General features: G+C 38.9%; 1 long non-coding RNA gene across 2 annotated transcripts; it reads left to right on the top strand.

Annotated features, from left to right (window-relative positions):
* Positions 1-9,307: 9,307 nt before the first annotated feature.
* On the top strand, positions 9,308-43,723 carry Gm32196. Of its 2 annotated transcripts, XR_384787.3 has the most exons (4): positions 9,308-9,394; positions 24,919-24,997; positions 40,427-40,576; positions 42,038-43,723. It is a non-coding gene; the product is annotated as a predicted gene, 32196 (long non-coding RNA). The 2 variants fall into 2 exon arrangements; XR_875988.2 differs by lacking the exon at positions 24,919-24,997.
* Positions 43,724-60,948: the final 17,225 nt, after the last annotated feature.

Genomic DNA, 60,948 nt, shown 5'->3' with positions numbered 1-60,948 from the left:
ACAATTGCTACTTATAACAGTAAGAATTCCTGAGACTCTAATATCAGAAGAAAGAAGGAAAGGAAGAAAGGAAGAAAGGAAGAAAGGAAGAAAGGAAGAAAGGAAGAAAGAAAGAAAGAAAGAAAGAAAGAAAGAAAGAAAGAAAGAGAGAGGGGGGAGGGAGGGAGGGAGGGAGGGAGGGAGGGAGGGAAGGAAGGAAGGAAGGAAGAAAGAAAGAAAGAAAGAAAGAAAGACAGAGAGAGAAGAAAAAGAAAATAGATGATAGATAGATAGATAGATAGATAGATAGATAGATAGATGGATAGGTAGATAGATAGATAGATAGATAGATAGATAGATAGATAGATAGATAGATATGGTTCAAAGGATCTTAGTGGAATGCAATTTCATGATAAACAAGGAAGTTAAAAGAGTATCAGCTAAATGTAAAAGGAAAGATATCAGAGAACAAAAAGATAAATAGTGCAAGTGAGGAGCAATGTGAGCACTATGAGCCTCAGGACGTGGGACCCCTAGAACATACATTATCACTTCGTGGAATATATAATCCATAAAGGAACATTATGCATTTTATTATGAAAAATATCAGCAAAAGATACAATATTTACCACAACTGGCTTTAGTATGTAATTCATTGTGAGTGTTCCTTAAAACACTAAATATAGAACTACCAGGAGACCCAGCTATATACCATCTTGGGTATTTTTCTTAATGATTCTAGTCTGCAAACCGTAGGGATAAACTTGTCAGTTCACTTGGATTGTTTGTGTTGTTCACAGTGGCTAAGAAATGCAACCAATCTAGATGCCCAGCAGCTGATAAATGGTTAAAGCAAATGTGTTACATCTGCACAGTGGAATTTAAAGCAGCTGGAAAGGAAGCATGAAATAAATCATGATTCATTATGTTAAGTGAAATAACCAAGAGTAGGAAAGATAAATATTGCATTTCTTATTTATGTAAATGTGTGTGCATGCGTGTGTTCATGTGTGTACCTGTGTGTGTGTGTGTGTGCATGTGTGTGTCATGATAGTATAAATGGGGGTAGGAGATGGAAAAGAGGGTAGAGATCTTAAGAGAGGAGAAAAGAAGAAAAGAGGGTAATGTAACACATGCGGCATGAAAGCAGAAACAAGGACTACTTGCAGAGAGGGAAGGACCAGCAAGTGGGAAACAGTGGAGGAAGAAGATGAATACATCATATAGATGACATGTCTATGAAAACATAGTAACAAAACCACCACTCTGTATGGTAATTTAAGAATTAATTTAAAAGATATCTAAAAGGGGAGATGTTTGTTTTCTAAACATCAGTAATATGAAAAGAGAGCATAGCTTTGAGAGAATAATGAAGAGAGATGACAACACTTCAGTTCATGAGCCACAACTGGATGTGAGTGCAAGCAGTGGGGAGGGCTTTAGTGACCACTTCTGGGAAGCTGGCCACTGTGGGTGACGGTCTGTATTGTGATAGTGTTATCTTTCCTCAAGACATGATGAGATAAAGGAAAACCTTGACTGAGGCACCATTTATTATGATTCTCCCTCCATATGTTGGGATCAAGCTTAGAAAGAATATTAAATGCTTCCCCATCACTGTTCAGCTGTTGCGGATTCTCATTCCTGGAAAACCACTCCTCTACTAACTGAGGCTTAGCATCATCCTCCAGGCGTATGCAGGGGGGGGGGGGAAGACACGGGTTTCTAGCAGTCTGAAGCCTGCTGGAATCCAGATCTACGGACTCCATTACAGGGACCTAGATACAGAATGTTTATGGCAACCAGAACAGCATAGAGCTGAACATAGAAGCCAATAAGTAGATTCTGAACCTTAGAGTCCTCCATTATGTTGCAATCCTACATCGTCTTCTGACAGCAGAAAATATAGTTCTGTTCATCATTTTTTCCAGAAACCTGTCTTTTCTGCCTTTGAATAGCCTCAGGCCACTGTGCACCAAAAGGTGTCAGTCAGGGGATGGTTGACTCATCAGAGTTCTTAAGAGATTCTCCATGTGTATGCATAGGCCTCACAAGGAGTTTTCTTTAAGAACTCTTTCTCTCTCTCTCTCTCTCTCTCTCTCTCTCTCTCTCTCTCTCTCTCTCTCTCCTCTCCCCCACCCCCTGTCTCATGTAAGCATAGATTTATCTTAGTGTTCCCAGGTATGAGTTTGTGCCTCTGAGGTATGTAGACACCCCTATGAACTGTGTGGATAGGCCCCCCTCCACTGGTGTGCCACTGCATACATACATTCAGTGGCTTTACACTGACAACCATAAAATAGATGAACAATGAATCTATTCCTTACTAGATTAACTTATTTAACTGCAAAAAAGTTGTCCTTTTGTCTAAGCAATTAGAAAAGGTATTGGTTCATCTAGCTGAAATTTTCAGTTAACTTAATATTCTCATTTGGAAAGGGAAAACTAGGCATCCATGTATGGTGGAAACTGGACTTCAACATGTTCTTCAATGGTACCTATAGTTACCATTTATTAACTTTGTGATAAAAGTCAGCTTATATTGCTGATGGGGGAATCTTCCACTCAAGAAGGTCTCCTTTAAAAGAATTGGGGCAGAGGTGTCTCTGATTCTGAACAAGTACTGTTGTACTGTGGATATACTGTGTTCCTGTTTGTTTATATTTAAAGCCTTCATGTTTAAAAGCCGAGATCTTTTCAAGTCATTCTAGTAAGTGGCTTTCTTTTACACCTTAACCTTCAGCTTCTTGCCTGTCATGGTCAAAGGATGATATATACCCAAGGATGCTCTCAAACCCTAGTCGTATGTCTTCTTAGTGTCTTCAGCCAGTATCTTTAACTGAACTCTCTTTAGATCAGGGAGGCTGTTTTTTTCAATAACATAATGTTCTAGACTGTTGATAATCAGCTATCTTAGATTTCAAGCCATAAACATATAGATTGTCTAGTAAAACTATTTTCTCTGTGTGTGTCTCTCTCTCTCATCCCTGCTTCCCGCCTCCCCTGCATCTCTCTCCCTCATTAAATATCTCTTCACTTTAAAATTGTTACCTAGGCTACTGTAGACACGCTTGCAATCATAAGAAATAATATCACACATCTCTGTGTCACTTGCCCACTTCCTCCATCTTAGATTTTTGAAAGCTATATCATAATCTGGATATTTACTTTAGGACATTATACTGAGCTTAATTAAATATACTAATAAACAATATCTTCAATACAAAAGAAATCAATTGACTTATTTTGCACTCATCTGTGTGTATACTCATTTTGCTCACATATATATGTATGTATGTGTTTAGTTCTATTTATTTTATCACTGAAAATTTATAAACCTACTACCTTATACAAGATACTCTACAGTTACATCCCAAAGTATTCATTGTGTTGATAGCCAAAAGCATACCCTTTATAAAGTACCTTCCTGCCCACCACATTTTGAGAAAGAACACCTATAGAAATCTGTAGCTAACATCATCAATAAGAAATTGAGTTTTCTCTTCAAGAAAACTCATGAACAACATCATGAACAACGCAAAAAATAACTCACCTCACCATTGTGTTTTTATCATTTTGCCAGATATCACAGTTTAATTCAGCAAGACAAGAAAATAAATCAAAGAAATACAGCCCAGAGGCCAGGCATGGTACCAAAGGTCTGTGATACTGGTATTTGGGAAGCTGAGGTAAGAGATAAGGAGTTTAAGGTCAACCTGAGTTATATAATAGGAGTCTACCAGAAAGCAATAAGGGGAGGAAGGAAGGAAGGAAGGAAGGAAGGAAGGAAGGAAGGAAGGAAGGAAGGAAGGAAGGAAGGAAGGAAGGAAAAAGATCATAATAAACAGACTGGAGGGAAGATACTATCATACTTATGGATGGCATGATCATCTGTGTAAAAAAAAAAAAGAGAGAAGTAAAAATTATCCTGTAACTGATAATAAACAATGAAGCAAGGTTGTAGGATATAAAGTTAACATATAATAGACATATAATATTAATATAGTGAACACCATCAATGAGCTAGTGAAATTTAAACTGTAAACCATATAATATGATTTCATTTGGGCCCTAAAAAGAAAATACTTAAGTATAAATCTAACAAATTATATACTAAATATTTATGATATAAAACCACAGAAGCTGATGAATCACAGATCTCTGTTGAAAGAAATTGATAAAAACTGGAGAGATGGTTTCCCCATATTCATGGCTAAAAGATTCAATACTTGTAAAACTTGATTTCTTTCTGCTTTGGTTTATAGATTCAAGGTTTCTTCAGGTCTTCCTGGGAAAAGCAACAACCTTTCTAAAGCTTCTATGAAGACACAGAAGACCCAAAGTAGCCAGCATAGTCTTGAAGGATGAAGTTGGAGAATGACTCCGCCTGGTTTCAATACTTATCAAAAGGCTATAGTGATCAAGGTGGAGATAGATAGTGGTAAGACAGAAAACTTGAGTGTTTATCATGGTGGAGAGCTTCTAAGTAGATCCACTCAAATGTGTTCAACTGGTGTTCGAAAAAATAGCAAAGGCAATATAATCAGGAATGTCGACTTCTCAAGGAGGTAGTGACTAGACATCTAAATGCCTAAATGCCAGGAGGAAAGATAGGAGAAGAGAAGGGAAATTGAACTTAGAGCAGACCTTGCACTGTCACTAATATTAACTCAAAGTAGATAATAAACCTAAATGATAAATGTAAAACTATACAAGCCAATAACATTATAGGAAACATTTCAAATGATTGGTGATGAGTACCAGATTGTTGTTGGTGTTTGAATTTTAGATATGACACTAACAGCAACACCCATGGATGTTATAATGAAGTAATTAATACAGTAGACATCTTAAAATTGAAAAGTTATAATCTGTCAGAAGAATGAAAAAAAACAAGACTAGGCTAGGAGAGACTATTTGTGAAAATGATACTTCATACAAGATTATTGTGCAATATATACAAAGAATGCTTAAAATCCAACAGCAAAAACAAAACAAAACAAAACTAACTTTAAAATGGAGAAAAGGTATTTGAACGAACTCCCAGTCACAAAGACACACATCTGGCAAGGATGCCTACCAAAAAGCATTCAGCATCATATATTATTAGGGAGTTACAAAATAGAAATGCAATGTGAAGCCATGGCACATCTACTATAATGACCAAGCTCCAAAAAGCTGATAAGACATACTGGTGGGGATGTGGAGTTTGTTGCTTGTAGGAAAACAAAATGGTGAAGCCTCTCTGAAAGACAGCTTGGCGCTTCCTCTACAAAACGCAATGTACTCTACCATTAGACCCAGCCAGCCTCCTCCTTGGCACTTCCTCAAATGAGTCGGAAACATATTGCGCATACAAATGCCTGCACACAAATGTTCATAATCGCTTTAGTCATCATTGCCAGTCCTCGGAAGCAAGGGAGATAGTCTACAGTAGGTGGATCAGTGAGTAAACTATGCTACTCCATGCAAAGGAATATAACACAGGTTATGAAGAAATTAACAACTGAGCCATGGGAAGGGGAGGAAAAACAGGTGCATTGTACTGAAGGACAGAAGCCATCACTGTGAAACACTGAGTAGCCTAATTCCAGAGAGTATGGCAAAGTCAAAGATGGAAAGATCAGTGCTGCCCAGAGGATGTTCAACAGCAGCAAACTACTCATCATGACATGCCTGTAGAGACTTAAAAAGTAAACTCCTAGACAACTCCCTATCATGAAGAATGCATATTGAATGGTAAGGATGTACCAAGTTACTGGTCATTTAGTTGTGTTGATTAAAGCCAATGTGCTGCAGTGGTTCGGAAGGCTGAGTTTAGCATAGTCTTCAAGCATGTGCCAGGCAGAAGAAATGTAGAGATGTCTCACTTCTGTTCTGTCCGTATTTAGTAGTTTGTTTCTAATTCTCTGTTCCTTATTTTGTTCTAATTTCACCACCAATCCCACACAACTAGGATTGCTAGAGCCTATATAAAATTAATAGATCTGGCAACTGTTTTGAGTTTCCTAGTTTTAATATTTCATACAATTTTACAGGTCCATTATTTGCCATATAACTTTTAGAATGAGCTTATCTGTGTCCACAAAGCAACTGTTAAGAGAGTTTGGATCAAGTGGCAATTATGAATCCTACCTGTCCCTGAAAGACTATTTTCAGTTAACAGCTGGTTGGAGGAGGTGCCCTATTCTTCCACGGTGTCTCTGTTGATAAGATGCCCTTCTTCTAGTAAGTAGCCTCCCACCCACCCTCCTGCATGAAACTTTAATTCAACTCAGTAAACCACACACAAAAAGAATACATGATATTAGGAGGGAGTCTTGTTGAGAGGAAGGGCTCCATTGGTATTAGGTTATGAGAACAACTAAAAAATAGGAGTGTAAAAATGGTCAAAAAACTTAATGTGTCATAAAATATTTGACATGCTTTCAACATTTGTATTAAAATACTTTTACATATGGAATTGAAAAAACAACTGGTGTGGTTGACGCTGATGTTTGTGTATGCATGTGGGCCTGAATTTGAAATCCCAACACAGAAGCAAATGCCAGCTGTGGTAGTGACTCACCTGTGAGCCTCACACCAAGGTTGAAAGGGAAGCCTTCCACACTACCGATGATGCCAAGAAGTGCTTGCTGACAAGAGCCTGGTCTGGCTGTTCCCTGAGAGGTTCAAATGCATCTGACCAATATAGATGCAGATACTCCCAGCCAACTATCAGACTGATCCCAGGGACTGAAATGAAAGAGCTAGGTGAAGGACTGAACGAGGTGAATGAGATCACAATCTCATAGGAAGAACAATATCAACTAACTGGACCACATAGAGCTCTCAGGGACTAAACCACCAACTAAAGAGTACCCATGGCTCCAGATACATATGTATCAAAGGATGGCCTTATCTAGCATCAATGGGAGGGGAGGGAGGCTTGATGCCTCAGCGAAGGGGGATACTAGAGCAGCGAAGCAGGTGTGGGTGAGTGTGTGGAGGAGCACTCTAATAGAGGCACAGGGGAGGAGGAGAGGGTGATGGGGTGAAGGGTTTGTGGAGGTGAGGTGAGGTGAGGGGAGGTGAGAGGAGAGGAGGGGAGGGGAGGGGAAGGGAAGGGAAAGGAAAAAGGAGAGGAAAGGAAAGGAAAGGAAAGGAAAGGAAAGGAAAGGAAAGGAAAGGAAAGGAAAGGAAAGGAAAGGAAAGGAAAGGGGAAAGGAAAAAGGAAAGGAAAGGAAAGGAAAAAGGGAAGGGAAGGGAAGGGAAGGGAAGGGAAGGGAAGGGAAGGGAAGGGAAGGGAAGGGAAGGGAAGGGAAGGGAAGGGAAGGGAAAGGGAGAAAAGAAGAAAGAGGAAAAAGAGGAAAGAGGAAAGAAAGAGGAAAGAGGAAAAGGAAAAAGGAAAAAGGAAAAAAGGAGAAGGAAAAGGAAAAGAAGAAAAAGGAAAAGAAGAAAAAGGAAAAGAAGAAAAAGGAAAAGGAAAAGAAAAAGGAAAAGGGAAAGGAAAGGAAAGGAAAGGAAAGGAAAGGAAAGGAAAGGAAAGGAAAGGAAAGGAAAGGAAAGGAAAGGAAAAAGGAGAAAAGGCAAGCTCCAGGTTCAATAGTGAGAGACTGTGTCTCAAAAAGAAATACAATTAAGTGGATGGGTAGATGATTCCATATTTAAAGTGCTTGCTGTGCATGCATGTGGACTTGAATTCTGGTCTTAAGAACTTATGAAATGATGGGAAGATGCAATGGACAACTCAGGTTTATCATTTTCCATATAACTTGTATAATGAGTGCATCTGTGTGCACATGGTAATTGCTGAGATACTGATAGAAATGATATTAAGTCTACAGGTGCACTTGGGTGAACTGGGATCCTTAGCATACTGGAAACCTGAGGAAATGTCTTCTGCATGTGACATCACTGTTGCACTGGAAATCAGAGACAGTGGAATTTCCAGAGCAATCTCTTTACTGAGACTAGCCAAATCAGAGAGCTCTGGGATCGGTGAGAGATTCTGGTTGGAAGAATGATTACGGAAGATCCCTGATGTCAACTTCACATCCTATCCTAGTTTGCTTTTTAGGATTATTATGAAAACCACAACCAAAAGCAATTTGGGGGAGAAAAGGGTTTGCAAGTCTGGATTGCAGCCCATCTTTGAGGGAAGCTTGCTGTCAGGGAAGCACCACCCACAGTGAGCTGGGGCACCATATTAATCATTAATCAAGAAAGTGGCCATACAGACTTGCCACCGGCCAATCTGATGTAAGCATTTTCTCAGTTGAATTTTCCTATTCCCAGATGACCCTAGCTTGTGTCAAATTGACTAAACCTAGCCAATACAGGCATCCATATGCATATAGACACAAATACACATGTACCCCTCACATATGAGCACCCACACATATATCTAGACATACCACACACATGAGAAAATAAAAACTTAATACATAAATAAAATCAGGTGTAGAGTGATTGAGGAAGACATCTAATTGGTCCATGTATACACGAGCAAACATTCATATACCTGCAAGTTCAGATGCATGAATAACACAGACAATAGGTTTAAAATAAGAAAACAAATTAATATGACCTCCTCCTAGCCCCTCCCACCCCTTTAGGGACTTATCAGATCGAAGACTCTTCCCTACCTGGGACCCTCTAGCCTTGTAGCATAGAAACACAGGTAAATCACCTCTGCTCCCTACAGCTGCATGTGACAAATCCATCCTCCAGACCCAGCAAGGCCTCCACACTATGTGCTCTGGCCTTGCCTACTGAGTCTACCCTAACTGCCTTCTCCTCACCCCTAAATACTGCTAAGAGAGGAATAGTCGTCCCCAGATCTAACCAAGTAGTTAGCACTGAAAACATAAACATGTAAGCAAGACTAAATGGACTCATTTGTAAATTTATATTACTTCCACATATATGTCTGTGTATGTAATATACATACATGTGCGTGTTGCAATATATGCATGTGTGCAATATATGTGAAAATATATGCAAGCAACAGTAATAATTAAAGAAATAAAGGCCACTCCAGAGGAGGAAACATGGGTCTGTTACTGAAAATTTGGTCAATAATGCATGGTAAGGGAGCTCACAGGCCAAAAAGGGGAACCTAACTACTATTCTTTTGCTAAATCAACATAGTACCAAACTACTCTGGATTTGTGTCTTTCTGCCTGTAGATTGGTGCACTTATCAGACCATATCAGAGAAGTTTCTGAAGTTTGTGCAGCGGGTAGTGGTTAACACAGAAACTCACAGCTGCTCAAACTGAAGAGAAAAGCAACTTTGAAGTGCCCAGCCACAAATGGGCTATCTTTAGCACACCCGTCCCCAAGGCTCCTGGATCAGTACAGAAGAGGGTGTGCAAAGACTGTAATATTTACAGGGCAAGGAGGAAAAGACAGTTGATGGCTCCAGGAGCCGGGTGAGTCCATTTTCTTTAAAGATACGGAGCATGGTAGATCAAACATACTTCTGTGGATGACCCCACACTCAGATAAATAGGTTTCTTTTGAAAAAGGACATAGATGGAGCTGGGGGTTGGCAGGGAGGTGTGTGGATCTGGGGGGAGTTAAAGGGGACATTAGGATATGAAAATTACCAAAATGATTGTATTAAATTCTCAAAAAATAATAAAATATTTTAATTGGTGTTAATCCACCTTTCAGTGTTTTGTATTATCTTGAACTGAAATCACTCTGGCTTAGTGATTCCTTTATCTTTAGTCTTTTTTTTTTTTTTTTTACTAGAAATGCAATTTTTCAGTGACTTGAAAGCAGACTGACCATCTCTCATCTTGATTAAGTTTTGGTGATGTCCAGGGTTTTGGGAACTGGTTTTTAGTTTGGAATTTGTTTTTAGCTGTTGAACAACTTAGGATCATAAGGTTTCTTCAAGTGTCCTGCCTAATATCTCAATAACTGCAGGGCCTTTCCTGGTGCCTCTGGTGTCAGGAATGCCTATTGCCTTTAGATGCTTCATCAGTATTTGTAGGGATTCCTTCATTCTGTTGACTTTCTTGGAGAATCTGATTTCAGTTCATTGTGAGTTCTTTGTTTTCTTTGTTGTTTGCAGTACCTTCATCCATTTTTATTTTGCAGTACTGAGGATCAGGCAGGGCTTGTAGATGTTAGCCTTAACCTACCACTGAGCCACAGCCCTGGGCCCTCAATTCTTGTTTTAAATTTCAGTGGATTCTACTGTGTTCTCTGTTTCCTTTCTTCTATTTTATTTTGTTGTTTTCCCCTAATCTCCTTACATGGGAATTTACAATAGTGATTCAAATTCTTTCCCTCTGTGTAGGAAAGAGTTAACTGAATAAGCTTGAGTTGCTTAAACTTCACACACTTCATTAAAACCCCCTATTGTGGTATGGCTGTCACCAGCTCTTGGGGGTTGATTTTGTAATAACTGTTGAGAATGTTCTGAGCTCTTGGGACTTTGAAACACACTGTGCCAGTTTATCTAGTCACTTTGTGCAAACAATGCCATTTGTGATGAACTACTGTCTTTCTCCTGGGGCTGGGGAGCTGCCTCCATGACTTGCCCCAAGAGAGCCTTGGACTCCTGGGGTCAGGCAAGATAACACTTGACTACATTTCACAGTTTATTGCTGGATAAATTAAGCACATACTGTGTCCCTCTAATCGTAGGCATGTCCTTAAAGCTTTTGTCTCATACCTCTAGACTTTCATCCATTATTTTTTCTCTTTACTAATTTTACTTAAGACCTTTTCATCACAATAAACCATGACTATGTACATAATAATTCCTAAATTCTATACATACTTCTAATAAATCACTAAATCAAACACGCACTCAAGGACCACCAATACACATCGTTTCATTGCATTTAATGCACTAGATTTTACCACTCGAAACTGCTAATACAAAAAGCTTATAAATCTAATGTACCACATATCTTTATATGCACTATATAGTATTATAAGGGATACTATAATATTTCTATCTAATTTGGATTAATATATTTTATATTTCCTTTGAACTTTCCTTTTTGAAAAATGATATATTTAGAAATGTGTCAAGTACTTACCTCATATTTAATGATTTTCCTATTGACTGTCTGCTGTGTATCCCTAGCTAGTAATTGTGATCTAGGAGCATGCCTTGGATGATTTCAATTCTTATAAATGTGTTAGAGTTCATTTTACAGGCTTGATGTAGCATGTTGACTAGCTGCATATATTATCTATTTATAAAGATAGATAGATAGATAGATAGATAGATAGATAGATAGATAGATAGATAGATAGATAGATAGATGATACAGGGATAGACACTATTGGTTGTGTATTCTATATCCTTTTTTTGCTCTATATAATTCTATTAACACATTTTTCTCATTACCAAGAGCAGATGTTAAGGTCTTGAACTATAATTTAGTACTTATCTATTTCTTCTTCCAACTCTATGCCATGTATTTGTAAGATCTGTTGTACATTTTATACACAGTGAAAGTCACCATATCTTCCTAATGAATTGGTCTCTTTTATCATTAAGTAGTGAATATTTTTCCCTAGCAATGTTTCTTGCTCTGAAGCCTGTTATTACACATCAATATATCCATTCACTTTTTTAGTTTAATGTTTACACAGAAACTTTTTCCATTCTTTCACTTTTAAAATAATGTATCATTGAGTTTGAAGTGAATTTCTTCTAAACAGTGCCTCAGTGTTGCATATTATTTTCTACTTTGCCAATCTCAGCCTTTGCTTGCTGTGTTCAGAACAAGAGAATTATTGCTTTCATCGCGACTGATCTGTTAAACTCATAATGAGTCTAGTGTGTCACATGTCCTCATACTTCTGATTTTTGCTGTTTTTTTTTTCTCTTGTCATTACCAAGTTTTTAAAAACATCTCCCCGTGATTTAAGGATAATCTTTAGCTGGTATTTAATAATAGATCCATGTTTTAAAGTTACTCTCAATTCCCTCTCTCCGGAGATGCCCTGGGGTCTTATCCTTCCCTGTAGAGGTTATTCTTAGAGGATGTAATGACAGGAGCCCTTGACAGGTGTTTCCTTTAATACTTGAAGGACTTGGTGCTTCTTTCTTGTGATCTCAGATGGACAATTTACTACCATTCAAATTACTGTCTCCCTATGAGATATACTCAATCTCATTCAGACTGCTTCCAAGAACATTCTTTTGGCTGCAACTTAACATTAGAGGACTTACCTGCCAATGCAAAGCCATGTGTTTGACAAAAGTGTTGTATAGACACACACACACACACACACACACACACACACACACACACACACGTACATGTGAAAAAGCACCTAGCACAAACTATTTATCAAGTTCATGTTCATTAGCTACCTTAGATTTTGATTTGGTTTGTGTACTGGATAATATTCTGATTTCCTCAGACTGGACTCCAACTTGCTTTGTACATGACAATGATCTTAAACTCCAAATCCTCATGTTTAATTTGACAGTGTTGTTTTCTAAGGGTTTTTGTGGACTGGTGAGAAGACTTGGTAGTTAAGAATACTAGCTTCTGCATGAGGACCTGGAGCGGCTGAAGAAAATTCGAGCCCATAGAGGGCTGTGCATTTTTGGGACCTTCGTGTCTGCGGTCAGCACACCAAGATCACTGGCTGCAGGGGCCATACTGTGGGTATATCCAAGAAGAAATGAGTCTCCCAGCCTTGCTGTTAATAAATCGTTTATATACCTATGAAAAAAAAAGTAGCTATACAGTTAAAAAAAAAAAAAAAAAAGATTACTAACTTCTCAGTCATTAATAGTCTCCCAACCAAAAAAAGCCCAGGACCAGATGGGTTTAATGCAGAGTTCTATCAGACCTTCAAAGAAGATCTAATTCCAGGTCTTCACAAACTATTCCATAAAATAGAAGCAGAAGGTGCTCTACCCAATTCATTCTATGAAGCCACAATTACTCTGATACCTAAACCACAGAAAGACCCAACAAAGATAGAGAACTTCAGACCAATTTCCCTTATGAATATCGATGCAAAAATACTCAATAAAATTCTTGCTAACTGAATCCAAAAACACATCAAAACAATCATCCATCCTGACCAAGTAGGTTTCAATCCAGGGATTTAGGGATGGTTTAATATATGGAAATCCATCAACGTAATCCACTATATAAGCAAACTCAAAGACAAAAGACACATGATCATCTTGTTAGATGCTGAGAAAGCATTTGACAAAATCCAACACCCATTCATGATAAAAGTCTTGGAAAGATCAGGAATTCGAGGCCCATATCTACACATGATAAAAGCAATCTACAGCAAACCAGTAGCCAACATCAAAGTAAATGGTGAGAAGCTGGAAGCAATCCCACTAAAATCAGGGACTAGACAAGGCTGTCCACTCTCTCCCTACCTATTCAACATTGTACTTGAAGTCCTAGCCAGAGCAATTAGACAACAAAAGGAGATCAAGGGGATACAAATTGGAAAGGAAGAAGTCAAAATAACACTTTTTGCAGATGATATGGTAGTATATATAAATGACCCTAAAAATTCCACCAGAGAACTCCTAAGCCTGATAAACAGCTTCAGTGAAGTAGCTGGATATAAAATTAATTCAAACAACTCAATGACCTTTCTCTACACAAAGGATAAACAGGCTGAGAAAGAAAATAGGGAAACAACACCCTTCACAATAGTCACAAATAATATAAAATACCTTGGCGTGAACTCTAACTAAGGAAGTGAAAGATCTGTATGAAAAGAACTTCAAGTTTCTGAAGAATGAAATTAAAGAAGATCTCAGAAGATGGAAAGATCTCCCATGCTCATGGATTGGCAGGATTAATGTAGTCGAAATGGCTATCTTGCCAAAAGTAATTTACAGATTCAATGTAATCCCTATCAAAATTCCAACTCAATTCTTCAACGAATTAGAAAGGGCAATTTGCAAATTCATCTGGAACAACAAAAAACCTAGGATAGCAAAAACTCTTCTCAATGATAAAAGAACCTCTGGTGGAATCACCATGCCTGACCTAAAGCTGTACTACAGAGCAATTGTGATAAAAACTGCATGGTACTGGTATAGCGACAGACAAGTAGACCAGTGGAATAGAATTGAAGACCCAGAAATGAACCCACATACCTATGGTCACTTAATCTTTGACAAGGGAGCTAAAACCATTCAGTGGAAAAAAGACAGCATTTTCAACAAATGGTGCTGGCACAACTGGCAGTTATCATGTAGAAGAATGTGAATTGATCCATTCCTATCTCCTTGTACTAAGGTCAAATCTAAGTGGATCAAGGAACTCCACATAAAACCAGAGACAGTGAAACTTATAGAGGAGAATGTGGGGAAAAGCCTCGAAGATATGGGTACAGGGGGAAAATTCCTGAACAGAACAGCAATGGCTTGTGCTATAAGATCGAGAATCGACAAATGGGACCTAATGAAACTCCAAAGTTTCTGCAAGGCAAAAGACACCGTCAATAAGACAAAAAGACCACCAACAGATTGGGAAAGGATCTTTACCTATCCTAAATCAGATAGGGGACTAATATCCAACATATATAAAGAACTCAAGAAGGTGGACTTCAGAAAATCAAATAACCCCATTAAAAAATGGGGCTCAGAACTGAACAAAGAATTCTCACCTGAGGAATACCGAATGGCAGAGAAGCACTTGAAAAAATGTTCAACATCCTTAATCATCAGGGAAATGCAAATCAAAACAACCCTGAGATTCCACCTCACACCAGTCAGAATGGCTAAGATCAAAAATTCAGGTGACAGCAGATGCTGGCGAGGATGTGGAGAAAGAGGAACACTCCTCCATTGTTGGTGGGAGTGCAGGCTTGTACAACCACTCTGGAAATCAGTCTGGCGGTTCCTCAGAAAACTGGACATAGTACTACCGGAGGATCCAGCAATACCTCTCCTGGGCATATATCCAGAAGATGCCCCAACAGGTAAGAAGGACACATGCTCCACTATGTTCATAGCAGCCTTATTTATAATAGCCAGAAGCTGGAAAGAACCTAGATGCCCCTCAACAGAGGAATGGATACAGAAAATGTGGTACATCTACACAATGGAGTACTACTCAGCTATTAAAAAGAATGAATTTATGAAATTCCTAGCCAAATGGATGGACCTGGAGGGCATCATCCTGAGTGAGGTAACACATTCACAAAGAAACTCACACAATATGTATTCACTGATAAGTGGATATTAGCCCCAAACCTAGGATACCCAAGATATAAGATATAATTTGCTAAACACATGAAACTCAAGGAGAATGAAGACTGAAGTGTGGACACTATGCCCCTCCTTAGATTTGGGAACAAAACACCCATGGAAGGAGTTACAGAGACGGAGTTTGGAGCTGAGATGAAAGGATGGACCATGTAGAGACTGCCATAGCCAGGGATCCACCCCATAATCAGCATCCAAACGCTGACACCATTGCATACACTAGCAAGATTTTATTGAAAGGACACAGATGTAGCTGTCTCTTGTGAGACTATGCCGGGGCCCAGCAAACACAGAAGTGGATGCTCACAGTCAGCTAATGGATGGATCATAGGGCTCCCAATGGAGGAGCTAGAGAAAGTAGCCAAGGAGCTAAAGGGATCTGCAACCCTATAGGTGGAACAACATTATGAGCTAACCAGTACCCCGGAGCTCTTGACTCTAGCTGCATATATATCAAAAGATGGCCTAGTCGGCCATCACTGGAAAGAGAGGCCCATTGGACTTGCAAACTTTATATGCCCCAGTACAGGGGAATACCAGGGCCAAAAAGGGGGAGTGGGTGGGCAGGGGAGTGGGGGTGGGTGGATATGGGGGACTTTTGGTATAGCATTGGAAATGTAAATGAGTTAAATACCTAATAAAAAATGGAAAAAAAAAAAAAAAGAAATTTAGAATACCGAAGATACAAGATACAATTGCAAAACACATGAAACTCAAGAAGAACAAAGACCAAAGTGTGGACACTTTGCCCCTTCTTAGAATTGGGAACAAAACTCCCATGGAAGGAGTTACAGAGACAAAATTTGGAGCTGAGAAGAAAGGATGGACCATCTAGAGACTGCCATACCCAGGGATCCATCCCATAATCAGCCTCCAAAATCTGACACCATTGCACACACTAGCAAGATTTTGCTGAAAGGACCCAGATATAACTCTCTCTTGTGAGACTATGCCGAGGCCTAGCAAACACATAAGTGGATGCTCACAGTCAGTTATTGGATGGATCACAGGGCCCCCAATGGAGGAGCTAGAGAAAGTACCCAAGGAGCTAAAGGGATCTGCAACCTTATAGGTGGAACAACAATATGAAGTACTCAGTACCGCCCAGAGCTCTAGCTGCATATGTATCAGAAGATGGCCTAGTCAGCCATGAGTGGAAAGAGAGGCCCCTTGGTCTTGGAAACTTTATATGGCTCAGTACAGGGGAATGCCAGGGCCAAGAAGTGGGAGTGGGTGGGTAGGGGAGTGTGGGGGGGGAGGATATGAGGGACTTTTGGGATAGCATTGGAAATGTAAATGAAGAAAATACCTAATAAATTAAAAAAAAAAAGAATTCTAGCTTCTCTTCCAGAGAACTGGGGTTTGATTCCCAGCACCTGAATGGCATCTCACAACATTGTGTCTCTAACTCCAATCAGAGACACACTTTTTCTGGTCTCTATATTAATCAAGCACACACATGCAGACAAAACCCCATTCAGCTAAAAGTAAGTACAAATATAACAGTGTTTATGTCTGATATTCTACTTTTGAGTTTTATAATTCTATTTCATTTCTTTTCTGAAAAATCTGCAAAAAAAAAAAAAAACATTTTGCTTCGAGAAGAATTTTTCCTTTTTTAAAATTTATTTCCAGATAATTTGTCATTGGTTGTTGAATCATTTTTATGTGGCTTCTTTAAAACCCTTGACAGATATTCCAAATGTGATTCATTTCATTGTCATTGAGAATTAACTATCTTTCCTCATACAAGTTGTGATTTTCTTAATTCTTGCTATAACTGATGTATTGTCTTACCCCAGGCATTTCTCTATTGTGTTAGGAGAATCTGTGTCTTGTTTTATGACTTTGTTTGGATTTAGCATACTCATAGTCTTTGATTCTGAGCTGTGATTCAGTGGCAGGTTAATGTTCTGAGCCTTGCAGGATTATGTTCATCAGTTTGGTTTATGTGAAGTTACAGAGGCTCCTACCTGTCCCTGCTACTGCCACTTGAGGTTATGGGCCACTGAGTAGCTCAGTTGGAGAGAGGAGTCAGTTGTGGGCCTTGTGGGCACAGAGAAACTCCCCTAGGAATGGACTTGCAATGAATCCACTATTTTTCTAGGATATAGAAAGTGTCTGACAAGCTGTGGATTGTTGAGATAGGGTACCTTCCCTCATTAACACTGTCTAGCTCACTTGGAATCTCCAGAGACACCAGAGAAGCTTCCTAAGCTGGGCCCTCTTTTTACATCAGGCGTTCTTGCTGTCCCATCCACCCACCTGTCCGTCAGAGTAGGAACAGAAATGCTCAAATGCAGCAAGGAAGAAAAAACAGGTCTCCAGCCTCTTCTTGCTAAAGGGTCTCCAGATCAGGTCTCTTTTCTCATGGATATCAGTTGTACAGAAGGTCATTAGAATAATTCTCTTTTAAGGATAAAATATACCTGGGCTCCTTACTGTCCCCTAAGTTGGAGATCAAGAAATAGAAATTATGGATGTAGGCTTTAATTTTCCATGGGAGGTACTTAGAAAAGGTATCTTCCCAAAGTGCCATTCCATTAGCCATGGGTTTCTAAACCAGTTTGTCCTGTCAATTTCTTAATTCTCTTCCTCCTCCTTTTGTTTTTTTATTAATTTTCTGTACCTAGTGTATGGAATAGTGAGTTTCCTTGTGACATTTTTATATATTCGCTGGTCTCTTCCTGCATAACACATCCCTCCTGTATTTAAATATGTAGCTAAGTCTAGCATCCTTACATCAGCGAAAATTTGATGTTTGCCTTCTTATTTTCCCATCATCGTCACTCAGCCCCCTTCTCCCTCACTTCTCCCCACTTCTGTCTTCATGTCTTATACATCTTAAATTGAAATTCCTCATATGGAAGGACATACATACTATTTTCCTTCTGTGTCTGGATTATTTCATTTAATGCGATGAGCATTTCAACTTGCCAATGCTTTCACGCCTTTTAGAGCTCTTCCTTGCCTCTCTTGTCTTATTTATGTGGTCTATAGCTATTCTTAAAGTGTCCAGGCATCATTTTCATTTCAACCAGTTTTAAACTCAGCTGTTTTTCTTTCTTACTGTGCCCGAATAAAGGCCATATGAAAGAACCTGATTCATTCAAGTATTGTATATATCTCAAAACAGCAAATTCTCTGCTTTTCATGAAAGCTACTAGTTTGACGTTGTGGTAGGTCAATTGCAACATCTAACTTCCTGGATTATTTCAATATCCCCTAAAATTATTAACTGTAATTATAATAATTACCTAATTATTTAAAAAATCTTATTGTAATGAAATGGATTATTCACAGACTTGAAGAGTGGTATATTAAACAAAGAATCCCAGAAGTCTAATGACTGTCTTAAAAGACACATAAGTCTTGCCACTGAAATGAATAGACAAGAAACATTTTTTCCATACTGGAGTCACAGTAAAACTCAAATTTTATTTAATTTATCAAGAATGCACCTCTCAGCCAAAAGAAGGAATGTCTCTTTGATTGACAACCTTCAGAGGATTGTAAACGGTGAAGATCTAATTCTCAATAATAATTTCTCAGTGCTCTATCAGTCTCTTATCTTGCAGTCTTCATCTATACCACAGCTGCTCTAAGTCACACCTTCATCTTCTCATACCTAAAGTAAAACAGTATTCCAATCGATGACAACTGTCAACTTTCTATTGGCAGTAATAGTAGCCCAAGTCAAATTAGTATAAACAAAAGGAACCACCAACTTAGACCACAAAGAAATTCTAGATCTAGGTCTCCAAACGGTGTGCTGGAGACGTAGCCTTCTTCTCATCTCTAGCCGCTCCTTAACTCATTGTCAGTCAGTAGGATAAGAACAGAGTATGTTTCTAGTTTCATCTTCTGCACTTTGTGAATCTGACTTCATACACACACACACACACACACACACACACACACACACACACACACACACACACATTTAAGATTCTGAGCCTGGAACAAGATGTCCACCTACTCCCCTTACACATTCATTTAACATCAACTTTTCTTCTAAAGCTAAATGAGGCGTCCTGTTATTATTTACTAAGTAACAAATTTGTTTCCCTTTGACTTCATTCTAAGAATTTCATTATAGTAAAAGCTATGCCCTCTAAAGCAGGCTTCAAAGTTTGAGTCCCATGTACAAAACTACTAGCTTACAGGAATTTAGGCAAATTAGTAAAGTCTCCTTTTGTCTTGAGTTCTTTACCTTCATGATTAAAACAAAGATATTGTGTGTTACAGGTTTTACTATTAAGTTGAGTTAATGCATATGAAATATTTGAAACTATGCTGGTAAACAGAAAGTACAAAGTGAATATTTGTTATTATTACTGTGAAAGTCTAAAGACTTTCATATAACCAGACACTTAAGACTAAACAACCTCATGTAAACCTCACAAAAATTCTATAAATTAGATATTATTGTCTATATATTCAACACAAGGAAACTGAAATTTCAAAGATTAAATAACTTGTCCAAGATCACTAAAGTAATAAGTAACAGAAACAAAACTGGTACATATTTGTCATGAGACACATTAATGACTATTGGAGACTTTCTGCTATTACTCCAGGGCACAAAACTAGAAATACTTACCAAAGGAACATTGCACAACAAGCCCTTAGGCTGAGTTTGCTTAATCTTGCTTGAGAACTTATTTCTGAAAATCATGGGCTTCCTTATCCTTCTGAGGATGATTTCTAGTCAATATATTTGAGGTGCATTTTATCAGTTCAACATGGATAACAAAAGCATAAATCACCCATCTCCCCAGCTTCCAGGATAATGACCAATGTGTACTTTGAACACAGCTTGCCTCATCCTGAACAAACCAGCCCACAGACAACCTACTGCTTTCCCATAAAAGCAGCACTCAATCCAATACTAAGGATCATTTGTCTTAAACACATTTTCCACGCAAGCCTGTTAGTTAGAGACCTTATTTACAGAGACTTTATTAGTCCTGTGTGCCTTAGCCCTTCTAAATACATTGATTCATCCGTGGGAGCCTCTCCCCATAGAGACAGCTACAGGGTCATAAAAAAAAAATAGGATCAGAAATGCGGCTCAGTAGGCAAAGGGTGATTTCCACCAATCTTGATAACCTGAGTTGGATCTCCCACATAGTGGGAGGAGATAAGCTACAAGTTGTCCTCTGACCTCCACTGAGCTCCATATAAATATACATGTGTGCACACAATAAATAAATAAATATTAAATAAATACATAAATATGATACAAATTTTAGAGAATATGGGATAATCAGTAAATTTTTATTTGGTGCATGTTACAAAAAACCAACTGTGTTGGTTTGAATAAGAATGGTTCCCCTATACTCGTATATTTGAATGTTTGGCTCTCAGTTGGTGGTACTGTTTCAGAAGGACCAGGTTAGGAGGTGTGGTCTTATTGGAATAGGTGATTCACTGAGGGTAGTCACTTTGAGATTTCAAAGACCCAAGCCAAGTCTAGTCTGCACTCTGACCACTTCCTGCAGATCAGAATGTAAGCTCTTAGCTACAGTTCCAGCACCTTGCTGCCTGCCTGCTGCCACCCTCCCTGCTGTGATGGCCATAGACTAACCCTCTGAAGCTATAAGCAAGATTCAATGAAATGATTTCTTTTACAAGTTGGCTTGGTCATAGTGTTTCATCACAGTAATATAAGAGTAACCAAGATGCCACATTTAAAAAAAAATCCTATTACAGAGTCAGTTATGAGGATTTACTATGTACCCAATATATAGTCCTTGATTACACAAAAGGATAAATTTGTAGAAGATAGAGTTAAGATGGCAAAACAGGATAAGAGAAAGACCTAAAGAGGCTACTTCAAAGACTAGTCTGTACCAAGTACTTAATTACTTGTTATCTTTGAGACACTCTTCCATCATGGGACATGTGGTAAGCATGTAAGAATGCTCTATGGCCCTTTCTCTTATTGTACATTTATATGACAGGTGCATAACTTATTATGAAGGACAGGTAGCCCAGCCCAAACTGGCTTCAATTAACACAATGTCCAAGAATATTGTAAAGACATGGAAAAATATTCCTAATATACATATATTGATATAGTAACATATAGAGAAACATAGAAAGTGTATTTCAAGGATATATATTTCACCTCCATTGTGTCTCCCATGAGCAGTAGCTGATAGATCAGTATATATTTCAAGGATATATATTTCACCTCCATTGTGTCTCCCAAGAGCACTCCCATGAGTGTAGCCACAACCCACAATGGAGCAGCTATGAACAAGAGGAGAATCTGAAGACTCCACCCTATACCAGTACTGTATGGTCAAGTAGCTGATAGATCAGTACTCCCATGATTCTTCTGATCATTTATTTACTATTTTGCTTTAGTGATAACTTTGCCCACAACTGTCAATACTTTCTACCCTGGGCCAGTAATAAGAAAAAGACTGGATGGAGAGTTTACAGAAGATAACAGGGTTAGAGAAATCAGGCTAGAATGCGCTTCTAAAAAGCAATCAAGGCTCTGCAAGAAGTATATCCTTAGCACGTGCTTTCTTATTATCATCTCTGATGATTCCTCTCCTTTTTATTGCCTTGTGTCTAGACAAAGTAAAATTTCTAAGGGCTTACAAAACGATTTCCAATCCAAAAATCTTCTTTTGCATGTTACAGCCCAGAGGGGTTATTTTCCACTTTAGTGATTTAGACCTGAAGAGATCGGGTACCAATATAGATGCAAGCAGGCGTTTCGTGGCTGAAGCATACATCATGTGCTAGCAACATGAACAGGAATAAGCCCAGGGCCTCAAGTGCTGCTATGTATGAAATATTTTTGGATTCACTCAGTGAGTCCCAAGGAGGATTTTCTTTCCCAGCCTGTTCTGATCTTCTTGCAACTCCCCAATCCTAATGGGCCTTAGAAAGCTTAGAGAAAGCATGATAGATGAGATGTCAAGCTATGAGTCTACGGGTGCTTCAAGGGGCATTGATTAATTCTGATATGTCAAGATTTCCCCCCAGCAATGAGGGGGAACCTCAAGATACATTTAAATGAATAAGAACAAAAAGAAACTGGGGATTATATATTCATGTAGTCCTGCGGCATCCCAACATTTTAGCCATCATTTGAATGAGTGTTATAAAACAATGTAGCCACAACCCACAATGGAGCAGCTATGAACAAGAGGAGAATCTGAAGACTCCTCCCTATACCAGTACTGTCTGGTCAAGTAGCTGATAGGTCAGTATTGAAAGATTGTCTCATGAACTGCAATTAGCATCATCACCTGAGCCCCCACACTTGCTCAAAGCTCACACTAATCCCTATCATGGGGAATCTAACATTATTCTTGACCTTACATATGACTGATGAAGAGAATTAGCATGTATGTAATTATTATTCAAGACAAATGACGGAACTCGGGAGACAGGGATGGCAGCCTTGAAGTTCTTTTCATTCATTTACTCAATATTAACTAAAGCCTATTTAATGGGCCCAGTGTTCTGACTGGGAGGAGTCAGATATGACTGATAGATCACATACAGCAAAAACATCTCTGACAATAGCATAATAGAGGTATGTGTGGGATATTCCAGGAGCCAACGGATGAAGGAGAAGTCATAGTGGAGATGCTCTTACATACAAGGTAGTACTGAGAGAACCAAAAAGGAAAGGGCAGGATGGAGGGAAAGGAACACATTGCACACAGATGAAACAGGTCCTGTGGAGGCAGGAGGCAGGCAGGCAAGGGTTCAGCAGAGTAATCAGTGTTGGACCAAATCCCAGTGGCTTTATTTCACCACTGGACAACATCAAAACATTCTACATAACCACTTTCAATCTCTCCATCTCTATGAACTCAAGCTTCCTGATGGCCACGATAGCACCTGCCACCTCTCTGTTGGAAGAACTGTGGAAATCAGTAAGAAATTGTTTGGCTATGAGACAAATCAGAAATGGTAGGCATCACCATCCTCTATCTTCACCTTGTTCTGATTGGGAAGTGAGGACTGTATTTAAGAAATGACTGATGGGCCAGGCGGTGGTGACGCACGCCTTTAATCCCAGCACTTGGGAGGCAGAGGCAGGCAGATTTCTGAGTTCGAGGACAGCCTGGTCTACAAAGTGAGTTCCAGGACAGCCAGGGCTATACAGAGATACCCTGTCTCCAAGAAGAAAAAGAAAAAAAAAGAAAAGAAAAAAGAAATGACTGATGGGTCTAGATGTATTGTGCATCTCTTTTATACCCTGGGTAGACAACTCTGAGGATCTGTCTATAGTCTTCCCAAGGCACTCCTGTATAAATGAACTTAAACTCTTCTGCAAGGCTCTCTCGATGGGGTATCTAGCTTGTCCGTTCCTCCAGAGTCCTACTTCCCTGCTCTACTTGCATGCTTTTCCTTAAGATGGTTTCAGTTTGGTGTCTCACAGTCTACTTCTGGGAAACTCAACCTGAATAACAAGCAGTAGACTTTCATAAAGAAGACAGAATGAAGTCATGAATACAACAGACTGGGCACTGCAAGATTGCTTCTTCCAGATAGTAGGAAATTTTAGAAAAATACTTTGTTCCTAAATAAGCCTAAATGTGTACCTGAGGGTACAAAAACAATTTAATACAGAGAAAATATGTAACAATTATATTTCACATGTAAAATAAGTAAAAATAAATATATTATATAAAATAAGATGATACGCCAATAGTTACATACACATACATACAAAAATACATACATATTGATAGATATGAATACATATATAAATAGTAGGAAATACATAAAGTCTATCTCTTACTTTGGTTTCTATCTTTATAAAATTGTCTTGTCTACTTGGCCTGGGTAGGAACCACTTCTATATTTTTAGGAAAACAAAACATAAAGCTGATTAGATGCCAAGATCTTTGTCTGCATTAGACAGGAACTTTTTTTTATATCCAATATGTTTCCTCCTTCCTTCTGAGTCTAATAAAAACATGCATATGTTCATATCAATTTTTAAGGTGGACTGAATAGTGAGTTCAAGGAGACAGTTGAAAAAGTTGACAAGCTGGCATCACCCCAAAACTGTCTTCTTTATCTGGGCAATTTCCACTGCAGGAAAGCATCATGGAAAAGTATCTTCAATCTTAAAGCTTTACAAAACAGTGGTTTTTATTTTTATTTTACATATATATTTAAATGCTATGTGTATGTATTTTGCCTGAATGTATGCACGTGTACCATGTATGTGACTAATGCTCTTGAAGTTCAGAAGATCTTCTGGAACTGGAGCTTGTAAGCCACCATAATGATACTAGGAACCGAACCTGAGTCTTCAGTAGGACCAAGTGCTAACTCCTAAGTCATCTCCCCAGCCCTGCTGGCAAAACTCACACACCAGGGTACAACTGAAACGCTAATGCTTTTGTCTGTGGCTGGGTCCAATATCCCTTCACAAAGCTAATCCTTTAAGCAGCAGTCCAGTCTTACTGCTAGCTTCTATTTACTGTTAATGCTCAGTCCGTTACTTCAGATGCTGGAATCTCAGTGGAATGTATCTGCAGAGCACACAGTCCCTAACAAAGTCCATACTTACTGACAAGTTGTGGGCCTGGTCCTACAGATCTATGGCCCTTGGGGGGAAACCCTTGAACCTCTCTTCCATAGCCCCCAGCTTCCCTCTGAATGTCCCACAATGATGACCAAAGCCCACTGCCCTATTGCCACCTCATTCTCTTTTCCCTCATGTTCCAGGCCAGCAACTGTCATGACCTTGGCTGGAAGAAGCTCATTCTGAGGCAACAATGACTTCGCCCATGTCTTGGTTAAAAATGTATGTAAATAACAAGGTGGTTCTCACATTAACTCTCTTAGGCCTGTTGAATCCCTTTAAAACTAAACGAGGCTATTGCTGATGCTTTGATAGTTATAACAGGAAAGGCCAAATCTGATAATTTTTTGTACGTGAATCAAAGCCAAATTTAAATCTCAAAAGGAAAAAAGATATACAGTATCCCAGGGATGGCCAAGTCCCTACATATCAGTTTATCAACACTGTTTTTTTTTTAATTTATTGAAATTGTATGTTAAATTTTATAAGTGCTCAATAGACCTAAAAGAATGAATAAGTTACAGCAATTACTTTTTTTTTTTTTAGTATAGATTGGCATTCTGGTCCACATAGCTCAGAGCTTAGAACAGAGAGCCACTGATCTAGTTTTCAGGGATAAAGATGGAGCAGAGATCAAGGGAATGGACAACCAATGACCAGCTCAACTTGAGTCCCATCTCACAGGAGAATGCCAACCCCTGACACAATTAATGAAATGTTGCTACACCTGCAGAGAGGAGCATAGCATATCTGTCTAATGAGTGGCTTCATTCAGCAGCTAATGGAAATAGATGCAGAGACCCACAGCTAAACATTAGGTGGAGCTCAGGGAGTCTTGTGGAAGAGTTGGGGGAAGGATTGAAGGAGCCAGACCGGTTAAGCACATCACAAGAGGACCTACAGAGTCAAGTGACATGGGCCCTTGGGGCTCAAAGAAACTGAACTACCAACCAAAGAACATGCATGGGCTGGACCTAAGCCCTGTACACATATGTTGCAGATGTGTAACTTGGTCTAGATATCGATCCCCTAAAAATTAAAGCAGGGACTGACTCTGACTCTGTTGCCTGTCTTTGGATTCATTTCTCCTTGCTGGTCTGCCTTCTGCGGCCTCAGTGGGAGAAAATGCCCTTAGTCCTGCTGGGTGTGGGGGGGGGAGGATGCGCTCCTCCAAGAACAAGAAAAGAGGAGAATGTGAGTCAGGGTGTGAGGGTGGGACTGGGAGGAAAGGAAGGGAACTGTGATCAGGAGATAAAGTGAATAAATAAATTAATGAATGAAAAAATATGTTTACAAAACAAAATTCAATAAGCCTTTTAGAGCAACCTTCAGCTAGATAGATACCTTTTCTCTTTTATACGTCCGACTGATCTTGTTTCCTTCACTTAGATTTTTAACTACATCCTTTGCTTTAGGAAGTCTCATACTTATTCCCTATACCTCAGGTATGGAAACATACTTCCTAGATACTTCCCAGGGAAACAGCTATTTCCCATACCTGGAGGATCTCAGCAGCTACTTTAAGAAACAGATCAGATGATCAGAACTACTTGAAGTAGCTTCTTGTTCCTGAGACCAGGCAGGTTAAGCATATCTCAGAGGATCAACCAAGAGGAGCAGAGAATTTACCAGGAATCCCTGTTCAGCAATCAGGGAGCTCTGAAAGTAAAGGCTGCTGTGACTGGTCTAAAAGTTCACTGTGCATATGAAGAAGCATTGACTCCACTAGCCAAACTTAAATGGACTTAGTCATCTTTCTGATACTCTAACAAGCACCTGAAATCATCAACTTCTAATGAGAACAGGTCCATTTTGGCTCATGACTTTACAATAGTGGTCCTCAACATTTTAATACACTTCCTCATGTTGTGATTACACCAAGCTATAAAATTATGTAGTTACTTCTTCATAACTGTAATATTTGCTACTGTTATGTTCATAACATAAATACCCGATATACAAGACATCGCATATGTGATCCCTGGAAATGGGTCACACACATCCCATGGGCTGAGAACCACTGCTTTAGAGGTTTCAACTGATTTTTGATTCATTCAACTGCTTTGGACAAAAGAACCTATCCTGGGTGTAGGCATGTGCTCCTGAGTGCCAGGGAGCAAAAGACAGAGAGGAATGGTTCAGACAAACCATTCTGGTTGCATCCACCTTATCTGATCTCAGAAGCTAGCAGAGGTCAGCTAGGTCTCCTATTTGAATAGAAGAGAGGGTAAGAGTGGTCTCACATTCTCCTTCAAGGTTAGAGTCTAAAGACCTCCATTAGAACCCATTTCTTCAAGGTTCCAAAGTCTTCCAATAGATAGCACCACCATGATTCCAAGCTGTTGTCACATGAGCTGTTGGAAGATATTTGGAACATAAACTATATCAGGACTTTTTCTTGGTTTTCTCAACTCCCTGGTCCCAAGCCCTGCCTTCTAGCCAAGATCCCAAGTTTGGATCCTGTTTCTTCCTTGATGAGCCCAGACTGTCCCACTGTTGGGTTTTTTCTTCCCCTCCCCCACCTTCCTGCTTAGACTTTCCTTTCTGGCAGCAAGAGTTTGAAATACATCTTATACCCTCAAAGTCACCACCACCTACATAAATACCATATGCTACAGCAAACCACCTAATCCTCTAGCATAGTCTCTAAGGTTTGTCTCCTCCACTTCATTCTGTATCAACTGCAGCCAAGGAAACCTAAGAACTGAATATTGTTTCAGCTATAATGAAAATGACATAGATAGATAGATAGATAGATAGATAGATAGATAGATAGATGATAGAGATAGAAGATAAATACATGCTAGACAAGTAAATAGATAAATAGAAAATAGTGTATAGATATATAATATGGAATATATAATATTAATAATAGAAATTATCAAAATAGAAACATTTTATAGACTTTTTCTATGCTGCCTTTTATTATATAAAGAATTTACATATTTTCCCCAGTTTGCAGAAGAGGAAGCTGGGTTTTAAAGTACTGGTTTAAAATACAGTTTAACCAATGAAAAGCATAGTTAAAGAAATTCTACAAATAATCTCTGCTTGCACTAGATAAATGAGCTTTTGCAAAGTAGGAAAGTTTTATCTGAATATTTTGCAGGAATAATAATAAATACTCTGGTCACCAGATTTTTCATTTTCTTTCTCCCAGGATAAGCAATACATTACCAAAAGAGCTAATTAATTATTAGCACTCATTAATCTATACAAGTGGTTCTCAACCTTTCCAATGCTATTACCCTTTAATACAGTTTCTCACATTGTGGTGACACACACCCCCAAGCACAAAATTATTTTTGTTGCTACTTTATAACTGTAATTTTGCTACTGCTATGAATCATAATGTAAATATCTGTGTTTTCAGATGATCTTAGGTGATCACTAAAGGGTTCATAACCCACAGGTTGAGAACCATGGCCTCTAAACCAGGATCCAGCAGCCCTTTCACATTGTACTGTCATAGGTTAAGTAAATAAATGTCAGTCCCTTGCTCTTACCATAGCATGCCCCTCAGAAATACCAGTGGTTGTCTATTTTCTGTAGTTATCAAAACTTCTACAAGTCAAGTGTCTTCCTGAGAATGTTTTCCCCAAATTTCTCCCTCACTTTCTACAGCCTAGACCATTCCTCTTTGAAAGCAAACTTTTTTGTCTGTCTGCATTTGCTAATGCACTTCTTAACCTTCACATCCTCCCCATTCTTCAACAGTAATATTAAAGACAGCTGTCTTTGGCAACACAGCTGAAATTCTTATTTGTTCATGGTGACCCTGTCTGACCTGGAGATATCCCAAGTCCCTAGAGCACCTATCCTCTTTTGCATAATACAGGCCATGGTCTCCATTCTGTTTACCAATAAAAGCCCTTGTTCCCTCCTCTTCTCCCTCCTCCTACCCCTCTTCCTCCCACCCCCTTCTCTCTCCTCTGTCTTCCTACCTGCACTTATGCCTGCATAGCAAACACAATGCCACTAAAATATTTGTATCGAATTAGTAAAGAAAAAATGAAATGTGGAAAATGTTAAGTTCTGTGTCTCTGCCTCAGGCAGAGCTTAACTGCTGTAAACAGCACTTGTGATTCCAAAGCCCCATTGTCTCACCAGACCCAGTAATGAAAGTCACTTCTCCTAATGACATCCTTGTGGAAACTTTTGTGACCAGCCAGTTGACATCTTTGGATCATAACCCAACTGCTAGTTTCAAAGGGTGACTCAACCACTAGCCTTAGGCAAAAATGTCAGTGTCACCATGCCCTCAATCAGTTCAAAGACTGGGAGTCAAAGAATTTCAGCACATCACAGTGTGTGAGCTGAGGCGTTGAAAAGTGTGCTCTCCACAAGCCAGACCCTGGGGGTAGTTGTCACCCAAATCATTCAAAAGAATAACCAGAAGGTTGACTTTGGTCACAGTCTGCTTCCTAGGAAATCATAAAATTATTCTACCCATGGGTGACAATTGGGAAGAGAACACTCAGTCATGGAAACCCTAATGCTATAAAGAGCCTACATAATATTATCAAGATTATTATTATTATTATTATTATTATTATTATTATTATCTTGATTGCCAATTGGAATCAACTAAGAGACACCTCTGGGTAAGGGAGTTCCCAGAAAGGATTGCCTGGGTGAGGAAGAGGCTTCTTGCTGTTCTCTGTTGCCATTGCCAGAGATTCCAGTATCTTCCATTTTCATTTTAACTATGTGCATTTCTGTGTGTTGGGAACTGGATGTGTGTAGTTGAAGGCATGTGCCTATAGAGTCTGGAAGAGGTAGCTAGGTCTCATAGAAATGTTGTTACTGGTGGTTGAGAACCAGCCAATGTGTGTGGGTGCTGAGAACCAAACTTGGCTTCTTTGCAAGAGGAAATAAATCATCTCTCCAACCCCAGACTCCAGCTTCTTTGGTCTTCCAAAGAGGTCTAAAGACAAAAAACTCTCCAAGAGTCTTCAGGTCTTTCTTCAGCACCAGATTGGGACTACTAAAAAAATCCAGCTTCAAGGACTGGATTTTTGTCCGCTCCCGCATTTGGGTGGTCAATGTTGGACTGACTACCCAGCCTCTATCCTGTAAGCCAATCTAGTGAACTCTGTTTTATAATATGGATATATTCCATCAGTTCTCTTCCTTTATATAACTGCCCAATTCAAGGGGCAGTTCTAGAGAAACTGAATTATAAGGATGAATTTCTCTATTGGTCTTGGTGGTAACTGTATCTGGCTTTCCAATTTAAAGGATGTGATCTTGTTCCTTGGGGTGGAGATGGGGGGGAGCCCTAATGAGATAGAGAAGACTGAACTGTCAGACTCTAATGGTTTTATTTAACCTTAGTTTCCCCACTCTTAATGGCAGATGCCTCTCTCAACCCTGCCCCTTGCAGTATTGCCCTGTCTATTCCTGCCTGGGGCAATTAATTCCGCACAGTCAACAGAATTGACAGTGACAGTCTTTGCAAAATATGCCATGCAAGACAATGATGATGTCCCTCAGAAGCCATGCTCTTCACCCATCTAGAACTACAGCCGGTCTTCAACCTTTGTATGTCCAACAAGTCACCAATGACAAGGTATATTATACCTCTAAAGAACTTTAGTGTTCTAATCTACAGAAGCAGATTTTTGGAGTTTGTGGGGGAATGTAACTAGTGGTAGGGAATAGTGTTAGAGGGAACATAAAACTGTAACAATATGGATGCATTGACAAGAGATTCTTGGTTTAGTTGCAGATCACACAGTTTCAATGGATACTAACTGTTTAGTTGACAGATTCGCTGAAGTATAGAGTAAAGAATAGCCTTCTAAGAACAAGCAAAGGAAGGCTCATATCCCTTGACTTAATGTTGATGAAGACATTTAAAGGCTTGAGGAAAACTTGAATGGTAGAACAGATTTGTAATTCAACACCTCCAGAAGATGTACCATTCAATAATTAATACCCTAAGGAATGAGTTTAGCTCTGATTCACAAAAGGCAAGATGAGCATACTGACTATGGTGGACAGCAAAGGTTAAATAATGGCTAAAAAGGTCTGACTCATGTTGACCCATGATGCTGATTAATCAATCATATCATCCTCAGAAGTGAAATAGACAAGAAACTTACTGAATTCATACTTAATGTGTATGTGTAGAAATTCCAGAGTGAATGAAAAAGGCGAACTTGAATCATGGCAGCAAAAAAATCACAGCCCTCAACTACTATCCAGACTTGTGCCATATTTTAGGACCAGAATCACCTGAATGAAGGTGAGGCCACATCTCCTTAAGGAAAGACCTTCCTGTAATACCAAAAGGCTTTGCTGTCAATGTTTCCCTCACCCATCCCCAAAGCAAACTACATTTATTTTTAAACCAGAATAACTAAACAGTAGGGAAAGGGAATGATCACCCAGCAGATGCCTTCTTCTATAAGTTGCCTTGGAAATGGTATCTTATCACAGCAAAAAGAAAGAAAGAAAGAAAGAAAGAAAGAAAGAAAGAAAGAAAGAAAGAAAGAAAGAAAGAAAGAAGGGAGGGAGGGAGGGAGGGAGGGAGGGAGGGAGGGAGGGAAGGAAGGAAGGAAGGAAGGAAGGAAGGAAGAAAGAAAGAAAGGAAGAAAGAAAGAAAGAAACTAAGACAGGGCCCAAATAGGTTCTGAAGGCAAAAAATGTTACAGGAAGAAAAAACCCAGATGTTTATAGTTCCTAAACCTGCTCCAATGCCATCTGTCTCCAAGAATGTGCTTGAGGCCTCACGGAGTGGACCCTATATTAGAATGACTAAACTAAAAAAGAATAGTAAAATTATTGATGGTTCTGCATGCTGTGCAAACACTACCTAGGAGAGTGCAGTTCCTGAAGGATAATCCTTTTCTAGCATAACCTTGGTGAACAGAAATAGGGATCTTTACTATGTGTACAACTTTGTGGAGAGCACATTGTCCTACAGTTTTCTTAAGGATTATATTTCTTGTGCAGTTACGTACTAATTCACCAATGATTTGTATAAATGAGCAGAGTCTTATAAGGAGCATGATTGGAAAGTTGATTAGAAAGACACTGGGAAAGGTTATTTTATAGATGTCTGCAAATGGGTAAAGGTTGTGAAAAAATAATCATTTTTCATGTTAATAGTCACAAAAAAGTGAACTCAGTTAAGGATTTAATAATCAAGATAAAAGAATGGCTCTCTTATTCTACTCATTCTTTGCCAGACATGCCTGTCATTGACAACTGGGACCATGAACAAAGTGGAATTTATATGTGTTTCAACATAGACTTTCACTCACCAATATGGACCTGACTCTTGCTGCTGCTGAGTTCGAAATTGGCCTGCAGTACAAACCAACACTAGTCCCTGATATGACATTCTCTAGGGAGATAGTCAATGATCTAGTGACAAATTGGCCATTTTAAACCACTTCTATTGTGAAAAGAGTGATGCGTCATCTCTACTAGGATAAATACTTATTCTGGGTTTTGAGTTTACTTTCCCTGCATGTAGTATTTCTGCCAAACTACCATTCATGGATTTACATAATGCCTTATTACTATTATGGATTCCAAAAATTATTTCTTCTGACCAAGGAAATCATCTGAAAGCCAAAGGCATGTGGCAGTGGGCTCATGCTCATGAGACTCACTTGTCTTACCATGTTCCTCAGAATTTAGAAGCATCCTGATTTAAATTCACAATTACAGAACCAAGTGGGTGGCAATGGCCTAAAATGTTTGGACAGAATTTTCCAGAAATCATTATTTACTCTGTATCAGCATTTAATGTCAATAGTCAGACTCACAGGTCTAAGAATTAAGGAATAGAAAAGTTAGTGGCACTATCTTCCCTAGTAACCCACTAGCACAGTATTTGCTTCCTATTACAGTACATTTGTGCTCTGGTTTTTGCTCTTTATGTAGTTAGTCTTGGTTCCAGAGGGGAGAATGTTCTTGCCACAACGCACAGCAAACCTTTCATTAAGCTATCACCTAAGGTTCTTCTTGGCTACACTGTGTTCCTTATGTCCTTAAATCACCCAGCTTTTTTTTAAGAGAGAGAGAGAGAGAGAGAGAGAGAGAGAGAGAGAGAGAGAATAAAATTGTTATCATGATTTCCATGAAAACTGGAGTAATGCTTCCAGAGATGTAAAACGAGGGTTTCTGGAATAAGAAAATCTTTTATGCTGCCTTGGAATTAACATATCCTGTGACTAAGGTCAGTGGAAAACTACAACCTAATTCAGGCACAATGATACATGTCCCAGACATTTCGGAACTGAAATGTATTGAGTCACCCTCTATGTAAAGAGCCTAGATCAGCCTCACTACTTATTGAAGACAAGGTAAAGATAGAACTACCTTCTTCTACTACATATACTGAACGGGTAGTATAAGAAGATAGCTATAAATATTAGCAACAGCCATGTGGTCATTCATTTACAGAAATGAAGATTTTATTGGCATGAATATTTCTTCTCTATTTTGTTAAGAATGTGTCTGTGTACATATGTGCACTTATTAAGCAAATATTTGTGTTTTCTTTCCTCTTCCATTCTTACCATTCAGTGTAAAAATAGGACTATCCTTCAGACCCAAGCACACATTATTAAGAAATAACAGAAAATGCTTGGGTATGAGGACAAGTCCTGACATTGCCTTGCCTGGGGCCTATATAGCTGTTCTAAGACTGTATTTCACCTGAAGGCATCACTGCTCTTCATTCAAGACTCCTTCTGTAAAGCTATAATAGATTCAGGCTGGTATGAGGTTTGTAAAATGTGACAGACATCTACAAATTACAAAACCCCTTACAGATGGGAAATAATAGGGACAATTTTATCCACCTCTGACTTACAATGTCTTATATATCCAATAGAGCTTGTATTCATTTCCTCTCTGTTACTGTGATAAAACTCTGACCAAAAGTAAGTTTGTGGGGGAAGCATTTATTCCAGCTTACAGGCTACAGTCTATTATCAAGGGAAATCCAAGCAGGAACTCAAGCAGGAGTTTGAGTCAGAAACTACGGCTAGCTTTCTTATATGAACGAGCATGCCACTTCTTATATGAACAGCACCAACCATTAGAATGGGCCCTCCTATATAAATAAAACCATCACAACCCCTTACAGATCTGCCCAGAGGCCAATCTGATCTGGGTGCCCTTCTCGGGTGACCCAAGGTTGTGCTGACAGTTAAAAGTAAGTAGGACAGGTCTCTATGCTTCCAAAGAATATAAAACACATTCTAATGAAGTAGAAAATAGTACAAATCCGAAGGGAGAAATGAGAAAGATATTTATTTATGACAATTCAAAAGTATTAAAATATAGTACAGTTATCACCATAGGGAAATACCCATCTTTCTTTCTGATACTAATTTAATAATTTAGCATTTTTTCAATTTTTAAGGATGCTATTTTAATTTTTCAATATTTTGGGCTTCTTGTGGATTCAGAAAGCCTTGATATCCAGTAGATAATTCACTTTAATATTTTTGTGTAGAGTTCTCCACTGGTACAAAAGAGCCTCAGAAGTTAGTTTTAAACATCTAAGATGCCAAGAAGGAAGGAAAATAGATTATTGCCTCAAAATACTAGGTGAAGTCAAGGCCTGTGTCATTTCTGATATTCAACACTGGGCATCCTGAGAAAGACATGGACCTACAAGCCCCAGAGTGCTTAGCGTGTGAATCTGAGACCTCCCGGTATGAGAACTGCACAATCTGTTGGGGTTTCTCCATCCTTTTCCTCATTTGAAGACAAATCTAACAGATTTCTCAGAAGAAACTAGTCTACTGCTACCAAAGGACCAGGCAACCAGATCACAAGTTGTTGACACTTAGTATGCAGACACAAATTGTCCCGGTTTTATAAGGAGGCAGTGGTATGTTCCTCTGGGGCCCATGGCCATGGGGAGTTGCGAGTTTTACAGTACTAAGTATGAAACTCTTCCTATTGAGTGCCTTAAGCACAATTAAACATTTGTTGACTACCTCAAGTTCTGAAGACTTGGACCTTTAGGGATATCTTGAAGGGCTGGTCATTGTGCTTCCTAGCCTTAATAGCTGGGTAGAACTATCGATTGCTTTTTCCATCCTTAACATGTTCAGATAATCATGAAAGCTACTCCATGGGGAAAAAGCTTTCAGCTCAGTTCCAGCTTGATTCCTCCCAGTCCTCATCCCAAAGTGTACGATGTGTTCAGAAATCGTCCTACTTTCAAGTTACTATAGGCAAGCAAAAGGAGTGGTGACAGCCTACACTGTTGAGGAGTCTCCTGGAATTCCCTGACCAGGAACTTTGAAGGTTTCCCATGGCTGGAAGTGGGATTTTTCTGAGATAGTCTATGGCTCCTAGTGGTATAACATCATTGAAACATACACACTATATATAATAATTAAACAAACAGAATATATGCTACACGATGAGTTTTTCAAACATCCTTAGAGTTACTTATCCTTTCTCTTTCCCTCTTCCTCCGTTACCCACCCTGCCCCCCCCAGTTGAAATCCACCCCCAGATTTCCCAGGCGCATGTTCATAGTGCCTGTGACTTATTTTGCTCCTTTCTACAGCTTCTTCTCCCTGTCTTTACCCACACACCCTCTTTTACCCTTTCTGGGTTTCATAGGTATTCCATGGTATATACTCCCATTTAACACTTAAGATTTATTCCTAGATTTTTTTAATTTCTTATTTTTTGGCTACTGTGAATGGGAGTGTTCCCACAGACTCTAAGCATGTATGATATTGGGTATATAGAAAGACTACTGATTTTTATAATTGATTTTGTAGTGTGCCTCTTTACTAAATGTGGTGATCACTTCTAAAAGATTTCCAGTAGAACTTTGGAGATAGCATGTTATAGTGTCATCTGGAAGTAGGGATAATTTGACTTCTGGTTTTCCAGTTTGTATCCCTTCTATTTCCTTCTCTTGTCTCATTGCTGCTGTCTCAAGCATTATATTGAAAATGAGTGGCAATAGTATGCAGCTGCAACTATGTATCACTTCCAAATTTTAATGGCATTGTTTTGAGAGTTTCTCTTTTTAGAATAATGTTGGCTGTGGCTTTGTCATGTATTGCCTTTATTTTGTTAAGGTAGGCTCTCTCTACATCTACTCTTTTTAGGACTTCTATAATAAAAGCATATTGGGCTTTGTAAAAGTCCATTTGTGTATTTACTGACATAACTGTGTGATATTTGCCTTTAAGTCCATTTATATGATGTATTACATATATATGCTGACTTATGTATATTGAACCATCCCTATATAACCTGGATAAATACCTATATTTACAGATCCTCGGATAAAGGTATCTCTCAACCTCATCAAAAAGATTATCTTGCAGCAGAAAGAGACCATTATAGGAGTTCAAAACCAGTCAAAATGCAGCAAAAAACTGACTCTTGGGTACAACCCTAACTGATACAGCCACAATTTAATCCCTACAGCCAAGGCTCAAGGAACTTCACAGAATGGAGAACAAAAGATTGTAAGAACCATAGGACACAGATGTCTGCTACATGACAGTGTGTTCTATATATAATAGAGAAGTTACATCAATAAAATCCCAACAATATGGTCACATAATGAGACCAGGACAATGACGATACTAACTGACATGACATGGCATGAATGGGAAAAATCTCTCAAAGCCCCATTCCTACGTGAGGAGATACAGGCAATTAATGGAGGCAGGAAACATCAGCTTTATCCAGGGACAAGACCTCTCATAGCTTATCCTATGCCAAGCAATCAGCCCTCAGCACATACACATACAAAAAGCACTAAATGGACTTGGAAGAGTGTGTTCGTGTGTGTGTGTGTGTGTGTGTGTGTGTGTGTGTGTGTGTGTGTGTGACAATAATGAAGAAGAAGAGTTTAAGAGGGAGTGAGAAAGACACAAGAGAGGTTGAGAGGAGTGAAAAAGGCATAGAATTTGGGTAAATATAATATTCATGTATGAGTTCTCAAAGAACTAAAATATAAAAATAATTAAGAACAATCTTAATCTATAAACGAAGTATTCAATTGTTGATCAATATGCAATGAAGCTAAGTTGCAGACCACATAGTTAATTTTTCATAATAAATTAAAACTTAATCTTTGTTTTCAGTGTACTCTTGTGGGCCTTACATATTAAGCAATGAGTAGAATAAATATCTGTTGACTAATAAACTAACATCAGCATGCTAAAAAACATTACAAGTTATTATTTTGTTTTCTTTAATTAATCTATTTTTTACACTCCATATTCCATCCCCCACCACCATGCACCATCTGCCTGCTCCACATCCCACACCTCCTCCCCATCCCTCTGTCTCCATGTAGATGCCCCCACCCCACACTCCACCTGACCTCTAAACTCCCTGAGGCCTCCAGTCTCTTGAGAGTTAGGTGCATCATCTCTGAATGAACACAGACCCAAAAGTCCTCTACTGTATGAGTGTTGGGGGCCTCATATCACCTGGTATATGCTTTCTGTTCGATGGTCCAATGTTTGAGAGATCTTGTGGATCCAGATTAATGAGACTGCTGATCCTTCTACAGGATCGCCCTTCTCCTCAGGTTCTTTCAGCCTTCGCTAATTCAACAACAGGGGTCAGCTGCTTCTGTCCATTGGTTGGGTGCAAATATCTGCATCTGACTCTTTCAGCTGCTTGTTGAATCTTTCAGAGAGCAATCATGATAGATTCCTTTTTGTGAGCATTCCATAGCCTCAGTAATAGTATCAGGCCTTGGGACCTCCCCTTGAGCTGGATCTCACTTTGGGCCTATCACTGGACCTTCTTTTCCTCAGGCTTCTCTTCATTTCCATCCCTGTAATTCTTTCAGACAGGAACAATTGTGGATCAGGGATGTGACTGTGGATTGGCAACCCCATCCCTCAATTGTTTCCCTGTCTTCTTTGAACTTCTTATTCATAATCTTTGCCAGATTTGTAATCTCCTTGTTGATTTGCATGTTGATTTATTGAGAGCTGAATATAGTCACTGGTTCTCATCATTCTAACCAGTTATGGATATCTCCATTAACTACTGCCATTAGATGATTTGCTCTGACTAAGGCTGATATTAGTACTATTCTGTGGGTTAAAAATAAATACTCAAAGAACAGGAAGCATTCAATTTAGCAAAACATTAGTAGTAGACTCACCCAGGCATATGTTTCTGACCAATTTGGTGTAACAAGTATATATTCTGCCCTACGGAGAAGGCCTCAAACCCAGTCAGGAAGTGGTTGGCTATCTCCCAAAGAGTCATACCACTATCACATACTAATAGGCATATCACTCCTGGCAGGTGAGTATTGTACCATCCCAGGTCAACAGCTGGGTAAGAATAACAATAATGCTATCTCTCCCACATCAGCTGCTTAGAGGTGGCAGAAAGGTTATAGGGGCTGGAGGATAGAAGCAGAGATATGAAACTAAGTCTTCTTGGACCTTGCAATCCTTGGACCAACCTGGACCTTAAAATCATGAACTAGTAGTTACAGTGGCCACCTACCCAAGAACTGAAAACACACACACACACACACACACACATAGAAAAGGGACTTGTTGGGAAGGTCATCATACCTGGAGTGGGCTGGAGAATTATAGGAGTGATGGGAGGTGACTATCACAATTTACACTGTATAAATATATGCAATTATAAAGAAAAAAGAAAGAAATTACACTCATTTTATATGACATAGCATAGAAGATTGCATTCATTTCCATAAATGATTATATCATTTCACTTTTCCCTTCCAATATTAATACCACATTGTGTTTCTTAATTATAGTGATTATGCCTTCTATTAGGTTAATTAGTAATAGTGATACAAGGCTTCTTGTCTTATATGAGATATACCTACATTTCTTCTTTTAAAACAATGCTTGGAAGTGTTTTACACATATATTTTAGTTAATGAGATTCTCTCCTAAGTCTGCTTGTGTGAATACTTGGATAAAGGCAACAACATTTTATCCAACAACTTCCTGCCTCTATTAATTTAAACACAGGATTTATTTCCTTGGTGAACTAACGTGTTTAAATTATATTGTCTGATATGGAAACCTTCTGTATAACAGGAAGAACTAACTCATATGTGATTATAGTTTTCTGCCCCTGACTTCCTTAAGATTTTCATGAATACATTGGTACATAATATAGTCCTGTCATTTTTCTTCATGAAGACTATTTTGTATAGTTAAAAAAAATCAGTGTGATAAAATGTTTAGGTATGTTGACTTTTCAATTTTCCACTGCCTTGGACAATGTGTATAAAGAAAGGATCACTGAGGTGAACATGACTGAAACACATCATATGTGAGCATGACACTGTCAACATGTATTTCACTTTAATTTTTTTATAATCTGTCAAATACAGAATTTCTTATGAATATTAATATATTCCATCTAGTTGTATTGGCTTACAAATGCCATTAATAGCATGTACTGTCCTCTATAACACCTGTAATTGCTACCTATTGTTACTCCTTCTCATTGCTTTTATTTTCCTAAACAGTCTGAAATAGTGCTGTACTGTTGATGTCTTCCACTAGAAGTTCCTTTACTTTTATTTCATCTAAAGCCCCAAACACCCTTCTAAATACTTTCATTCAAACCTTTAATGTTTTTACTGTTGAGTATCTATTTGAACCAATAGTTTTCAAGTCTCCTTGATTTTAACTATTGACTTATTTTTATCATAGTTCTGTTGGTGGCTGTGTCGTATATTTTAAACATATACTGATGTGTTTGAAAAGTATTTGTGATTGACCAACATAGTTGATAAGTTGTTTACACATTTTTTTTAAAGAAAGGAAATAAAAATAGCACTGATCTTTGTTCCTAATGATGATGATGTATAATCTTGTCAACTTTAAGGGTGTCTTACTGTCTGATTACTTCAGTCTCTGCTTTATTGCTATTTGCTTTATTTGTGTTTACAGTAATGACTAGTTTGCTAGAACTCCTTTACTGTGGTGTTTGGATGGGATCCAGGGCATGACACGCCCCAGCCAGTGACTCTACAACTAAGCTATTCCCTAGGTCTCGTTAGAACTTGTTTCTACCAACATATTTTGTGTTTCCTGTTCATACGACTTCTGCTCTTTTTAAATCCTCGTACAGCTTTCATTTGAAAATAAAAACTAAATATTCTCTAGATACTTGGAAATCATTCATTCTCTCATTAATATTCTATGGTGATTCTAACATTACTAATATTTGTATTGATATTTAAATCACTGAAAATTTAAAAGTAAATAAATGTCCCAACCAGACACTTGTCATTGTGTGACTTTTATCCTTTGCATCTCCCAGGCGTTGGCATTATCAGGATTCTATAGCATAAGGCATAAATGCTATGCCTTTAGTTTCCAATAATATGAGTAACAAGTTGTTAAGATACTTGCTTAGCTGTCTCCAGGATTGTCTCTCAGTCCTTCATTGAGCAACAGGGCTCCTGGCTTTTAGTTTGACAGAATGCCACCCAAAGGTGAAATTTCCCAGCCTTTCCAGTGGCATGGCCATGTGAAAAAGATTCTGGTCAATGTGTGTGTGTGTGTGTGTGTGTGTGTGTGTGTGTGTGTGTGTGTGTAGTGTTGTGTACAATCTCTGGACTATTTCTTAAAGAGATCAAACTTTTCTTTTTGTCTTCCTTCATCCATCTGGTAGAAACATGTGTGCTTGTGAGACATTATGGACCACAGATGAAAGCAACACCTTCCCAGGGGAAGTCTGCCAAATACAAACAGTCGGGATTCTTGGAACCTAGTGAAGCAAGCCCTCTCACCAGTCAAGGACCACCTACAATTCCATTCACATGTAAGAGAGAAACACACCGTTTCACGCATATTTGATCTCCATGTTTCTGTAACAGCTCAATATTAGTGGCCTAAGCCAACCTAAATTAATTTCACACAGTTTGAGAGGAGTCTTAAATTCAAGGTGGTAAGTAAAATTTCATTTGTTCTCAGTCCCCAGGGAGAATCTCTTCCTCTTTTTATCGCATAAAAAATTCACCTTCATCCTTCGTAGCATAAGGTCAACCTCTATTCAGCATCAGGAATCCATTTTGGACTCTGACTGCTCCCTCTGTCCTAAAGACTCTTGTGACTACATTATGCCCATTGGATAGTCCAGGGCAAATTTCTTATCTTAACATTTTTTAGCATTTTTATGAAATAATATGCTTTTATTTTTTATTTATTATTATTTTTACTTATTCTCTTTACATCCTACTCACTACCCTCCCCTTCTTCATCCCTTCCTATAATCCTACTCCCTCCCCCTCCCCTACTCCTCTGATCTGGTGGAGGCCCCCTTGAGTATCACCTCCATCCTGGTACTTCAGGTCTCTGGGAGGCTTGGTGCTTTCTCTCCCACTGAGGCCAGACAAGGCAACCCAGCTAGTAGAACACGCCCCATGTACAGGCAACAGCTTTTGGGATAGCCCCCCATTCCAGTTGATCGGGGCCCACATGAATGCTAAGTTTCACATCAGCTACATATGAGCAGGAAGGTCTATGTCCAGCTGTGTATGTTCCTTGGTTGATGGTTCAGACTCTGAGAGCCCCCAAGAGTCCATGTTAGTTGACACTGTTGATCTTCCTGTGAAGTTCCTATCCCTGTCCGGGTCAGCAATCCTTCTTCCTGTTCTTCCATAAGAGTCTTCGAACTCCATCCACTGTTTGTCTGTGGGTGTCTTGTATCTGTCTGAGTCAGCTGCTGGGTGTAGCACTTCGTAAGACAACTTGCTCCTGTCGTCAAGTGTAACAGAGTATCACTAATAGTGTCAGTGACTGGTGCTTTTCCATGGTATGGGTCTCAAGTTGGGCCAGTTATTGATTGGCCATTTCCTCAGTCCCTGTGCCTGCACTTCTTGATTCAAAAAATGTAATCAGATCAGCAAATTTCCTCTTGCCACATAAAGTCACGTATTTCTAGGTTCCAGAGTTTAGGAAGTGCATATGTCTGAGGAGGAGTGGCTTTATTCTATTTGCTCCGCCTTGCTTTAGTAATGTTTACCTCGCTATTCCTTTCAGTGAGTCTTATTAGTAGCTATTCCTAACACAACAATAGTCCCCTGTTTCCCATAGGCCACTATTTTCTTTTTATTGCTCATTTTATTATTGTTATTGCTGCTGTTCTCATAAATACAGTTTTTTGAAGAGTGTTTTCAAAGAATGTCTTTGCTTGAAACACATTTTAACATGCTGTCTATATTCTCTGCCTCCTTGGCTTGCAAATAAGGATTATGTTGGATTCCTTTTCTTGTTTTCGCAGACTCTTCCACATACACTCAGCACAGTGCCTGGAACACAGTGGTCATTCATCAGAAGCTGGCCCAGTGAAGCCCTTCATTGGCATTTGTGTGATTCCTACAATAAAAATAGTTCAGCCAACCAGAGAAGGGTATGGAGAAAAAGAGAACTAAACAAAATGTTCAACCTACAACAAAGTATTGCACATCTTGACTCCAGAGATGTCCACGTCTTTTTAAGTTTGTCCTAAATTTGTAACATTTATAAACAAACATATATAACATGTGTCATACATATATCATGTGTCGAGATGGCATATATTCTGCAAGGTACATAGAAATAATTGTGCCCAGTTTTCAACTTTACAACTTTGATAGTTCCTTTTAAGTTTTTATTGAATATTTCTTCCAGGCATTGCTGAGAGAGCTTGACACTGGAGCCAAACCCTTTCATACTATGGCAAAGCATACACACTGCAGCTGAGCAGATGGTCTTTTGGTACCGTCTTTGCTCTTTATATGGCTACATGATCTTACACAAATTATTAAATAGGTCTATGCCTTTGTTTCCTCATCTGTAAAATACTATGATGATAATAAAGGCTGTTCAGAAGATTTGATGAGTAGAAGAAATGATTTACTAAGAATAAAATATGTAAATAATGTCCAGTAATTGCAAAACTGTAAATGTGCTACCTATTACGTAAAACAAACTTAATTTCTAAAGCCTAGCAACTAATATTAAATAATGAATTAAACATTATTTTTCCTTTATGTTACTGTGACACGTATCTAAGCAATAGAAATATTAAATACACTCTTCCCTAATAAAGAGGATCACCAATGATGGAGGCCTGACATTGCTTTTGGCTTAGGACCATCAATGATGAGAGACCTGGCATTGCCCCAGCGAAAGATGACTAACGGTGACCTGAGACTGATTCTTTCTTGGTTCTGAGAAGGGATGTGTCTTCTCTCTCCTTGAGAGAATAGATAGCTATAGAGTAAAATTTTCCATGGCTTATTTTGTCTTTGAGTTGATTACCTACAACATTGCTTACAGTCAACTCCATTGGAAGTAATGCTGGGAAGAATGGGAAAATGAATTTGGCTTTACCTGAAAACAAATTATTACCTGATCTTAATTAACTAGGCTGGAAAGTTTAATATCCTGATTTTTGATTCCAGAGACTACTTAGAACTTCTGAGATTGGTGTGTGCATAAAACCTCAACAATAATATTAACAGAAAAAAAACACACAGGATTCTCAGTCATCTTAATTTCTTCTTTCTGTGATACAATACACTGTCAAAAGAAAATCAGAGGGGAGGCAGGGTTTATTTCCTCTCACAGTTCCAGGTTACAGTCTATCACCGCATGGAAAGACCAATAGTAGACTCTTGAGAGATATGGTCACATAACATACATAATCAGGCACAGAGAACAATGAATGTATTTGTGCTTGTGGTCTGTTTGTCTTCTCTATCCCTATACAGTTCATAATTTCCCTCCTATAGAATGGTATCACCTATAGTGGGCAGAACTTTCCATGTCAATTAATTTAATCAAGATGATCCTTGTGGTGGTTTTGAGGGACCCTAAGGGCTTTTCCAGTCCCACACCCTCCTTACAATTTCCCTCTCCTGCCTGAGGTCTAGGCTAGGCCAAGTTCCATTCTCCACTCACAGGAACATTCTTGAGTAAAAGATTCTCAGATTTTCTGCTTCCCTAATTAATGCAGTCTCAGGTCCTGCACGATTGGATTGGAGCAGAAGCTGTGTTCCACTCACCAGAGGAGGATAATACCTAATTTAAAAAAAATTAAAATCACTCATGATAAAAAAAAATTCTCAGAATGTATCTGACCCTCTGAAAAGTCCCAGGTAGAGTTCAGATGCGTGTCATGCTTGCTAGCCAATAGATTTAAATGTCAACATGCTTAGCCAATAAGCTTGAACTGTAACCTTGATGATGTAACCTGTGTCCCTAAAAAGTATAAAAACTGCTTGTAATAGTCATTTAGGGTCGCCTTCATTCACTTTGAAGGACTGATTGAGGGTTGACCCCAATGCACCAGAAAATAAACCTCTTGCTTTTATATCAATCTGCATCTCAGTATCTCACTTCCAGGCATCTCAAAGTAAGTATTGCTGAGAGAGGGTCAAGGTCTTAAAGATTGAATAGGTACGACCAGTGCTGAGTCCTGAATAGCCATATGGAAGGGAGGGTATGGCATGGTTTTCCATCTCTGACACAAAACCAGCAGGGGATGGGCCTCCAGAGTACTGATGGTTGCTGGATGTGAGGTTTGTTGATAGATAGATAGATAGATAGATAGATAGATAGATAGATAGATAGAGGTAGAGATAGAGAGATAGAGAGATATTTCATGTTCTTCCTTCAGGAAATATTCTCTCTGCCAAGGTTATCATAGAATGTTCTCCCTGCCAACATTAATGACTCCATGATAATTAAAAACATCATGAGTCTGGGAGATCATGAGTCTGTGTCCTTAGTAAAAAATGGTAAACAATGTGACTTTCAAGACACCCATTAAGGCTGTAGGAAAGAACTCAGAAAACATGAGGTCAAGAATATATAATTTCTCAACTATTTGAAATCTAAGGATGCAATACAAATTGTATTAGGAGCTTCATGGACCTAAAAGAACAAAGGCAGCTGCACTATGAGTCAGATTGTGAAAACGATATTAAGGAAAAAAGATAAAGAGATTTCAGGGAATGATGATCAAGGGTGAGATCCCACCCAGCTAAATTTATTGTTTTTGAATACAAAGGCAGGCAGATTCCTGAGTTCAAGGTCAGCCTGGACAGAGCTAGTTTGGGCACAGGCATGGTGAGAATGGTAATCTGAGAACAGAATCCCACCCAGATATCTTATTGTCTGTGCTTACAAACTAGGCAGACCTCTAAATTCATTTGCAATGTGTGTGTGTGTGTGTGTTTTTTTTTAATGTGCTTGCAGTCTCTTACTAAGAATCAAGGGGCTGCGGTCATGGAATGCTTATTGTGGGATAATCAAAGGAGAACCTAGATTAAACAACTGAATTGATAAATAAATAAAAGGCTTGGCTTTTCATTTACAAGCTATGAGCTATCCAGAGAGCTTTTAAAATTGTTTTTCTAGCAAGAGAAAGCTGTTTCATACAGGGGTCTATCTAGAAAGCTGTCTCAAGCAGAACATAGGCCATCAGCTTGTACCCCACAATTGACTTTGAGTCACTTTTTGCTGTTGTAAAACATTCCTTCTCTCAGGCACCACTCTCCAAGCCAAGGCTGTATTTGAAAGCTTGGCCCATAGAAAGCAGCACTATTAGGAGGTGTGACCTTGTTGGAGGAAGTGTATCACTGTAAGAATGGGCTTTGAAGTTTCCTATACTAAAGTTCTACCCAATGTGGAAGTCCAGTCCCCTTTTGCTGCCTTCAGATTAAAAATATACAACTTGCTATTCCTCCTGCACCTTGTCTGCCTGCATGATGCCAGGCTTCCTGCCATGATGATAATGGACTAAACTTCTGAAACTATAAGCCAATCCCAATTAAATATTTGCCTTTGTAAGATTTGCCTATGTCATGGTGTCTCTTCATAGCAATAAAATTCTAAGACAATCTCCTATAGACATGTCCTCAAGTTACTCCAATCTACAATTCCTCACTGAGACCCCTTTGCCAGTGATTCTAGGTTGTATCAACAATGAAAGCTACGCCAATACAACTCTACCCCTTGTTGACAAAACATATAAGCACTTAACTTCTATACTGAAATGTTCCATCTCTTGTTCCCCAAGTCTCACATTTATCTCCTAATATACAAGATAGTATAACTTTAAAAATCACCATCATCTCTAAAAACCCAACCCTTGAGAGTTTACTATGTTTTATATGGCTCTATAGTTTATAGTCCTTACTAATCTTACAGAGAACTTGGGTTCATTTCCTAGCATCTACATGGTGGCTCAATGTAACTCAATTTCAAAGGTGTCCAATGCCTTCTTCTTGCCTCTATAGACTCCTTAAAGCATGTATTGCACGTACTGACAAGCAGAAACACACACATACAGGTAATGCTTGCTTTTTTTAATTCCAATACTTGAAAAGTTCAAAATCTTTTACTTGTGAGATCCTATAAAATGTAAAATAAGTTGCATACTTCCAACGTACAATAACACACTAGATATTATTATTTCAAAAGAAAAGAATCGGAGACAAACAAACAAAAAATAAAACACACTAATGCAAATTCAAAACCCAGCTGTGAAACACTAAATGCTGTAGCTCCGGATCCAGCACCTGGGGCTCATAATTAAAGAGGCTGCACTCCAAAGGGCTTGAATCGCTTCACCTCTCTAGCTCTACAATGAGCAGTACACACAGCTTTTCTCTTTGGTTTGGCTAGTTCTCCTCCACTTCTACAGCTCTCCTTGAAAGATGACTCATGGTCCTAACATCTTTAGTATCCTGGAACCTCCACTGCAACTGAAGCTTCATCTTTGTAGCCTAATACAATGACCTCCCAGAGTCGTCAGAGACTCAGAGCCTTCTGCACAGTACTTGGCCTCAGCTACTCTCCTTGACCCCCACAGTCTTGCTTCTTCATTTTCAAAATCAGTGTCATGTAGATGAAGCTTTTGAGACTGTCAAGTTATGCTACCAATTCTAAAACATTTCCAAAAATAGGGGAGGAAACATGATTAGGTTTACCACAGTAATGGCTCTACTTCTTGGTACCAACTTCTACCTTAGTTCTGTTTCCTGTTGTTGTGATAAAACACCTTAAGAAAAGCAGATTAGGGGATAAACTGGTATTTTAGCTTGCAATTATTTCAATGGCAGGGAAGTCAAATTAGCAAAAGATTCAATGAATTGTTACATCAAATCCATAATCAGAAAGAGAGCAATAAATTATTGCATGTATGCTTATGCTCAAATGTCTCCATTTTGCAGTCAAAGATCCTCCAGCTGTGGAATAGTGCCGCCCACTCTGGGTGAACTTTCTTCCCTCTCTGGCAGTTGTAATCAACATAAGTCTCCACAAACTTGGCCTCAGACCAATCTGATCTGGAAAATTGCCCAACCGTTAAGACTCGGTTACTAAGTGATTCTAAATGTGGGCCATTGCACCAGTTGAATTTAAACGTATATTTAACAGTGTATTTTCAATGTAGTTAAGTTGAGGCTTTAGTTGTCTTTTGCTAAATTTGGAAGAAGCCTCAATAATTCTCTCACCTAATTCTCACTTAATGATGGGAAACTGAAATAAATGATGACATATAGTCCTCTTCATTTAGAAAACAAAATTCAGGATTCTTTTCTTGAGTGAAGCACAGAACACATCAGAAGCCTCAGATAGAAAGAAAGAAAGAAAGAAAGAAAGAAAGAAAGAAAGAAAGAAAGAAAGAAAGAAAGGAAGAAAGGAAGGAAGAAAGGACAAGAATGGAAATTCCTCTGGTTTCTTCTTCTATACCTAGTGCAAAAGCAAATAAACAAAACTTCCCCAAATTTAGATTGCAGCTTCCAATTCATTTGTACACTCTTCATCACCTTTTTGTTTCTCTTCTGAAAACCATTAACCCATAAATTAAGGTTGTATATGCCTGTCAGGAAAAGATATAGAATTGCTTTTGTCTGTTCTACACTAAATACCATCAGGGAGACAGGTTGACATTAATTATGCTGAGGCCTTGTTGGTCTCTGTTGATGTCAGTTCATACTGGCTGCTTTCTAATATCAACATCCTATACTATTTATTCCCTGTTCTGTTCATCAGAAGCAACAGCAGCCTGAACTATCACATCATAGACTGTACCACAGTTCCAGTTGCCTGTGTTTGTTGTAACATCTTGGCTGTTGACATGATTTTTAAAAATTGGATAGTTTTATTTACTTACATTTCAAATGTTATCCCCTTTCTCAGTTTCCCCTCTGAAAATCCCCTATCTCATCCTCCCTCTCCCTTCTTCTATGAGGGTAGAAGCCACCCACTCACTTCGGCCTCCCCACCCTGGCATTCCCCTACAATGAGGCGTCAGGGCCAAAGGCCTCTCCTCCCATTGATGTCTGACAAGGCTATCCTCTTCTACATATGTGACTGGAACAATGGGTGACTATATGTATACCCTTCAGTTGGTGGTTTAGTCCCTGGAAGCTCTGGGGGGTCTGGTTGGTTGATATTTTTGTTCTTCCTACAGGATTGCAAATCCTTCCGTTCCTTCAATGCTTTCTCTAACTCCTCCATTGGGGTCCCCATGCTCAGTCCAATGGTTGGCTGTGAGCATCCTTCTCTGTATTTGTCAGGTTCTGGCAGAGTCTCTATGGAGAGAGCTATATCAGGCTCCTGTAACAAGCACTTCTTGACATCCACAATAGTGTCTGGGTTTGGTATATGTAAATGGCATGGATATCCAGCTGGGGCAGTCTCTGGATGGCCTTTCCTTCGATCTCTGCTCTACAGTTTGTCTCTGTATTTCCTCCAGTGAGTATTTTATTCCCCTTTTTGAAAAGGACTGAAGCATTGAAACTTTGGTTTTCCTTCTTCTTGAGCTTCAAGTGGTCTGAGAATTGTATCTTGGATGTTCTGAGATTTTGTGCTAATATTCACTTATCACGGAGTGCATACAATGTGTGTACTTTTGTGTCTGGGTTACCTCACTAAGAATGATATTTTCTAATTCCATCCATTTGCCTAAGAATTTCATGAATTCAATATTTTCAATAGCTGAGTACTCTATTGTGTAAATGCACCACATTTGCTGTATCCATTCCTCTGTTGCAGTACACATAGGTGCTTTCCAGCTTCTGGCAGTTATAGATAAAGCTTCTAGGAACATAGTGGAGCATGTGTCTGGCTAAAATCAACCAAGTAGAAACAAAAAGAACTATACAAAGAATTAACCAAAACAGGAGCTGGTTCTTTGAGAAAATCAACAGGATAGATAAACCCTTAGCCAAACTAACTAGAAGACACAGGGACAGTATCCTAATTAACATCATAAATGAAAAGGGAGACATAGCAACAGAAACTGAGGAAATCCAAAAAACCATCAGATCCTGCTACAAAGGCCTATATTCAACAAAACTGGAAAATCTGGATGAAATGGCAATTTTTCCACACAGATACCAGATACCAAAGTTAAATCATGATCAGTTAAACCATCTAAACACTCCCATAACCCCTAATGAAATAAAAGCAGTCATTGAAAGTCTCCCAACCAAAAAAAAAAAAAAAAAAAAAAAAAAGCCCAGGACCAGATGGATTTGGTGCAGTTATATCGGGCCTTCAAAGAAGACTTAATACTAATACTCTCCAAACTATTCCACAATATAGAAGCAAAAGGAACACTGCCCAATTCGTTCTATAAAGCCACAGTTACACTGATATCTAAACCACACAAAGACCCAACAAAGAAAGAGAACATCAGATCAATTTCCTTATGAATATCAATGCAAAAATACTCAATAAAATTCTCACAAACCGAATCCAAGAACACATCAAAACTACTATCCATCATGATCAAGTAGTCTTCATCCCAGGGGTGCAGGGATGGTTCAATATATGGATATTCATCAACTTAATCCACTACATAAACAAACTCAAAGAAAAAAAAACACATGATCATTTCATGCTGAGAAAGCATTTGACAAAATTCAACATCCCTTCATGGTAAAAGTCTTGGGAAGATCAGGAATTACCATACCTAAACATGGTAAAAGCAATATATAGCAAACCAGTAGCCAACATCAAACTAAATGGAGAGAAACCTGAAGCAACCCACTAAAATCAGGGACTAGACAAAGCTGCCCACTTTCTCACTACCTATTCAATATAGTACTCAAAGATCTTAGAAGAAGGAATGATCTCCCATTTTCATGGACTTTCAGGATTAATATATTAAAAACGGCCATCTTGACGAAAGCAATCTACAGATTCAATGCAATCCCCATCAAAATTCTAACTCAGTTCTTTACAAAGTTAGAAAAAGCAATTCTCAAATTCATTTGGAATAACAAAAAACCCAAAATAGCAAAGTCTGCAACCCTATAGGTAGAACAACAATATGAACTAACCAGTACCCCCCCCCCCAGAGCTCATATCTCTAGCTGCATATAGAGCAGGTGATGGGCTAGTCGGCCATCACTGGGAAGAGAGGCCCCTTGGTATTGCAAATTTTATATGCCCCAATACAGGGGAATGCCAGGGCCAAGAAGCAGGAGTGGGTGGGTAGGGGAGCAGGGTGGAGGGAGGGTATAGGGAACTTTTGGGATAGCATTTGAAATATATATAAAGAAAATATCTAATAAAAAATAAATAAACAAAACTATTCTCAACAGTAAAAGAACTTCTCGGGGAATCACAATCCCTAACCTCAAGCCCAGAACAATAGTGATAAAAACTGCATGGTACTGGTACAGAGACAGGCAAGTAGATCAATGGAACAGAAATGAAGACCCAGAAATGAACCCACACACCTATGGTCACTTGATCTTTGACAAAGGAGCTAAAACCATCCAGTGAAAAAAAAGACAGCATTTTCAACAAATGGTGCTGGTTTAACTGGAGGTCAGCATGTAGAAGAATGTAAATAGATCCATTCTTATCTCCTTGTACAAAGCTCAAGTCTAAGTGAATCAAGGATCTCCACATAAAACCAGATACACTGAAACTAATATAAGAAAAAGTGGGGAACAGCCTTGAGCACATGGGCACAGGGGAAATTTTTCTGAACAGAACACCAGTGACTTATGCTTTAAGATTAAAAATTGACAAATAGGACCTCATAAAATTGCAAAGCTTCTGTAAGGCAAAGGACAATGTCAATAGGACAAAATGGCAACCAAAAGACTAGGAAAAGATCTTTACCAACCATACCTCTGATGGAGGGCTAATATCCAACATATACAAAGAACTCAAGAAGGTAGACTCCAGAGAAACAAGTAACCCTATTTTTAAAATGGGGAACAGAGCTAGACAAAGAATTTTCAACTGAGGAAACTCAAATGGCTGAGAAGCACCTGAAGAAACGTTCAACATCCTTAGTCATCAGGGAAATGCAAGTCAAAACAACCCTGAGATTCTACCTCATACAAGTCAGAATGGCTAAGTTCAAAAACTCAGGTGACAGCAGATGCTGGTGAGGATGTGGAGAAAGAAGAACACTCCTCCACTGCTTGTGGAAATGCAAGCTGGTACTACCACTCTGGAAATCAGTCTGGCAGTTACTCAGAAAATTGGATATAGTACTACCTGAGGACCCAGCCATACCACTCCTGGGCATATACCTAAAAGATGCTCCAACATATAACAAGGACACATTCTCCACTATGTTCAGAGCTTATTTTTTTAACCCCTTTAAATCAATTTAAATTTCCAAAGTGGTGGCAGTAGTGGTAGGGATATTGTTTCACTATGTCTCTTGTTATGGGGAGTAGAAGTTATATTAACAGTTGTAGAATAAACAACAACAAAAAAAGCTGTTTTCATTATGCTTATCCTCATACTTTTTACTTTGCTTTTAAATCCTCTCATCCAACTCACAAACTGCAGGGGAAAATGTTTACTCTGTTCCACCTTCAGTAAGAAGTAGACCATGACTAGAAACAGGGAGAAAGGTAAATCTCCTCCTGGCTGGCTCCTCTGATCCCAGACACTTGGTTCATTCATTTAAATGCTTAACATAATCTTCTCTGGGGGCCAGGTGTTTATGCATGTCCAGCACTGCCTGCGGGTTACAGAATTCCTTAAGGGTGGGTCCAGTGTTGTACTATGGATAATGCAGGCATAAGTGACTACCATTCATCCCTGCCTACAGATGCTATTGATCGTGCTATGGTGCTGGCCTTGTCATTCTTCAGGCAATATGCTCAGCACCATATCCTAATACAAGACATCAATGATGCTGTGTAAGACATATTAACACACCCCATTTATGGGTGAAGCACAAACACAAATGAGACTTTAAGGGGACGGTGTCTATAATCACAAATAGTTGGGAGTTGCTTGAGAAGGTGGAAGCTAGGTATTGCCTCCTTAGCTTTGAATTATAATTATGAAGGTCAACAAAACCACAGTCATAATCTTTTCTCCTGATTAAGACACACCTCTGAGGGCTTAACTAGTGCCCTTCTGTGGTTCTTCCCACGTCTGTATGTTGAGGAAGGGATGTTAAAGTCTGACGATGATGCTATGACTTCCTGACTCTGGACATGTAAAGACACGGGATTGAGTTTTATAAGCAAACCTCTCAGCTGCGGCACGTGATGCTCCTGAGATCCCGTGAAATCAGCATTCATCGGGTTCTTAGTTATAAATATTTAATAAAATGATGAATAAACAAAAATTAAATGGCCCTTTCTCTAGTTCTCAGGAGCCAGAAAAGGGTAATCCTTTAAGACAGGAGAGAGGATGCAAGCTTACTGTTCACAATGCTAGCATTTTACGCCTTCCAACACACATCCATCTGGCCCTGATTTTCCATTTTCCCAATTTGGAACAACTCTTCCCATCCATTGGAATCATTTTTTTTTCATGTTTACAAAACACACGATTTGGGGATTTTACATAATTCATCCAAACACAGACTAACTCAAACTGAATCCAAACACCCACCATCCACCAAAAACATGGATCATTGCAGTGATTATATAGAAATGTGAGTATGTACATTGAAAGCCTAGCAAAGAACTTCAACTTGACAATATTTTCAATCACAATAATAACACCTCCAATGGCTTATCTTGCATTCACCATGAATGTGTTTATGTTCATGCTTAGATTTTTATAGTGTTTTGGTTCATTATAGTCTAGTTGTTCAAGGGAATATACAAAATGAGACTTTTCGTATAGTTTCAGCTTTCTAATTAAATACCTTATTTGGTATAGATGCAAATGTATTGAACAGCTGCATGCCCTAGTCAAAAATATTTTATTGATTACCTGTAGGTATTTTCAATAATAAGGGATATTCTGGTTTCTCTTGTCAGAGTCAAAAAGCTTCATAGCAGGGCAGACTGTGGAAATTCAATTGCTGACCAGAAGGGGTATGTAAAAGACAGAAATACAGTGGAAACCACAAGAATCATTAGTAAAAATGTTTATTTTCAAGCTGGTCCAGACAAAAGGAGCATGCATATTTGGGACTTTTCTCTCTTGATTTTTCACCCTCTAGGAGCAAACAACTCCACTCTGCTGCAGGGCCACTATTTTCTAAATACCTTAGGCATGTTCGCTCACTTGATACTCAGCCATCAAACTTTCACCAGTCTATATGACTCAAACAGGTTCAAAGGCCCAGAGATAGTCATTCCCCTGAAGTTATTTGTGGATACAAGTGACATAAGTCATGTTTAAACTCACACAACCTGGACGTGAAGACAATACATCTAGGAACCACTCTGCCTCTGGAGAACACATCATTGGTCACTTGGTGACCTCCTCACTGGCCTTCTTGCCTCTCATCTTGACTCCCTTCCCTCCATCACATCCTTCACCCTCATGATCTGTCCATAGGGCAGCTTTGGTTCGTGTCATGCCCTAGACTATCTCTTAATTTGCTTTCAAGTCATTTGATACAGAATCATCCCACTTCTTTAGCCATCATCTGTGACTTAATTTCTTTTCTCAACTTGGCTTCCTAAATCTCTCCATGAATCGCCTGCTCTGGCTCAGCTTAAACACTACTCACCCTTCCCAAAACATGGACTTGACTTTCTTGTCCCCATGGTTTTGACCACATGGTTTGAAAACAATTTTTTCCTGATACCAGAGCCTTCTATAAACCTCACTTGCCTCCAAAGAGCCACACTTGTTCCATATGCTCCCAAAATTTGTATGACAAAACTGAATATCACCGTGTCTATATATGGAGTTGACCTTTTAAGGAATTTAATGTTGAATAAGGTCAGAAAGAGGGTCAGTCAATCTGATAGGACTGACTATAAGTAGAGGAACCACCTCTTGAAGGAAGGAAAGCAGGGAAGAGCCCCACAGGGGGATGGAAAGTCATAAGCCAGAATGGCAGGCCTCACTAGAAACAAACTCAGTCAGGGCTAAGCATTCACTTCCAGATTCCAAAGTCTGAGAAAATTAATCACAATTGCATCGGTCATCCTATCTGGTATTTTATGAGAGCTGACTGACACACCCTTCCTTGCTGTTTGGTGTAGGGCTTCTCAGTCTTGTGTTTGATAACTATTGGGGGGGGGGGCTATTGATTTTAGTGAAGCACTGAACTAAAAAGCAAACAACAGTAACAAAATCCCCACTATCACTGATGAGCCTTTTTTAGGAAAAAATATTATCTATATTCAAAGTCACTTAGTCATTACACTTCGCTGATTATCCAACATGCCATTACTGGGCTTAGGTATAGGCAGAGATACAGAGGTATACACAGTGGGGCTATTATCAATATTTAAAGGTATAGTTCACACTCCAGAAAATGAGCACGTGCTTGATTGTATAACGTTTCTTCTGACAGCATCAGCGAGCTATCCCTTGCTTTTCTCCCACGTTCATGAGAAGAATAAGTTAATTCAGGGGATGCACAGCCATCTCACAGTCTATCCTGAGAGTCTCCAGCTTCCTATGAAGCACAGAGAGGGAACAGCAGGTACTCATTTTGGTGCTGGCAATCCGAGAGCAACAGGATGATATTATAGGTGGATAATAGAAATAAATACTTAATATATTCCTGTCAACAAATAACCCTGGCTTTTTAAATGACAGAAATAAAGTTTAAAAAAGTATTAATATTAAGAGGAAAGATTACGTTCACCTTCTACTGAAAAATCTTTGTTGATGAGAGTTGAGAGATACACTAATCTTTAGGAGGCAGTTTAATATTAAGTCCAATGAACAAAATAATAGTGGTAGGTTCTCCCTTATATCTAGGACCTGTCTATCTATAGATTCTTGGTCCTGATAACAATATCAAGTATAGGTTTCATTTTTGTGGAAGAAACCTGAAAAACCAATCAGAGAATTACTGGTTTTGCTGAGACCCACAATTGCTCCAGATATGGAGTATAAGAGATTCCTGAAACATATATTAGCCCCACTGCTTCCCAAGGCTCAGAGATCACCAAGAAAGAAGCAATATAAAGAAATTAAGAGCTAGCAGCAATGGGTGACTAAAAGAAAACACCACTTTCTGGGCATAACATAGCAGCTACACATTAGAATTCACAGCAGTTAAAACAACATGGGCAAAAGAGAGTCAAACTCAAGAAAAAAATCCCAGCATTAAGACAGGAAATGGATAAAAAGTCCCACTCCTAATTAAGGAGTTATTTCGTAATTGATAGATTCTGGTAGAAGGAGAGTCAGTTTTCTCTTTATGGGTTTTTCCTCTGGTAGGTCAACCAGGATCCTATACTCACACATCCTAGAGTATATGAGCAGCACAAACCGGACTCTGTGAATTTCAAAATAAAATGAGGAAAGTGATGGTGGACCTGAGAGAACTTGGGACTGAATAGAATCAAAATGCATTATAAGGAATTCTCAAGGAATTAAAAGAAAAATGTACATATGAGAAAGAGAAATATTATAGAGTGATTATAGTTGAGTTGGTTTTACTAAATGCTTTCCTGTATTCATAGATTTTTCTCTGATAATCCAGTATCATGTTTGAAATTGGGTGTAGCACAAGAAGGAAATTCTCAATGAGTGGAATCCTGCTTATCTGTCTCCCAAGTTTCCCCTTAAAAGATCACAGTAGTCGATTTGATTTTCATTTCCCTGATGACTAAGGATTTTAAATACTTCTTTTAGTTTTTCTCATCCATTAAATACCCCTCTGTTGAGAACTCTCTGTGTAAAACTGTATCCCATTCTTGATTGGGCTATTTTGTTTGTTAACGTCTGGTTTCTTGAGTTGTTTATATATTTTGGACATCAGCCCTCTGTTAAATGTAGTGTTGGTGAAGATCTTTCTCCAAACTGAATCCTGCCACTTTGTCCTTTTGATCGATCATATCCTTTGCCTAACAGAAGCCTTTCAGTTTATTAACTGTTGATTTTAGTGCCTGAGCGATTAGTGTTCTGTTCAGGAAGTTGTCTGCTGAGCCAATGATTTCAAGGTTATTCTCCACAGTATCTATCAAATTTAGTGTATCTGGTTTTACATTGAGGTTTTTGATCCACTTGGACTTGAGTTTTGTGCAGGGTGATAGATATGGATCTATTCACATTCTTCCACAAGCAGACATCCCTTTAGACCAGAACCATTTGTTGAAAATGCTTCCCTTTTTTCATTGTAAAGTTCTGACTTCTTTGCCAGAAATCAAGTGTCCATAGGTGTGTGGGTTTACTTCTGGGTCTTCAATTCAATTCCAATGACCAACATGTCTGTCTTACTACTATTGTTCTGTAGTACAGCTTGAGATGGGTAATGAGGATACCTACAGAAGTTCTTTAATTGTACAAGATTGTTTTATCTATACTGAGTTTTTTTTTTCCATATGAAGTTGAGAATTTTCAACTTTCAAGGTCTGTAAAGAATTGTGCTGGAATTTGGATGGCAATTGCATTGAATCTATAGATTGCTTTTGCTACTTTTACTATGTAATCTACCAATCCATGATCATGGTAAAATTTTCTATCTTGTGACAGCTTCTTTAATTTCTTTCTTCAAAGACTTGAAGTTTTGTCATACAGGTCTTTCACTTACTTGGTTAGTTACCCTGAGATTCCACCTTAGACATGTCAGAATGTCCAAGATCAAAAAATTTGCTTCAATGCATGGTGGTGAAAACATGGAACAAGGGAAACCATCCTCCATTGCTGGTGAAAGTGCAAACTTACACAACCACTCTGGAAATTAATTTGGCAGTTTCTCACAAAATTTGAAATAGATCTACTTCGAGACCCAGCTATACAACTCTGGGCATATACCTAAAAGATTCTCAAACATACCATAAGGATACTGGCTCAAGTATATACATAGCAGCTTTATTCATAACAGTCAGAAATTTGAAACTACCTAGATGTCTCTTAAATGAAGAATCAATAAAGAAATTGTGGTACATTTACACAATGAAATATTACTCCACTGTTAAAAACAACATCATGAAATTTGCAGGTTAGTGGATGGTACTAGAAAAGATCCTGAGGTAACCCAGACTAAGAAAGACAAATTGGTACATATATGGTATGTTCCCACTTATAAGTTGATAATACCCATAATGTACAAGATAACCATGTTACATTTCACAAATCCAAAGAAGCTAAGTAACAAGGAGGGTCCAACCAAGAAGGGACACTTAACTCTCACTGCAAAGGGGAAGTAGAATAGACATTGAGAGTAGATGAAGGGGTAACTGGGTGGGAGAGGTTATAGAGAGTGAGCAGGAGGAATCAAGTAGGAGATGAGAGACAGACAGACTATGGGGAGAAAAAAATGAAATCAGTAGAATGGGAACATCTCTGGAATGAGCTAAAAAAACTAAGACAATAGAAACTCCCAGGAATCTATGAGGGTGACCTAGCTAAGACTCCTAGCAATGGGATCCCCCATGAAGACTGAAACAGTCATCTCCTGTAACCAGAAAAGACTTGTAATGGAGGGACAGCCACAAAACCTTAGACCCACAATTTCTCCTGCCAAAAGATGTGCAGGGGTAAAGACCAAGTAAAGATTGAGGCAATGTCCAACCAATGACTGGCCCAGCTTGAGACCATTGCTATAAGAGAGAACATACTCCTGACACTATTAGTGATATTCTGCTATACTTCCAGACAGGAGCCTAGCATAACTGTTGTCTGAAAGCCTGATTTGTGGACTTGCCCCATGCCTATTCTCTTTTTGTTATCTTTTTGCTTTCCCTAGTTCACACACTCTTTACCTCACTGAGAGTAGAGCCTCTGACAGCAAAGAGAAAAGCCAAGTTAGAATGTAATTCCCTTTAGAGACCTCCAGCCATTGCTCCCAACCCAGGACACATATGAAGGAAACAAACAGCACCGATGATAGCTCATTCAAACATTCCATCATTTACTTCAATAATGCCAGAAATTGAGTCTGCAATTATATTTCAAACAATCACAGCTGGGTTCTTTCCACTACTTATTTGGGATCACTGGTAGCACTTTAGAAATTACTAATGTCCAGTTGGACCCATAAATTTTTATTCGATGAGTTGGGTATTGCCTGGACATCAAGAGTTTTTGAAAGATTTCCCAGTGATTTCAATATACAACCATGCAGGCAAACTGCTGACCACCTTTTGCTGCCTCTCATTTCCTAATGATTACTGGCAAGAAGTGAGGCTCTAGCACCAGTGAGAGAAGGAGTAGACGGCCTCCTCTCCCCAACCTACACATGTGGTAACATACACTTAACACAATTACTATGGAGCTAGTGGTTGCTACCATTGAGAATGATTGTACTTATGTATTAACAGTCTGAGAGTCATAGAAGCATTGCTTTTAATATTTAAAATAAACATTCAATGCATTTCTGTTAACAAGGAAGTCTGCATTATAATTGAATGGAAACATGGGCCAGTGAAGCCCAAGTCTGTAACTCTAGTAAAGGTAAAAGGAGAGAAACAGTTTCACAAAGTTGTCTTTTGACCTGCACAGCTCTTGCATTCTAGCATGTGCACACATGTGCACACACACACACACACACACACACACACACATACAAATAAGTATGTTTTAAATGATCAGAAAGAAAGAACTAGGGAGAATTAATGATAAGAGTAAAGACTCCAGTGGTTTTAGATTAGTTATTCCTTTCTGCTTTCTCAAATTTTCACTAATGATACAGCATTATTTTTAGAAGTGATTAGGGAATAATTTAGAATTTCTCCTCATGAATTATCTTTTAAAAGGAATTATCTAATCTAATTTTCCTCTACCTTCAGAGATATTTTCATTGCAAAAAAACATACCAAATCAGTCAGTTCATTAAATTTGCTCAGTTTTGATCCAGCGCCTATTAAATTAAAGGCTCTATGCGATATGATGAAGAGAGTAACAGGGAGTAGACCTATCATGTTGGAGAGAACCATCACACACATGCACAGATGCAAAGGATCCTGGGGAAACAGCAGCAGCACTCATGTTAAAGTAACAAGACAAGATTCTAAGCCATGTTCATAAAACAGAGGCAGTAAAGATTGGGTGGGAGGGGAAGTTAAACCATGTAGTCTGTGGCTAGTATTCAATTTCTGTTGTGGCAGAAAAGAAGCTATTGAAAATGTGGAAACAATGTTCATGGCTGCAGTCCAATAAAGTATTATTAAAAAAAAAAGACTACACTTATAGCCATGGTTCTCAACCTGTGGGTCATGACCCCTATAAGGGGTTGAACAATCTTTTCACAAGGGTCTCATATCAGATATTTACATTACAGTTCGTAACAGCAGAAAATTACAGTTATGAAGTAGCAACAAGACTAATTTTATGGTTGGATCCATGACTACATAAGGAAATGTATTAAAGGGTTGAAGAGTTAGGAAGGTTGAGACCCACTGTCTTACAGGCTTACATTTCCTGACCTCCGGTGTACATTCACCAAAGCACATAACGCAATTATAATTGGTTTGTAAACTGGGCACCATGAGATTCCTGGTTCAGTCACCTTGAAAATGTCACTGGACTGTCTGCCCTTCAGTACAGGCTATTCATGCAGAATACTTTTTCTCATCTCCTGCTGAACAAATCTGTTTTTGAGGCACAGAATCTCCAGAATGGACCTGGCTACTCTCCAAGTCCATTTTCACAAATGTTTAGTTCTGTCCTAAGTTTCCAGAGCTAATGCCATTCCCTGTGGATACCTTCAGTTCCTCTGCTCTCGATGTGCGTTGTCACCGTTTCTTTCCTTGGAACTGTCATCATGATCACCACCCAATATTCAAATGGAAGCACTGAGACTTAGGAAACACCACAAAGCACATTCAAAAATCTCACCTAGACCCTGTGATGCACAAGTGTCCACAGGCTGTGTATGAATCCAGAGAAAGCAAATATTTGAATCACACTGTAGCCTGGCCTATGGTTTTGAACAACTCATTCGATGGCGCAGAATTTTTATTTCCTTAACTGTAAAGGTGTCCGAAATTGCTTCATTTTCAGGGTATTTTGGAAAGCACTGGGTATGGTAGAGTTAATGTTCTGGACATTAATGACTGCTCAATAATGGCAGTTGTGCTCACTTCCCTTATAGAGTCCCTATGACAGTGTCTCCAGGACTCTCCATTTCCCACTTGCTTCTGTTCTACTGTTACATGCTTCATCCTACTTATCACAGCACAGGTATTAAATTAATGTTGAATTCATTTAATCATCTGCATTTAGAAGTTCCGTATGTATGTATGTATGTATGTATGTATGTATGTATGTATGTATATTGCATCTCTACCACAGTTTTCTTTCCCTCCTCTCATCCCAGCTCCTCCTCCCACCTCCTCTTCACACCACCCTCTATCCACTCCACCCCAGTTTCTCTTCAAAAAAAGGGCAGGCCTCCCATTGCTATCAACCAGTCATAGCATAACAAGCTTCTAGGCACCTCCTGTCCTATTAAAAGTAGTTGAGGCAACCCAGTAGAGGGAAAGGGTCCAAAAGGCAGGCAACAGAGTCAGAGACAACTCTTGCCTCCACTGTTAAGAGTCCCATGAAAAGGCCAAGGTACACAACTGTATGTGTGCAGAGAGCCTACCTAGGACAGTTCCATGCAGGCTCCCTCCCTGGTTGGTGGTTCAGTATCTGTGAGCAGCCATGAGACCACGTTGGTTGATTCTGTGGGTTTTCTTGTGATGTCCTTGAATCCTCTCACTCCTACAATCCTTCCTCCCCTTCTTCTACAGGTTTCCCCAAGCTCTCCAAAACTTTTGGCTGTGAGTTTCTGCATCTGTTTTCATCACTTGCTGGGTGAAGTCATTCTGATGACAACTGAGCTAGGCACCA

This window comes from Mus musculus, chromosome 16 (assembly GCF_000001635.26).
Source record: "Mus musculus strain C57BL/6J chromosome 16, GRCm38.p6 C57BL/6J".
Classification (NCBI taxonomy): Eukaryota; Metazoa; Chordata; class Mammalia; order Rodentia; family Muridae; genus Mus; species Mus musculus.
Note: the sequence above shows the minus strand (reverse complement) of the source record. Positions and strands in the feature narration are given on the sequence as shown.